Below are 71252 nucleotides of genomic sequence, written 5' to 3'. Positions count from 1 at the left end.
GTTAGCAGAGCTTTTCCAAGGACGCTGATGAAAGGCGTGAGAGTGAGTAAAAACAGTTAAATCTGAACAATGAGCTGAAGGACGTTAGGCTCCGTAGAGCCACGGGGAACTGCAGAGGCCAGGTTTAAGTAAGAGACACTAATGAAGATGTTGATAATGTTTTTTGCATCACTTTTTGCTGATGGGGCTTTTTTCAGAAGTCAGAAACACACTCAGTTTGCCGGTATCTGAGTTTTAGGCAGATCAGATTCTGAATACATGGGGCGTGATATAGTTATGCTCAATGAGACAAAATATTATGTGGTGTTGCTCTGTGCACAGATTCACTACAAGGAAGCAGCTCCGAACACGAGTTACATTAGAAGAAAATCACATTCCTCCAACCCTTGACTAAAGAAGTCTAATGTCAGCACTTTCCAAGAAGGAAACCGCGTCATTTATTTTCCTGTCAGTCAGACCCGACTAGAGAGCTGTCAGTCACCATAAGCAAAAGATCCACGAAAACACTGCTCTGCTACATACCATTAAGGTTGGAAACAGTCACATTTTCAAGAGTTACTGCACCCAGGTTGTCAGCAACACATTTTTCATGAGCATTTACATAATCCAGCCCTCAACATGCTGCTTCAGGACAAGAGGTCTGAGGATGTAACACCATGTGGGACCCTCATGATTTGTACAAGATATTGCAACAGCAATAAAGAGCTAGAAGCATTTTCAGTAATGAGTAAAGCAACCTCTTAAAGGAATGCAGTAATGTTGACATTGTTTTTATCATGTCAAAAAAGTACATTTCATGTCAGTAAAACTTTTCAAATACGGAAGGTGATTACCATATGTTATGCATGCAGTCATTAGGGGCACTGTAGAACGGAAGGAGATTGATGGATTTGTGCAGCCCTGTGCGGTCTGCGCTGCCTGGTCATACAAAGGCGAGATACTTACAGTGCTTTCCCCTGGGCCATCCAGACTATTGGTCGAAGTTCAGATATAACTTCATTTTCTATGTGGATGAAATGCACCTTAAGGGCAGAGGCAGTTGGGGGAGGGGAGGAATTGGTTGGGCAGAAACTGTGTTTCCAGCTCACACAGATGCTTGGTGAGAGTCAGAGGCTAGGGCATAAAAGAAATCCATTGTTGCTGTGGAGCCTGACTGCTGACAGAAATTAAATTGTGTCCACAGACTTTTCATATAGCAACCTAAGGTCTATGTCAATACTGACAGAGTTTCAGTACCATTTCTGAGAAGGCAAAAAAGCCTTGTTGTTTGTTCCCCAACTGTCAACCTTTCAGTTTCCTTTATCTCTCCCACATGAGCAATTTCTAACAAAGAAAAAACATCACAATTTCTACTATGAAGCATCACTTAAGGACCATCAACTTAACAGCCTTTGATTGAACATCGAGTAGTTCATAATAAAGCTGTCTGTGTATGTGTTCTGTATTTTTGTTTTTCTCTGTTTTAACTGCAAATGTTATTTGTGATCACATGAAGGGTCCACACAAGGACTGTTATCATGTTTATGCTCAAATTATTAGCGTAGGTCACCAGCATGTTAATTCTGTCGACAAAAAATGTGATAAGAAATGTGCCATGTCTTGAAATATGAAATAATGTATGTAAACAATTTACAAATCAAGACTGTCATCATAGCTAAAACACATGTAGTACAGCTACTACAGTTTGATTTTGTGCTGTTCCCATCTTCTTTTTTTTTTACTTGCCTGCCTTTATAGTAACTAGTCCAGCGTATGAAATTTTGTAGCTTTGACATACACCACACATTTAAATGGTTGGTTGTACAGTAATTCAAAGGTTCAATAGGCATTCAGTAAATTAGACACACATTTAAGTTTACACTTCACATGTGTGTGCACTTAAAGTTAGTTATGGACAGGTACAGTGAAAAGTTAAATGTTTTCTAAGCCAACTTAGTGCTGCATCTGAATGTTTCTGTATGTATAACAATGTAACATGTTAGCGTATCTAGTGGTAGCTATGTCTAGATATCTAAGCTAGCTCACTTTCTACTCACCCAAACTAACATCGAACATGCTAATCTTATTTTTGAAGGCAAAACTGATACAGACCTGCATTTCACATAATGAGGAAGATAACATTCAATCATGAGTTCAGTATAACTGTATTGGACAACATTGCTGGTTGTCATCTGTTGTCATCATTCAGACACTCCAGGCAGGTTTGCTAAGCCCAACAGTTATGTGTCTTTTTCAAGCTGAACTTGGAGTCCTGAAATATTAAAACTGCCAGCAGTAACCAGTAGTGTCACCATATCAAGCAGCAGTGAAATTATAGAGGTTTAGACTCTTAAATGAAGTTCTTGAAATAGAATGAAATACAAAGAAGACATACAATTGAGGACAGTAATGTAGACTAATGCTGTATGGTCTACTGAGGTAACAGTTAGTGTAGAAACTGGCATGAAATATTTCTCCCTGTAAAGGCAATTTTCTTTGTTCTGTGATTCTGACACCAAAGCTATGAATTTAAAGAAATTGTTTCAGAACTTTTTATTTTATCTTTTCTTGCTAAAAGTTTAATAAAAAGATCAATACCACTCTGATGTCTGTTAAGCATAAAGTTACAGCCAGCAGCTGGTTAGTTTAACTTTGCAGAGCTACCGCAAACAGCTAGCCTGGCAATATCTTAAGGTAACAACAAGTTATATCTCGTTTGTTAATTCATTAAAAATTTTATGATTAGTGAGTGTTAGATGGACTGGTAGGTGTAATTCATTAACTTCAGACAGAGCTAGGTTAGCTGTTTCTGCTTGTTTAGGGAATAAGCATATTTGCGAAAATGTTATTATTATGTTATGTATTCCTTTTAAATGTATGTGTTAGATTGCTGAAAATACTGTGCCATCAACTGGCACAATAGCAGTCTATCGAGTTGACGCAACATGCAGTATAGTTATGCACAATAACCAGTTAACTAATCAGATAAATAAACCACTGGAGGCTGTAAGAACACAATTAAAACAAACTAAATGAAAAGAAAACTTAATTTTCTTCAGTAGAAATGACTATGAATGAACAGTAAATCATCCGGTTTAAGTATGTAAAGATTACAGTATTGTGAAGTTTAGCTTCAGTTATTAGTCAGAAAATAATATTAATGCACAGCTGTTATGTACAATCTTATCCACATCACCGAAACCCCTGTGTACCATTGTATGTATATTGTTACAAAGTGTGCAGTAAAATCTTGATTCAACAAGACAAGATTGTCACAAAATCCCCAACTCTTTCTCAGTCTCTACTCGATCGAATCTTTGGAGACAGATACAGTGCTCAAACAAATATCAGATTGACAGATTGATACATGAGGATCCCGGATGTGTTGATAGCGGCAATCTGTATGAAACACAGGCCAGAGCAGCAAAGAAAAATTACTTATTTTTTTGATGCATGGATCCCGCTGTTGAGCCTAGTTCACGGAAAGTTCAGTTGAGCAGGAGGCTCTGTCATGGTCCTTTTGAATGGATTCACTCTCCACTATCTCTCTGGCAGGCCAAGGGTAATGGATGAGGTGCAAGGTTCCAACAAAAAGCACATCTGCATCCACACGATAAAGTGTTTCAAAAAGGAGAGGCAGGTTTCTTTGAACGAGGGCCCTCTTGGCGTTTCCCACATATGGTCCTCATAAACAGCTGAGGTCCAAAAGTAACCAAAATGTTACTCTTCTGAGGTAGGCTGTTGAAAATATATGCAACCACAATTTTAAAATTATGATGCTTTCTGGGTATTAAAGTGCTTATATAAAATCTTACTCTTCTGCCAACAATGTCTTGTAGAAATTACATTATAACCTATATATTACTCATATATTTACATGATAATATTGACGTTAATTAAACGTACTTCCTGCCTGGATTATGTCTACAGGGAAAGTTTTTTTGAGTAATAGCTATATCTTTGCACCGGAGGCGCAGGGATATGATTGAGGTGGTTGGTTTGACTCAAGAAAGTTTTAGGCAACAAACGCACCTAGATGTCAATAATCATGTTATGTCTAAATCACTGTGGACTTTTTCTGTGTCTGACCAAGACCACAATCTTTCCCTGACCTTAACCAAGTGCCGTTAGTGCCTAAACATAACCATCCATCCATCCATCCATCGTCAACCGCTTATCCTGCATCAACCGCTTATCCTGCATTTTGTCTGCAGACTAAATGTAATTTCTTGAAGACAGGGTTACTACTGCAAACAGCTGCTCACACAGAAACATTCATGCAATTTCACAACTGACCACAGCACTATATGACGTAATGACAATATCTGACCAAATATATTCTAAGAATGGTTTGGCCATTGGTATAAACTGTTCCGAGATCTGTTTCCGCTTTGCCTTTGGTCCATTATTGAGCACATGTCATTGCTAGTGGTAGACAGTATTGTGTAATTGACTGGCTGGCCCTGAGGCAACTGGAGATGTTAGGCATCTCGGTGGTCACACCTCAGTGCCTCACAGTTGGCAAGGCTGGGCTTGCAACAAATCACACTCCACTGACAACACACTCATGTTTTGCTGCTTGCATCCTGTGGAACTGCAACAACAGCAACAAACGGGCCTGGAAGCAAAGGACAGCACATTTAAATATTACTCAGCATTAAAAATCTAGTCCAGCTCTATCTGCAAATAAGGACCAACTAGTTCTGATCATAGAACTGTGAGCACATGGAGGAGGCATTTACCCTGCCTGTAACCTAAGCAATGGCTGGGAAACCTCTGCTCCAGCAAATGGGAAGGTCTGGCGGGGGAAATGTATTGTCTGGGCACTCCAGAGAGAGAACAGATGGGGACGTGCTCCTGCTGTTGGACCAACAGGACACTTGAACAGGCAGATTGCACATTTACATTTACGCCTCAGAACTGCAGACATTACGAGCGAGTGCTTTATACAGAGTAACATGCATCGTTGCATCCAACATACTGTATATAGTCTAGGATAGCCGCAGCAGATGCACATAGCTGTCAGTGCATGAATGTATAGGTTTACTAATTCAATGCAGACATTAAAGAAATCAAGATTTAAATGTTTGAATAAGAAATGTGATGATGTTAATCATTACTTGCAGAGGACACCAACATAAAATGATCTATATAAAATCAGTTCTTCTATCCGGGATAGGCAAGAGACAGGAAGACACAAGCACAAACAATTGCCAGCGTTGTTCCTGGAGACACAAATGTATTCAGATTATGCCTGGTGGGCAGAGTGCATCCCAAAATCCTCTGGTTTGATTTTATCCCATCTATCATTATTCTCTTTGGCAAACACAATGCCATTGGTTCCCAGAAGAATTATAGGGCAGCTCCGCAGAAGACAAACAATTTACTGGCACTTTGCCTCACTGAACAGCACTGTCAGCCTGCCAGGAACCATCCATTTTAAACAATACGTATTTTAGTCACCAAGCTGCACATTTCTTGGACACAATAACTCACAGTTTTCATAGAACCATTCAAGTTAAGCCAAGTACTTAAAATAATAGAAGCTATTCGAACACTGGAAACGTGTACTCTCATCACACAGGTTCCATATTATGCTTAATGAATTTATATAAACAAATATTACACAGATCAAAGGAGCAGACAGCCTGTGCTGGGAAAAACCGTCACCCTCCAGACCTCTATTTGATATATTGTGTTCTGAACTATCTCACCTTTAGAGAGGGAGCACAGATAAGATTCTTCTTGGCAGACTTTTCTGCATTAAGTCCCTCTCCTACCAGTGTGTAAATTAAGAGGGGAGCTAGTGCAGTGTGCCAAAGCAAGAATGTGGGCCTGAGGCAGAGCAGAGCAGCGCTGTGGGACGCTCCAGGGGAGCTGGAGGCCACATTATGCTGCAGCAGGGCCAGAGAGCTCAGTGTCTGACAGTGCTGCGCCCTCAGTGGACACACCAGGACCACTGCCACCGTATTCTCTGGACATTTACATTATTCAAAGATAAATGCATTGTCAATTTTTTGTCTCCCAACGCTAGATATGTGTGCCGCTTCACTCCTCCTGCAGCCAAAGGTGGGCTCACCTCCACCCGCTGCAAGACACACTACAAATGAAATCAAATGTCTCTTTCTCAATGGTGCAGAATTACTTAACCCTGCACGCTGCCGCTGTGCTCTTGGATTGTCGATTGCATTGCAGAGGTCTGTAGGTAAGGAGAACAATAGAGGTAGGAAATGTGTCTTTCCATTTAAAATGCAGGATTCACACTGTGACTTAGCACGCTGACATTTTGAGGATGAGGATTGTTAAGGGGTTAGCACCAAAAAGAAACTATTTCTGTATGCTATTTTTACATAATGGAACACTTCAATTTGTTGAAGCCAATAATTAGATTACCTAAATAGCTTAATAGTAATTTATTCAATTCTGATGAAGGTATACTTTAGGGAAATAACCTCTGGCTCCTCTATACCCTACTTAGCTGTCGTACACTTGAAATTTGAGGCTCGGAAGAGCTGTCCTAGGACAATGGTTTGAGAGAGTAAGGAAATATGGTTACTGACTTCACATTTATAACACATTTATCAAGCCAAAATCAAAAGTACCAAAAATACACACATACAAGTTTTCAAACTTGATCATAAACAAAGTTACAAGGTGCTTTACATGGTTGAACCAGGATAAAACATTCGGGGACTGAGGCAAACAAATCAGGAAATTAACCAACAAGGAACTGAACCCACTAACATTTACTAACTTTGTGCCTAATGTATCTTATTCCTTTGTGTCATAAACCTCTGTTGCCGCCCAGAAACTATAAAAAAACAGAAACTATAAAAAACACATCAGTGAGCCACACTCTTACACTGGGTCCTTCGTTACCATGAGAATCGACAGCGTACATGTACACCATCCTACTGCTGTAAAGGGCATCAAATGTGTATTAATCTTCAGCTGAAAATAGTCCCCAACAAATGCGCTGTTTACTTTTGTTTGAATAACATTTGCTGAAAACTGCAGTGTCCAGCTGTTTTAGGAAACTATATATTTGTCATGGGTATTTAAAGATTTTCATCTTCAGTAGTCACAAATGGGCTTGGGGCCACAGACAGGGCAGGAAAGTCAGAAGGTTTTGAGGTTTTGGTCTTTTTATGGCATTTGTAAAGAAGAAGGAACACCTTCTTATCCTTTAAATGTGTGTTTCTATTGATTTCAATGCCGCATTAAGTCAGTCTCAATATTTCAGATATCATTTCCCTGCAGAGAAATTTCCTTTAATAAGATATTATTTCTATTGTCCCAGTAAACCATCCTGTAAAGATCCTGTGTCAGACTGATAGTGATACCTTACATCCTCAGCAGAGGTAAGACCACCAACGAAGCAGGATCCGGTTTCTGTGCTGCTGTCAACTTTGAAAGAAAAGTTACATATTGAAACTTCCTTCCATGAGTGAATTGTTAACTTTAATTCTGAAACTTATGAAAATAGTTATTCATTGAACAATCCATCTCTCATATCTAAAAGTCACAGACTATTTTACTGAAATAATGTGTCTGGGGTTACAAATGAAAACCACACAGGATCATTCTTTATCCAGCAGACAGATTAAATTCCAAACCCTGTTACTGTAATAGGCACACTTGTAGCTTGCCATGAATTAGAGCTCTAATTATATTAGGTACTATTTTAAACAAAATAACACATTTCTTATGATCCATAGGTGTAATTTATAGCAAAGCCAGGTTCATTTTCCTGTGCAATCAATTTCGTGGTGTAGCAGAAGACTAATATAATTATGTAAAGCGCTGAGAGCTGAGTATCGCAGTCAGCACAGAAGGGCTTTTCGAAGATAAATGAAGATGCAATTTATTCACTCATAATTTCATACAGAAAAGGCCGTGAAAGAAATCCATATGAGCATCAGAAAAGGGTAGGGGCACTAATACTTTTTGATATAGACTACCAGAGCATTGTAGTCAAGGCTTGGGTAATGCATGAGTTACTTCAGGTTTCCTCACATCAGTGAGCTATCTTTCACACGTGGAAGGAGGAGAAGAGCCTTTTGGCCAAGCCCTCTAAATCACACCCAGAGGAGTGAGTCATTTATTATAGTTACAATTATATCAATATCACTAACACATAAGAGCTGCGATAAATCCACACACATCAGTTTCTGTGACAACATGCGTGATCAGTGTAGGGAGGCAGTTTGGTTGCAGGTTTCTCACAGTTAAAGATTTTTGAGAATCAGCAAGGCCACAAGCTTGACACAGAAACTCAACATACTAAAGGATTAGATCCATATTTTCAGTCTCTAATAAATTATCCTCTTTCTCAGTGGTTCCTCTCAATATTTTGCATGTTCTTACCGAAAACACACAAAACCCATAACCATGCTGTTACAGCACACAGGCGCTGCAAAACAAAGCACCACCTACACTTCACTGGAAATCCATTTCAGTCAGCTGCAGAGGCCAGTTACAGCAGAATAGGAGCTGACAGGGTAAATAATTATTTTGAAGCTTTTAGCTGCTTGAGATGTAGATTGTACAAAATGGGGAGCAACCCTATCAGTCAGTTGTCCCTCAGTGGGAGGCATCCAGTGCAGCAGTCCTATTTCACGCTCCTCACCTTTAAGAAATTATATATTTTGCCATTTATTAATGGTTTTACTTTGGTCAGTGTGTGTAGACAAACTTTTCCCATGCAATATGCCTTCTTTAATAATATAGCCTACCTAGAGAGGGACAACCTATAAACAAATATTAGTATTCACATGGATGTGATGTAACACTGCAGCAGTCTGTTTCCCTTCAGAAGGGAAAAATGCAGTGTAGACTTTATGATCTGACATACAACTCAGATGCCCCCATCATGAAGAGAGTGTCTGGCTTCCCTGCTCATTCACCTATACACTGTGTGGTGAATCCTTAATGACAGCAGAGGCCAGAGAACAGGAAGGACTTCTGACAATGGTGTCCTCTAACATTCACATCCTCTTTCAGTATTTACAGATGGTCAGAGTGTGTGATGCAGGTCATGTCTGATAAAAAGGAATTACTGAACATCAACACAGATGAAGTTCTTTATGAAAAGAGAATGAATTCCTGCAAAGTTAGGATTTTGTTTGAATAGTTAAGACAAAAAAAGGTGAGTGAATTGGCATCAGGTGAAAAAACACAATTTTAAGGCAAATTAAGTCCTTTATTTGACGGAAATATAGGTCTTTATGCATCAGTACATTCTCTTTTATCAATATACATTAAAGTCACTGGCAATCACTTAATTACATACTGACATATTAATAATAACATCCTGTTATTCTTAGAAACACGTATAAATACAGATTTAGTCACTTAGTTCTATTTAAATTGTTTGGTTTTTTTTGTTCAAACTGGAAGAGACATAAAAGTATTTAAATAAACAAGTAAATAAATAAATCTACACAGATCCACTACAGCAATGTAATCTAGTAGCTTTCCCTGTGTCCTGATTAAATAATCGTCCTGTTTTGCAGGGGATGAATATTTCTTCCCATTCCCATTCATTCCAATTATCATACAAATTATTTTATGGATATTGCAATAAAAGGTATTTAGACAATTTCGTATTGGCTATTCTGATTGGATTTAATCGTTCTAAGTGTCCTCAAATCTTCACAGTTAAGAGCTTTTCGTCATGTTTAAGAGATAGCAGTGTAAGTCACCGGCACAAACTATTTCTTCATTACTGGAAATAAACGGATTGAGGGATGCTGTGATAATAACAAAGCAGACCTCCAGGCCCCCTTTCTTTCACGTATTCTGCTCCACGCCACTCTTCAATTCTTAGATCAGTTCAATGTACGACCAGTCATAAAGTTTTCAGTCAGGTTCTGCTGAGATGAAAATCCTCTCTTCACTTCTGTTAACTGCTTTTTTGTGAAATTCAGTCTCGATCAGATTTATAATCCACAATGACTTCGTTCGGTGCCGATAAAGGAGGACTGGGCGCGTTTTGTAAAAGTCAAGGCAGGTTAAAACATAAGTAGAAGAAGAAGAAGAACAGAACGAGACATTGTCTTACTCATCTTATTTTCTTCTGCAACGTTTTCACAACTCTTGTTCCCTCTTGTCTCTCGATCCAGTGCGAGTTAACAAAAATAATAATAATAATAAAAGCCCTCTTGGGATGGAGATGAATGCTGCTCACTTGCACAGAGGAATCATCGCGATATGTTCTGCCAGCGCGCACACCAACTTTCTTCAAGGGCTGATTAAATAATCGTCCTGTGTTGCAGGGGATGAATATTTCTTCCTGCACGCTAACATAAAGAAATATAAGAAGCAGCTCTGGCTGTATTGTATTCTACTTCAAACGCTTTGAATGAAAGGCTCTCTCCCGGTGGTCCAGCATACAAACCTCCACTGCTCTGAGTTCTCTGTCCATCATCTTAAAACAACATAAATTACAGAAAAAATTACCTATCAAAATGTTTCAATTCATAAAACGATTGTTTCCAGTTAGGATGTCCTGATGAACCAATGGCTGTTAGCACCTCTTCTCATTAATAGTTAGCCTACAGTAGGGCTACTTCCCCATATTACCCTCCACTGAGCAGGCGTGGTCTGCTCTGCTTTTATCCAATCAGGGACACAAAATGAGCTCCCAGATGCACTGCCTGCCTCGACAAAGCGCCTCTTTGGTGAGTTGCTCATTCGTGGCTATGATTTACTCTGGAACTATAATGCAGTTTAATAGATAATCTAAAGTGGTAATGTAAGCATAACCTAAGACACATTGCCAGCCACTGCCCTGTCAAATCGTATTCTGTTTACATGCAAAAAGAGTCAGACTAATTAATAATAACAAAAGACTCAGTAAAGTAACATGTTTTCATAGTTTTCCAACCAGAGCAGAAAGTACAATATATTTTTTGCAGAGCAGTTATGATCAAATGAGCTATGCTGCTGTTATTTCCAACTGGGGTGAAACTTCATTTTTGCATGCCAGATTGTTGAGTTTGATCTCAGCTACACCCATGTCCAATTACAGAGTCAGAGCAAGGATAAAATCAGAAACGCCATTTGCTCCTTTTGGTGCTAAAGCAGTCAGACTTTGACGTTGGGCATGGCAGCCTGTATTAATCAGTTTTAAGACTTTCTAATTTAAAAAAAATGATCCAAATTCATTAATGATTTCAAATTTAATTTATTCTGGATGAAATAATTAAACTAATTTCCGGTGCATTTTCATTTGAATCAGTTACTTTTTATGCGAAATAATGCTGAAAACTTTTGATTACGTTAAATTATTTTAATGACATACACATTTTTCGTTCAATTTCCCAAACGCTAATTTATGAAAACTATTTACGGGCTCAGTAAATGCCTTGTGCGGTGCAGAAAGCTGCAGTGGGGGAGATGAAAGAAAGAGCTCACCCAGGGTTAAAATGGCCGCCATCCACTGAATACTGAGGTGATTTGTAGCCTATTGTAGTAGCTCATAGCCAAAATCCATGAATCAAATAAGATTAAATCATCTTAAAAGCCGTTTTATGGAAGGATTTAGAATAATAAGTCACATTCAGTTCACTGGCGGAAACTTTTGGGTTCACTATGAGGATCTGCGCTGATTTAAAGGCACTGATGATTTCTGTGACAAGTGTTTCATTTGGCTTGATGCGCTCTTAAATCCGAGGATGCATCATCTTAGAAAGTGTGAACACGTTTTTTTTAAACTCTCCCCCACCATTAAAGATTGGGCTTCTCGGTTTGAAATGTGTTACTTGGATTTGGAATGCAAATGCTTTGTTCAGGAGGAGGAGGGATCAGCGAGGAGTCTGAAAGCGACGAGTTTTTGATTAATGAGCTTTGAAATGGCTCTCCAGGAGCAATAAAGGCTGAACTGCTCTCTCTCTCTCTCTCTCTCTCTCTCACACACACACACACACACACATCCATCCTTGCATCATTTCCAATGTCAAAGCATGTTTTTTCTTCTTTTGTTTTTATTGTCACCAATTGCTCTGCCTTGCCCATCAGTGAATGGACATATTTATATAATTTCACTCCGCCAATTTATGAAAAATGATTTTGAAGATGGGACTCTGTGTGTGGCAATCAATTAGACGGCCAGTGATTAGGCTTTGGTCTGTGGGAAAATGGAGCTTATTCTCTTGTCCAAGCAGATAGGAAAGTAATCATGTGGCCGAGTCTAAAATATGATAAGTGACCTGAAGTGACACGTGAAAGATGCAATAAGCCCATAGACTCACTTCCTTCATACCAATAAAACATCAATAGTCTCCAGAGCTTTTTATTCCGCTGAAATGCACTTTGCATTGGAAGCATAGAGCAGTCTGATGAGTTTTAGATATCCTGGTGTCTAATTATCGATTGGCTCTCCCTGTTTGGACTGTACAGTGGAGCTGTGAAGTCAATAAGCCTCCTCGGTACTAGTACCTGACAGTTTCACTGGCAGCAGCAGCAACTGAATAAGGAATTAAAATAATCAGAAACAGTGTGATGGTCAGTGCTGCAGGGCTTTTACAAACTCAACAAAATGCAATAAAAAAATACAAGTTTGAGCACTTTATTTACAAAATGTTGAACACAATAAAATATAACATTTCAATATCATTAGGGTTTCATAAATTTATGGATATCCAACTGAACTGAATAACAATGGAAGAGAAATAAAAAATAGCAATGGACTACACGAAATGACATGCTGGTGTGTATAATATTTCTTCGATAGTCTACGTTTTGCTTAAGGTTTGACACAAGATTAACCATGGACACATAGTGGTGTTTATACACTATAAAATGCCCCATTTATCCCAGATTTACAATTAGAAATGCTCTTTTTCAACATTACATTGCGAGTCATAGCATTTTTCCAAACCCTGTTTTGCCAACACTTTCAAGTGCACTGATCTGTCCAATCTTACAAAAAACTCCACACTTATAAATACTCGCATATAAACGATAAATAATGTGCAATACAAAGGTTATTAAATAATAAATAGGGTATATGCTAGTACCAAAGATTATGCAAAATAATACAAAATAAATAAATAGGATGCCCGTGAGGAGAATGAGATCCTGACAAACAGACGAAAAATTCCCTAAAAGTCCTTCTCTCTAAAGATGAGCTTCTACTTTTGTGATCTACAAGACTTACCTTCAAGTAACAGCATGAAATATTCAGTCAAAAATTGCGCATTGCACTTGAGAAAAAAAAGTAACAACTGACAACCAGGCTAGTCTGCCTCTGCGCTTCCCCAAATATTCGAGAGAAATGGACAAAGCTGTATTATTTAGAAAATAATTACACAATAGCATTAATAGTAATATCAATAATACTGTAATACACACGACTCGCTTGGAGTGTAGTAATTAGACTAGTGAGGTAATAAAAAGAGCGCAACATAATTTTGGCACACATACATAAACGTGCGCGCGCGCACGCACACACACACACACACACACACACACACACACACACACACAGGTACCACATATTACAAATGCGTGAGTTTAGGCGCTTCCTGAATCCTTCCCTGAGACGCTTGGTGAGAGGTGAGGTCTGTGTATGTGGGATGGGGATCACAGGGTCCATGATGGTGGTTTCCTGGGATCTGAGCGGCACAGCTGTAGTCCACACTGGTGGATGAGGGGTGGGGAAGATGGCCGAGGTTGAACATGGGGCCCGAGGCTGGCATGGAATCAACAAAATTCCCACCCACATATACAGGGCTGCCTTGCAAATTGGCGTTGGCAAAGCTGCCGTTGCTCTGCATGCCGTGGTGTTCGTACTCGGAGCCCGGGTACCTCTTCTGTTGCGGGATGCAGCCACCCAAGGGTGCCGTGTAGGCGGCCAACCCGTACATGTTTTGCTGGGGCTTGGCGAAGGACGGGGGCGAGGGCGCGTCATAGCTGAGGCCGTTTTGGAGCTGGCCAGAGTATCCAATGTGATTTGGGCCACTCAGCGGCGGGCTTCTATCCGGGGAGTGTCCCAGGGGAGAGTGCGCGAGCCCTTTAGACTTCTGGTCCTTTTTGTATTTCATCCTCCTGTTTTGAAACCAGATCTTTATTTGGCGCTCGGTGAGATTCAACAGATTTGCCATTTCCACTCTCCGAGGGCGACACAGATAGCGGTTAAAGTGAAACTCCTTCTCCAGCTCCACAAGTTGAGCGCTGGTGTAAGCAGTTCTGACCCGTTTGGAGGCTGGTCCCGGTGGGCTCTTCTCATCACTCACCTCGCCACCTGTGAAAGCAACCACAGCATCATCTTAGCGTCTTTTGGGCCTCTTTATTATCAGTGTAATCATAAACTGTAAGCAAAACAAGGCCCAGTCAATACCCCGCCCCCCCTCCTCCTCACACGCACACACACACGCACACACACGTCTCCATCTTCGTCTCTACCTGCAATGGTGCAGCTGTTGCTCTTCTGCTTAGCGTTTTGCCGGGTCTCCTTCATCCAGGGGAAGATCTGCTTCGTGAGGGTTGGCGTGGCAGTATTGGAAGCGCTGCTGGATGGGGATTTCTTCTTCTGGGATGGAGAGCTGTTGGAGCTGGGAGAGGATGCGGACAGTGGAGGTGCCTGCTGCTCCCCAATACCCGTGACTTGGCTGCTGCTGCTGCTGCTGCTGCTGCTGCTGCTGCTGTTGCTTTGCCGCATACAGTCTCCGTTCAGGTCACTGTCTTTGAGGGTTGGTGGCCGGACAGCAGAGGTCTGGATGGGACACACTGAGCCCTGGTAGTCACTCTCAATGTTAGAAGCAGGGTAGGGCTGATGAGTGGGGCCGTAGTTGTAAGAGTCTGGTTTGGGGTAGGTGTAACCTCCAAAAAGTCCAGTGTTATCGTAGTATGTTGCTTTCTGCATTTTGTGGATTTAAAGCCAATAAGCCAGTGCAACTCTATCCAGTGGCATGGGTGTTGTTTATTCACGTGATTGGTGTTTCCCACAGTTGCTCCACTCTGTGACCTATAAAGAGACATATATCAGACTTATCTGACACATGAATAAGGCCTATAATCTACTCACTATACCTCCTTAACAGTAGCCCAATAACTGAGATTCTGAGTTTAAATAAACCTGGATAATCACTGTACTTGGCCCTAGACTCATACTGTTATAGACTGCAGCATCTATTTAATTAGAAATTACAAACTGTCCCTATATTGTCTATAACAGTGATACATCTCCCAGCCCCAGATTCAAGCCGTCTGACTCATTTCTGGCACAAAACAGTTAAAGTTTAACTTGCGCTAAAAGGGGACCCTCTGGGAGGCTTTAGGAGTCCCTCAGAAATAAGCTGAATCAGCATTTGACACGCACACACACACACAATACCCTTTTCACTAATCACAAGGCCTGACAAAGCCCGTCATGCATTGTTCCCTGCGGCAGAAATATAGCCCACCAAGGCCGCGCACATGCATTTGGATCACATGTTTACGCACACAAGAAGCTAAATACTGATTTCCTCCACTGTTTGTTGTTACTGAAAATGTAAAAAATGTAGGTGATCTCGGTATGTGCGAGAGAGAGACAGAGAGAGAGAGAGAGAGAGAGAGAGAGAGACAGAGAGAGAGCTGTTGGGTGGGGAGGGGAGCGGGGGGTTAAATATTATAGCTCATTAGCCTTTACACAAGCCTCAAACCATATATTGTCTGGTTGGTTGCTTTTCTGCCTCTGACCCATTCATGCCAAATGCAGCCTGTCTTTAATTGTTAACAAAACTTTTTGATTCTGTCAAATATTCTGGTGGATTTTTTTAATGCAGCTATTTTTGTTTTAAGAGAATCGCAGGCCCGCATTTAAAGCTGAAACTAAAATATCAAAGGGGCCCTACTGTATGTTGGTGGCTTGAGGAGGTGCAGTCTGCCCCGTGCATAACAATTGCACCTGTCAGTGTGGACCGCGGCAAAATTTATGACCGCAAATGTTATGGTTGTAAACGGGCTCAGGGAGGAATGAAAGTCAAAACACCTCTCAAGACTCTGCAGCCTTCAGAAGTGTAAAACTACGCGTAGGAGGAAGGCAAGGGAAAGAATTTCATACTCAGCGACTTCTCCCATGCAGAGGCTCGGTTTATAAATGATGCCTCCATTCTGGCTGAGCGCGAGTCTGCAGAAGAAAGACCCAAGTGAAAGACTGGATATGTTTTGCTGGTTAAAAAGGATGCAGGGAATATTGGCAATGGCGCGGTTAAAATTGGATATTGTGTGGTGAAGTGGTGAAAGTCCTCCAGATTTTATGTTATAATTTGCATGTTATTTTTCCAGTTATACCTGACAACAATGTAAATATGCTTCATGTATTTTTCTATTTTCTTTTCTTGTGGAAAAATAGTATCAAGTTTGCTCTTGATCATTAGGCTTTATTCGCGCGGCGTTGTTGCAAACGTAGACTTGGACATATTGGAATGGGACTTTGGCCTGCGCAAATAATTACACGTATAGGTGAAGTTAAAGTCATCCCTCATGTCTGTTTTCGTGATTTAAGCCTCCTGTGAAACATACTGAGCGTTAATATGCAGCCTAATAACAAATCATCCTTTCACCTTGTTAGAAGTTGGCTTTCTTGTCCACTCCCTTGATTAAAGAAATGTTACTCACCAAAATCTGCGCAAATCTGTTTTTATATCCCTCACGAATTCATCACTGCTCCCACCTGGACCTGGAAGAGAAATAAAATACATGTTTCTTCACATTCCCCCCTTTAAATCACAGACAAACATGGGCCTGAAATTCGATGCACACACACACACACGTTTACAAAACAATAAAGATGAATGCCATCGGGCCCCAAAATTCTCCACCATTTTTAAAAAGAAAATTACAATAAATTAAAAATAAATGTACTGAAAAAGGCTCGTGTAAAAAAACAAAACATTTTTAATTCAATTTTATTTGTATTAATATTTGTGGCCTGTTTAATTTTGCCAAATTAAAAGACAGATAGGCTAGTTACTACAATCACACACAAAAAAGTCTCTGCTTGAAGTGCTCCAGAGAGAAAAGTCTTACATGTGCACTTTTACACAAAGAGCAAGCCCAAATATTTAGCAGTCATAAGCTTTTTTGGGTGACCTTTGGGTCATTCAGCATTAAGTCAAAGTTTAATGAACAACGAGCAGTTCGGCTTCAAGTAGACTCAAGTCTCAACTAAAGTCAAAGCATCTTTTCAGCGGAGACTGAAGCACAACAGAAGATCGCCCGACAGAAAGAGTCGAAATTAAACCTTAGATTATTTCTAGTTTGTTGTTTTTACAGTGAGTGTGAAACCACCTCTGCTTCCGTGCTTGTATTTGAGGATAATTACTCAAAATATGAACATGGAGATTTAAGATTCCTTCGATGTGGACTATTTGTTAAAGCTGGTCGATAATCTGAGCCTGAAGTGCTTTTGAGCACACTGGGCTACTAGTAGCAGACATGATCCTCTTTTCAAACAGCAGTGTTTTTCGCCTACGCGTTGTTACGGTAAGTTTGGTTCACACAATGGGCCGGACTCAATGTGGAGTGTTATTATCCCAGTAAGTCTTTCTCCTGGTTAGCCCCTCAAATTCTCTCCATATTTCAAGTTAAACAGCCTTTAGACAGGCGTTTTGTTGTTGCTGGAAAATGTGTGTTACATCCAAGAAATGATTGCATGGATACTAATTTAATAATATTGTCTCTACCGCGATGTTGTAAAATACAACGTCTTATTTTCCTGGAGAAAATACAAGCTGCTCACAAAAATGCAATCGCAGCAATATGTTTTGTTGTAACACTGCTTTTTGTTGATTTGGGTATAAATTCAGCAGCCATTCTGCAAAGACACACACTGATGAGTGTGTCGCTTATAAAGACGTAGAGCTCATAAATTAAACCCCAAACCATTGTAAAACAGTTAAGAAGCTGTTAGCAGAATATAAGCAAAATGGAATAGTCAACATAAATATAAGGTTTTATTGTCTTTGCGACTCAGGCCAATTGTAGGCTATATTCCCAACACTTCAAAGAAGAATAAATTATATCCAGATGCGTCACAATTAACCAAATACAAGTAAGCCCAAACGTATGCAAATAGTGTGAAAATCTAATCTTATCCTTGTTCAATATCCAGTCTGACAATCCTTTAAAACCATCAAATATGAATTCATGTATAAAAAACGTTGCAGGTTAACAAAGCCATATAAGTTGAAACCACATAAATCACGGCAAACGCCACAGTGACGATAAGACAACAAATTAATGTGATTTACGATCCAAGAGTCAAAAAGAAAAGTTCCTTTCCTACTTCTTCCTCAGAGCCGGTTTTCATCGAAACGTGAAATCAGCTGAAAAGCGCAGAGGAGCTCAGGCTCAATCTGTCGATAATATTTGAACAGGCATTCTCGAAAAGAAATTTATGAATAGGTAGCTGTGGACTTAATATCCGCACGGTCGCCGACGAGAGCGACATTAACAAGCGTCACCTCCTTTGAGTGGAATAAATCATATATATTTCCTTGCATTATATTAACCCCTGGTTAAAGGTTGCTTTCTGCCATGTAGTTGCTTACCTGTGAATCAATTCATCATAAAGCAGTTTACCTCTCGGTTCCTTTCCACGCAGTCTCTAGAATAAATCCTTCACCCTTTGTCTGTAGACAATGCTGTCCTAAACCTGATCTTGCTGTTTTTCAGACATTTCCATATACCAGTGGAGACAGTATTCCCGAAAGAATGGAAGGACTCGCATTCAACTACCAATAAAAAGCGAACAAGGTATCCTTATTCCAGAAAAAAAATCCCTGGCAATCAATCACCATTGAAACATACAGGAATTCAGAACCGGATAGGCCTGTGCAGATTTGGAGCTAACATTAGGATTTTTTGGTTGTTTCGGGAGCTTTGTGATGACAAATAAAGGCGCTGCCTTAAGATACAAGCATATTTGTTCACGTGATTGTTCTCTTCTTCAACCGAGCCTTACCTCACCAATCCATTTTGATAGAGGGTGGCGTTTATTTCCTCATCTGAACTGTGTGAAAATGTTCCACTGCCTATTTCTTTTTCATCTCCTCTAGAATTGCGAGAAATGCAACTCGCCTGCACTTCAGTATTTAAACAACAGCATTACATTATATGCTGCTGTTAAACTACTAATGACACAGATTTACACATCCTCAGGCTCTATCAGTGCAGCAGTTGCAGCATCTATAGTGCTGTAACGGATTTCTGTGCATTTTCTTTATATGCCAGCGGAAATTTCCAGCATTTTGTAGATTTTCTCCTCACTTGTTCTTAAAAAAGAAACTGCCTGCAATTTCACAATAAAACGTGTAACTGGGGGCCTTAAACGCACCGCAGTTGTGTAGTTTTGGATTAAATTGTTAAACAATACTATTTCTATCGATGTCCTGTTTGCTAGATGTGCATTTTAAAAATGATTTATGAAATAAGCGACGTGTGGGTCCCCCTTCCAACTGGGATTTTGATTATATTCAAATAAACCAAGTTATCATCTTTTGTTTGTTGTGTCTGTCCTCACACACTACTGAAACACAAAGAGTGAGAGAGCCATTCTCCTGCATTGTTCTCAATATCAATCAGGGGTGGAAAAACATAACACAGCAGACTAAATGAATCTAAGTTATTGGAAAAGACCAGAATGGATTGTAAGATTTGGAGCGGGAGAGAGTCGGCTGCTTCAGCGGTGGGTTATCACTGCTGTGAAGAAGAAGAAGAAGAAGAAGAAGAAGAAGAAGTAGAAGGGATGCAGGACTGTTCGCGTCGCAGCGTATGTTCAGAGGGTAATAAAAGTGAAAGATTTACAGTTTCGCCCGGCCCCCCAACAGCCTCGCACCCTTTCAGGAATTACTGAGAATGATTTACAAGGAGGCAGAACTGTCAGCCTGCCCAAACTTCCAGGACTTCTTTGAAATCAGAATGAAATCACCCCGACTAATAATAAAAACAGCAGAAATGGACTGCAAGCCAGGGGGAAAGACAAATAACCTGTTATTTTATCTAATGTTAAAAACTTAAACTATAAATCAAGGTATAAAGTTCTACTTAGCAAACAAGACAGCCATTCATAATTTTAATGCTGTGTCTTTTTAAAATATTTAGTTCCTTTTTGTATTTTTGGACCAAAATCGTAAAAAAAAAAAATCTGAATTACACTCTTAATAAAGAATCAGTGGGCCCTATGGAGGGGTCACATTGAAATGAATGTGTTGGAAAGAGCATCTGTTCAGAGCGAGCATCCATAAAAGTCACTGCCCTTTAGTTTTTACCTTTAATGCTATCAATCCATTTCAAGATATTTGCGTAAACCGCAAGATCCAAACAAAATTTCTATCATTTCTAGTAGGCTATATTTGTTTTTGTTTTTAAAGAAGACATGCACACAGTGACTAACCACAGCCGATACAATCCTGCTCAGGGCGCACACATCAAAGGGAGCAATTTATCAAATATCAGGACATTTGATATCGTCATTTACCAGCTCGGGCTACATGAAAAATGCTGAAATATTTACCTACCCAAGCATCCATCGGTTCGGATGTGTCGCTAAAGTGCGGGGCTACGGTTGCGCCGGGTATCGGATATTATTTTCTTGGGGGATCTCTTCAGTTTTCAAGTCTGATAGAGTCCTTGCGATTAATGACGACGCCGTGTTTCTAGGGGGACGTGCTGCATTAATTATTTAGACAATCACGTGGTCGAGAATAGAGAGCGGAGTGGTATAGTCTCTGGATTATATCTCTGAATGCAGACAGCGCACTTTAATATATCTTAGGGGGGTTGTCTGGCTCGGAGAGGCTTCTGCGAAAACAGCTGGAAATCAAATATGGCCGGATGGAGAGCGACGACGTTGTATTCCTGCACTGGGTGCAGTGTCATTGAAAATGGCACTGCCTTTGGCTCCCATTTATTGCTGTTCAGACATGTAGGTCAGTGTGGCTACACTGTACGCGGTATAGTAGGCTGCTCTGACCTGGTAATTACTGGGGGAAACTGTGTTATGATATATTTCCTTTCTATTCATTTTTTAATACCAGGAGTTCAGACTACTCAGGTTGTATATTAAATGGTGCAAATTGATAAATATAAATTAGCAATCACTAGTTACCTTAAAATACTAGTAATGTATATTAGGTAGATTCGTTGTCCAATTATGCCAATGACACCCCCCATCCCATCCCCCACCCCTCCCATCTCCCTCTCCCCCCCTCTTTCTTCAGCATCTATGTACAGATCATTTATGGCAGGATGGTGGATTGGTGGCATCACTTTGTCTCAGCTTCTCTCTGAATCTATATCTTGTATTTTGCACCACATACACACAGACATATAAGCGCCTGTGCACGCCTATAGGCCTGCGTGTGCTCAGTGGGGATGAGACAGTTGTCACTTGGGGATGAAAACACTGCTGAGTGACTGAAGATCTTCTTTCCACATGTCTGTTTCTGACCGCTTTTGTCTGTATGAGGACTGATTCTGTAGTGTGAAGGGTTGGAGGTCAGTGTTGCCAGTGGGTCATATTCAGTGGGGGGGGGGGGGGTTAATATCAAATGTATGTAGTAATTCATTGTGTTGATGCCTATATTCTAAAACTGTTACAGATAAATGTGTGTATCTTGTAATCTGGTTTTGGAGCAGGACCACCACCTCTGTTTGCATTAGCCTGAATATCCCAGGCCAGTAAACTTTATTTGTGTTTATATACTGTAATAAAAGACTCGTGTAACGATTGTTTTCCAATAAAGACTCAATTCAGCATCATATAAGAATCCAAACGCAGTTTTTATTCAATAAAATCACCTTGAAAAGCTCAACTGAGAGCTTAAGAGGATGTTTTTTGCGCAGTCATGCGCTCCTTACGATAGGAGCTGATGAGCGAAAATTAAGACAAGCCAGGGTAAAAACTCTTTTCTTCTTCATTTTTTAAAGATATGCTTGTCATAGACAAATAATATATGTATGGTCATAAATTTCATGCTTGACAGGAGAAGAGGCTGTCTGTCCATGGAGCGCACATTTGGTGCGTTTGTGTGTTTTGTAAAAGGGGGCTTAGCTCCATATGGCTCCACGTGCTTGTTACCACTGAAGAAAATATCCTTTCCCACCAAAAGAGACCTTTTTGTTATTTGCGCAGAACGAAAGGCACTAAAAAAAAAATTGAAAACAAAATGTAGTTTTGAGCAATCAGAGAAATTATAAAATGCCTCAGTGTGCCCGGGAAAATAAACTCAAAATTAAATATTTCTGGAGTGGGGGAAATAAAAGTCTGGCGACAAAGTGCCCTTTGCAGTCATTTAAAGGCATATTCAGTAAAAATCTTTATTTTTTCCAATATACGTCTCGCATCTCAATGCACAATACAAGGTAAAAAGCATGTACAAAAATAAAAAAAATAAAAAAAAAAAAAAAAGATTGCATATTGACATGAGGAGACAAACGCACAAATCAGAATCTTTTAGGGCTGCGCCTGATATAAATAGTGTTAAAACACGTGTACAACTCTGGATTTCACGCACTGACTCTTGCTTCGAAGGATTTAGCTTTGTAAGTGTGGAAAAAAACCCTCCAAAGCAAAGCCAACAGCGCCTGGGAGAGAAAATGCTGCTTGTCCGGCGGGTCAGGGGTGTTGGGGTCAGTCCTTGCGGCTGAAATGTGTCCCCTGGATGAACCTGCCACTGCTGCTTTTGTCGACCTTCGGTTGAAATACCTTTTCAAGCCTCTCATGGTGAAGACTTCACAGTGAAGACCTCTTCGTTCTGGGAGAGCTTCTGGGCTTTTTTTGTTCGAAGACAATGACGGTATAAAACAAAAAAAATATCTGTCTTGAAACGTGACGTGAAAGCCCCCCTCGGAGTAAATGGAAAACTCTACGATTCCCACATTAACTAAGACTAAAACGTTGCATAAAGCCATGCAATTAATGCAAAGAAGTTCAAACACATTTTAGATTAATCAAAATCAAACGAATTCTTTTAATTAAAATTGTATGTGTGCTATACGAAAATTTACAGGGTTTTTTGAACAAATAAATAATGACGTAAAAATCAGATTAAAGAAGAATAAACAATTATACTCCTGAATATTCTGGATTTGATTATTTCCGATGAGAAACATCCAATATCAATTTGATGCCACATGCAAGAACAAATGAGCTTTCATATAAGAGTTTCAAATGGCAGGAGAGCGCCTCTGAAAATATACACTGTTTACAAAGATGTCAGGAGAGATTTATAAGGGCACTCAGAATAGTATGCACACAGGAATGTCTTGCTTTTTGGAATAATATTTAGGCTAAAAAAATTCAAAGCTTTTTTGTACAAAATAAGTTAAAACATAGGAGTCACAAAGAAACTGAGAGTCAACGGGATTTTTTGCAACTTACGAAAGTAGGTTGTATTAGGCGTGCTCTATGCAAATACTGTTTGCTTCAAGTATATATATATATATATATATTGTGCGTTTTATCTGGAGTTTCAATAGGAGAAAAAACTGAAATAACCTTTGTTTGCGTGGAATTTGAACGAAGGGCTTCCCTGTTCTGAATAGAGCAATTCAAAAATCAGCGTGAATCCATGTGAGAAGAGCATAAATACTTTGTTTAAATCCATGAAATCAGCCGAGGCTGCTCATTAAATGTCCTCAGGTGGGCAACGTCCAAAAAATAAAAAAATAAAAGGAAATTGAAAAGTTTGTTTCGATGTTTTTGAGTCTCTTTGAGGAAATTAAAACAAGAAACAGGGTCAACTTTCAAAACTCAAGGCTGACCTGATTTTCTCACTCAGTCTTGAGTCAATGCTGCTGGGGTCATTTTTGTTAAATAAAAAAATGGCTAAAAATGACATCAGTCCATGCAAAAGTCGAATGCAATCTGTCTTTTTTATGTACAGTTAATTTCTACAAAGGTGTGACACCTTTCTCTCTTATAATGTTGTGATATCAGTCTGGTTATCCTTCTGAGTGCTTTGCAGATGACTGGGGACTGGTGCAGATCTGCCCTTGGTGTTGGGTAGTTTGTGATCTTTCTTCCATTTCATCCGTCTGTTTTGAAACCAGATTTTGATCTGCCTTTCGGAGAGACAAAGAGTGTGGGCAATCTCAATCCGTCGCCGCCTGGTCAGATACCTGTTAAAATGAAACTCCTTTTCAAGCTCCAAAACCTGCTGCCGGGTGTAAGCTGTTCTGGACCGTTTGGGCTCTGGCCCTGTGTAATCCGGGTTCACTAGGAGAAAGAAAACAAAGCAGAAAAAGTCACCAAATGTGGCCAATGCATCATGCAGAATGCACACACAAACAATATAACAAGAGGAGACTCTGTAACCCGGGGGGAGCTCAAACTTAAAGAAAATTCACAAGGAAACGACAGCAGTAAATAATGGATGATTTTATCTGGATTTAAGCAGATTTGCTGCAGATTTAAGCACCATTACAACCGGTCAATATGTGTTTTCAGGAGCTTTCAGGCGCTCACCTAGCGGCCTATTTCCTGAGCTATAAAAATTTATGACTTGTGTAATTGGCGAGGCCTTTCAAAGACTCCCATAAATATTACACTGAATGATTTTAAAGTGCAGGTCTCAGCTGGTTCATAAGGGAAGAGGAAGAAGACGTGGAAATCTTACCAGTAGTTACGTGGACTTTCTTCATCCACGGGTAAACTACTGCAGGCTGCTTGGCTTGTATCCCATTTTGGCTCTTTGTGTTTTGCTGCTGTCCACAAGTCCTGGGTCCGGGCACTTGGACCGGGGTCCTCTGCTCAGTCTGTATGCTAAAAGAGCTCGGGTGGCTGGATCTCTCGCGCACATGACCCCGTGGCTGCACAGTGGAGTCCTGCACAGTGTTGCAGCCGAAGGGCTCCGTGTAGTTTGACCGTGGGTAGATCCCTGGATGCTGAAAGTCTGTGTCCTGCGATGGACTGTAGAAGTCCGATCCCTGGTCAGGTATATAGTTATTTTGTGAATATTCCTCGCAGGGAGGAAATTTTGGATCCACATACTTAGAGTTCACCATATACGAACTCATGGCCATTAATTTCTGAAGGTAGAAAATACTAATTTTTCTCGAGTTGTCTTTTTTTCCTCCCTCCATAAAGCCCTCCTACTTGGTGTCAACTGAATAAAGTTAGCGAACCATGTGACCAGATCGGCCAATAGAGGTGATGCTGGTCCATAAACGGGTAAACATACAACTAAAAGCAATGTCATCTAACTAAAGATAAACCAAAATTAGACCCTGGTGGAAAGAAAAAAACAAATATTGGCCTGAAACATCCGCGTGCACATTTGGATGATACAATGATACAATGGAAAAATCAAATACCTTACTTAAACATTTAATTACTTTAAAATTATACAAACAAATAAACATAAAAACGCTGATGGTGCATAGAGTGTTTTATCTGAGAAGATATAAAATATATCAGTTTCTAAGGTGTAACTTGAAGGCACGGTGTTCAACAGAGAAAGCAACAAAAGGTACAAAAAGCCCCATGGCATAAAAGGAGGGAATAATGACAGAGGACAATTGATGGAGACTGTCTTTGTCAAGAAGGGGTCATCCAAAAGTTACACGAATCTCATCACTTCATCTGCTCCTATCCCTTTGAAAAAAAACTGTCTCAGGAGCCTACTGGCCAGCAGCAGCAGACTCTGGGAATCAATAATGTAGAGACACAAACGCTACAGCTGTACAGATGGAGAGTGCTGTGAGTTTCTTTTGGTACATCCACTTGGTGTTTCATTCAAAAAGAAATGCAGGCTGATTCTTAATTATGTTTATTTTCATGTGAAACATTTTGCTTCAGATGCTCCTTAAGTCTATATAGTTTAAAAATGCCCCAAGCTCTTCTTATGAAGAATGTGGTGATGTCAGATTTATTCTCATTCATAAAACCAACACTGTCACTGCAGCGTCTGACAGCACATCAGACACCACACGGCCTGATAATGAGACAATAAGTCAATACATCGAAGTTATTTCATCGACCATATACTCCCCTAGAATCGAATCTGTGACTGGTTTTATCACACAAATTCGGTTCTACAGGGTATATATAGACGACGGCAAGCGACACTGCCCACGTTTAGCCACAGCACTTTATTTGTAGAGCACTTCAGCCAAACACAATTTACAAAGTGCTTTCCACAGTCAGGATAAACAAAAAACATCACAGGAACAAAGTTACAGAAGAGTCATGCATCAAAACCAGATCTGAAGAAGTTCTATTAGAGGATATAATTAAATATTCTATTTAACTTGTTACTATTTTTCACTCACTGAAGGAGCCTTTTTCTTTCATTTCGATGTTTTATTTTTAATGTATGTCCCTGGAAGAAACATCTCCTTGAGTTTAGGGTTTTGTGTGACCATTGCGTTGTTAGTTTAAACCAAAACTGGCAATGCAGTAGCTTAAAAACTCATGTCAGCCGCTGCTCCTTCCTCTGTACAGAGAATGACACAACATACTGAACGAAAATATCAGCCAGCATCTCAGGTCAGCACAGGTTTCTGCTCAGTAGGTCCTCTTCCCTCCATCATAGTCCAAGTTCACAATAAGAAAAAAGAGCCTCTGCTTTAAATAACGTAAATAGCTTTTCACTTTGCAAGCTGTCACGTCATAATCAAAGATAAGCATAACGACATAACCGTTAGATACTCGCTCGCTAATATAGGAGAGTTCATCATCACAACCCGAGAGATGAGGATAGAGGCCACAGGGGTCAAACTACATCATTTACAAAGTTATCAAAAAATTCAATTATTTTGGGCCCTGGTGACAGCTCAAAGGGTGCAAAAGTTTACCAATTCCTCCTCAAGCATTAACTAAACCACATGGCTACTGAATGTCATTCTGGTGAAAAAACCTTACAGATGAATTTAAGCTGAGAATGGGAATGGGTCATTAATTTACTAAATTAACAAGACCAGCAAAATGTTTTTTCAAGCACACAAAAATAACCTATATAAAATATTATAATATTATAATTTAACCCAAACAACCTAGGTCTAGTCCTATATCAATGTGAGCGAGTTTATAACAAAAAACAAGTTTATTTATTACGAATTATTACTAATCCTGTAGCCTACACCTTGAGTCAGTATTATTTGTCAGATCAGTATTGTCAGATTTAAACAATAAATTATATTCTCAGGTCTAAATTTAGGTGACACTTGTTTTGAAGCACATTTGGCCAAATGTGGCACTGGACCAGTCACACGGGCCATGTTGTCTTCTTCAATAAGAAGAAAAGACATGTAAGAATATTTTACTAACTGGTTATTCACTGGATGGTGCATTAAGTCGTTTAGTTTAATGTAACGTTTCAGCTACAGTTACATTTTCAGCCAGATGCATGTTGTAAAGTTTAAAGTTATCATACAGGCCTTCAAAAGGTGAGAATAAAACGCATTACTGCACCTTCTAGTATAAAGTAAATCCTTTCCTCATAGGCTATGTCATAACGCAGATGGAGGGTTTTATCTCCTCTCTACAGATTTCCATTCAAGCTTCAACAAAAAAAATAATAATATTCGTTTCAAGTAGGCCTGTTCCAAAAAGATAAATAATACGTTGTAAAAATGCGTTCTTGCACTTCACATTTCAGTCTTAGTTAGACAGCCTGACCTGCCTTTCACCTTGCCCTGCTAGTCCTTCAGACGGGTCAAAGCCGAGATTCACAAAAGAATGATAAAGTCAGCGTTTCCTGGCAGCTTGTGTTAAACGAAAGGCCAACTAGTTCAGCTTGACTCTTTTTTTCATTAGAATTCCAAGCTTTTACTATCAAAAAGCTCCAATTGAGCGTTTGAGAGCAACAGAAAAAACCAAGGGCTATTTAATCTAATTATCGGGCGAGTTATGGGAGGGCTCTTTGACTGATAATAAAAATTAAAAGTTTAATTCCTTGTCAACTTTGTACCAAATATTATTTAATCATTTGTACTGCATTTTTAACAATGACTGATGAAATTAATCATTTGAAGGCCTCCAAAAGAAATGCATTAGGCCTACTGTGAATAAAACAGCAGCCACATGATATGAAAAAGAGAAAACTGATTTTTATTGTTGTAACCTCAGTGCTGTTTTGAGTTGTTTATAAATTTCACTGTGGTTAAAACTGAAGCTCAGATTGTTGCACAAACGAATTGTGAATTATGGCAATTTTAACAGATGCTGATTCGCACATACACTTGTATTGTTTTAACATTCTCAAGAAATTTCACCAAATTCTTCATGAAAGCACGAGTCTAGTGACAACAGGTTGATCACTCTGCCTCCAAGCAAACACGAACCAAAGCTATCAAGTCACTGCATCATTTAGCAGTGAATCAGAATGCCAACTTGAATAACAATAATAATCATCCGACAAAAGCATTGATTGAGTCTTAAAAGGTTTAAACCCCAAACAAGCTCCAGCACAGTAGTACGATTAAAATTTCCTCACAGCAGAGCATCATCTAACGGTTTGTCCTGCAGCAAGCACTGTTGCCGCTTTTAGAGGCAGGAAACAGTGTAGCCTGAGCATTATGCGTGTGACATCACACGCTCATACCACGAGCATTATGATAAAACACAGCTTACCACAGAGACCGCAACACATGGCACACCGTGCAACAAAAACATCCATGCTGAAGGAAAAGTCAGCCTGCTGCAGCTCCCTGCCAAATGAAGCTCTATTCCAACCCATCTGGACCGTCTAACTAATACACAATGAGAATTATATTTTGGCTTGTCAAGTCCCGGGCCATAAAACAAACTTTAATGGCATCACGTGTTTCCTCACAGCCACTCACAACCGCGCGCATGTCCATAAATAATCCTCAAAGTTGCACTTACTCAATAACGCCGATTACACTAATGTGCACTGAGGAAAAGTCCTAGAAAAGAGGAAGCTGGGAGGTTGCAGCCCAACTGTAGTAATAGAAATAGGAACAGAGGTGCACTGGGACAAAATAGATTGTTTTTGGCATCGTAGTTTTTTTATGTTTTGCATCAAGCTTATACGTTACCAGTGTTTGAACAAACAAAGTCAGCTGGGTCGCTGATTAATTAATATTTGCAATCTAATGATCAGCCTGTGACCTGTTCTCCAGTTAGGCTATTTAATTCAAGAATTTTAATTTATTTCACTTATTACACTTAGCCTCGGCTGATTTCGCTTACTTATTGGAAAGATCTGATTATATCATCTCACTGAATCCTTTTGACCTGACGTGTGAACAAAAAACATCAAACATGCCTCACCGATTTAAGCTCAAATACATTTTTCCCCAGTGAACGTGACACAATAAGACTGATGTCATTCATTCTTCCGGGCCAGACCCAGAGTGCAGAGCGTGCGCGCTCCTCCTCTCCTTTCCTGTGAGAGCTGGAGAGGAATGGTGATGTTGAGGTTGGGTTGGCTGCCACTGTGGGGCATGTATGATAAATGGATGAGCATCAAATCAGACGGCTTGTCACTTTTTTACATGCATGTCCTCATAAAAATGATTTCCCTGGAGATAATGTGAGGGTTAAACCCAAGGCCTCCTGGGAGGTTTAGGAGTGGCTGCACTCACATAGTTCCTGCATAGTTGGTAAGTATGTTTTCTGTGGTTTAATGGCATTTTTGTACTATAAATGTAGTCATTTTACTTTCAGTTCCATCATTTTTCTGAAAGACAATTTCTTATAACATCATCAACATCATGGGGAAGATGTCATGCAGTTTCACCTCTCAAGAATCTGCGTGCAAATGTTGATAGAGTTGCTGTCAATGAAGATACAGTAACAAAGGATCAACTGTGCTGTCGGTATAAGATGAATCAATGACAATAAATGCCTTTTGGGGGAATAAACTCGTAGAACACAAAACTCACGCACATAATCAGAGCAGCTGACACAAGCAGCAGGCTGAAAATTATTGCTTTTGCATTTTCATACACACAATTCTCCACAGACCACTTTCAAAAACGAACCAGTTCACATGACCACGTATCTCAGCCAATCACTGAGCTCAGGAACCTGCTAGTCAAATACTCCTGAATGGGAGCAGAGAGGCTGAGTGTTGGGCAACAGCGCCTTCTGCTGGCGGTTTAACGACTTCCCCCCATTTTCCACTGCAAAAAATGTCCATCCATACTCAAATGTGATTTCACCTAATCATGTGTTTCATTAAACTGTTGAGACAGATGTGCAAGAACGAAGAGCAAATTATTTCCATATTCGTTTAATTAAATAGACTTAATTAAGTGATGAGGCTCGGTTCAAGTTCTTGAAACAAATAAAACTTCAATTGACACAAGAAGAATGATCTGAGTCTTTCTGCTAAATTCCATAATTTTGTAAATTTGGACTGAATATAAAACTGGTTGCCATGAGAATATGAGCATGTTTTGCAGTGTAGACGTTATTACTTAACATTAAGCAGATAAAGTGAAACAGACGTGTTGCTCGTGATTATTGGGATAGTGATACAGATAAATGATCGATGAATAAATAAGTTTGTCTAACTGGAAAACATTTAAACATAAATAATAACTAGTGGACTTTTTAGGTTTCCTATAACTAAATAGGAAGGAAGATTTGTTTACAGAAGCTCTCATTATGTCACACAACAATCCAAAAGAGTCTAATATTGGACCTAAACCACATCTCTGGGGGGATTTGAATAAGGGTGAAAAGGGGAAACCACGTCCATTCATGGAAACTGCTATCTGTTCAAATGTGTGCAGGGCCTGCGGTTAGACATTGTTTTACATAATTACACATAACAAACGCATGCAGGAATTATGTAAGATATGTGCATTGTCAAATTAGAGAACACAGATTGAATCTTAGTGAATATAATGTTCTTAGGCTTCTGCTTGTGCTTGTCTTCCAGGGTCCATTTTGCCGCATTGCAGTGAGGCTGTAAATACTTTCGCAGCTGCCTGTCAGGCAACAGTGAAATACTGTCTTTGTTCAGTTGGCCCCCATCTCCAGGCAGCTGAAGACAGCTAGGAAAACTGAACTTCTTCTGCCAGGCTTGCATACATGGAATATAGCAAAGCAGATTTGATCTGTGTCGATTATAGTAAACAGATATTAACAAGCAGCATGTATGTGGGAATATAGAGGGCTCATCAGATCAATAAGACTCTCTGGTAGCTGTAGAAATGCTAAATGATATAACTTTTGGTTCACTGGCGATATCTAGTAAGCTGAGGAATATTTTTGAAAAAGGCTTGTCGACATGAAAAAGCTGCTTCAAACTGAAAACGAAATGGGCAATGTTTGTTTCAATACACGGGATTCTCTTCTAATTCGTGTGGAAATAAGTGCACTCAGTTCATCTGCATCAAAAAAAATAAAAAATAAAAATAAATAATGCACACAACCATCACTGACTTCAAACATAAGCTACATTTCTGCAGAATGTTTAAAGAAACTTTAAACGATTTGATAATTCAGTTGATTACTTCTTAAAATATCTCTCTTTGATTCTTGCAGCATACTAGCAGCGAAGCACTAAATTTACCCACCTTTTCTGCTTGTATAGTATAACAACAATTTATGTGAATACATCCAGCAACATGTGAAACAACCAAATTTCCTGAGAGCCATTATCCTGCTGCTAATTTACATGCCTAATGAAACAGGAAGCTGTCAAATTACACATGCAGACACACAAGCGAAATAAAGTCATTTTTTTACACAGAAAGCTTACCCTTAGCCGGGAGGTAATCCATGTTTATTCTTTGAGCTTTACCTATGCGGTGCATTTTGATAAAGCTGTGAAGAGCCAGTGCCGCTGTGTTTATGAGGAGGTCAGATATGTGGAAAGCTGAAACGCTCCGCTTGGCATCCAGGAGAAATGAGCAGCGCAGTGCTGCAAATATGTGCCGACCAGACTTTTATGAAACGAATGCAATTTTTAAGAAAGCCGACCGTGGAGTATCGGTTTGAACGCCATAGACGCAGAATGCAGTGGGAAAAATTCGCCTGGGAAATTAGGGAAAGAGCCATGAAGACGTTTGCCTCTCACACATGACCAGTGGCATCCAATGACAGGCGACGGAGGCACATAAAAAGGTCTATTACCAAGTTGTAAATTGTCCTCTCACAAAAAGGAATTTCGACTGCAGTAGTTGTCCCCATCTTTGCGCATAATAGCAGAAGCCCCACCAGACCTCTGGAGAAAAACAAGAGGGATTTTCCCCCCCTGTTTTTTGTTTCTATTACTCAACCATAAAATGTTGCATCTTAAAGCGCAAAAGAGCAGTTAGACTGTGGCCCTGAAAATGTTTTTTAGCTTAATCACAATGCGCATTCTTTAGCAGAACAAAAAATAGAACATTTTAGTATAGGAAATGGGAAATAGGAAATTCTTTTCTCGAACATGTGGCAAAATAATGATGAGGCGGTGTTTTGCTTAGATCAGACTGCAGAATAAGAGGCGACATAGACCTATTTCTGTTTTACGTTTAATCAACAAAAGCATTTAACGTTTAGCTGTTAGAAATTATGTCTGGGAGTTGTTTTTTCTGCGTCGAACGGAAGCCTTTAACACCAAAGAAAGGACGAATTAATAATGTTTTTCTTTTCTTTTGATTTTTGTTATTCATTGAGCGGCCTATGTGCGCCAATTGTCACAAGAAACACGTCACTGGTGAAATTAGATCGCTTATTAGGCTTCATTATATCAAATACCGCTGTGTAAATAAAAAATACACTTTATTAAAGTTGTGACTTTGGCTTTCTCAGCGTTGATGCTCAATAATTGTTCCAGACAACAGAATAGCCTACGTTTTAAATCGAGCTGTGTGTAAACGTGTATCGTCTGCGCGCTCCTGCAGGCCTGATGTTATTCTACAAATGCGTTGACAAAATTAGGGAGAAATAAATTATGGCATATGAAAAATGCTTTCACGCTTTAGGCCTTCGAGATTTAAAGGCATGCAGCATTGCAGCATTACAGCAATGCGTGAACATCTCTGCTGCGAATGGGAATTTCTTTCATTTCGTTCTCGTTCATCATGGTGGCATGCCAGAGTCAGCACTGTGCGATTTATAGTATATGGCTCGGTCTTTGGTTTCCTGCCTTATAGCTCTCGCTCTCTTTCTGTGTGTGTGTGTGTGTGTGTGTGTGTGTGTGTGAGAGAGAGAGAGAGAGAGAGAGAGAGAGAGAGAGATTCAGGCGATCAGGATTTGTTGCATTACACAACTATGACATTATTGTAACTCTATAGTCCAGTGTAGTCCATCGGAGGAGAAAAACAAATCTGGATCAACATGGCTTTAGTCTCGGTGCAAAGCATACAGGACTATTTGTCTGCTTCATTCTTCTTACATTATGTTACCGTTTTTTATTTGAGGTCACTGATGGCAAGAGAGAGTCCAGTTTTACTGGACCGATGGTGTTAGTTCCGGTATGTGATATGTTGGCGGAACCAGTGCCCAGTGAATGAAAGATGGGGAGCCAAAGACAAATCTATTCACTTTGGACATTGGTCCAAGAAAAAACACATTGCGTCTGCTATAGATAAAAAAAACATACAAATCAAATAGTTAATCTAACAGTCAAATGACCTTGGTGTCATAAGGAAACCACAACGTTCCACTGCTTTAGTTTAAAATTAAGGCCCTATATTAAATGAGCTACTGTTAAAGTGTTTTGAGTTTCCTGCTGACTTCTTAAAATTATTTGAAATAAAAACAATATAGCTAAACTAAGACATTTGACATGTGCTTAAAAAGAGGGGTACCTAACAGCAACCTGTAAGTCATGGTAATGTGACATAATCAACTTAGGCTCAAATAATAGGTGCTTTACTTTCATCACAGAGCTCTTTCTGCACGGCCTGATTCCTCGGCAATGAACCCAAATATTTTTTTTTAGTTTTTTAACATCATATTGGTTTCTTCTGTTTATACTTCGCTTGTTTCCCACCCCGGATCCAGAACTTGGAATTATAGCAGGCCATCAAAAGTCTGTCGCCGAGAAAGTATAGCTGATGAGTGATTGAATAGGCCTATATTGTTTACATTACAACACTTTACACTTGTGTCATTACTGCCAAGCAGACTACCGATTATTGTGTCAGATAATGGACTATAAATCCGTTATTACACCGCCCCTGATCCACTGCAGGCTCTACGCCCACCCCTTGATTCAACATGCATTCCATACTTCAGCAACATTGTTGCATCCTGTGTTCCCCCACAGCCGTTTTCTCACATACGAAAACACTGCAGAACCATCGGAAACTTTAGAACGTGAGACGTCACAGTTCACTCTAGAATATAGCTACCTGTTTGTCAAATTGCGTCACTGACCTCAACTGTTTTACAGTTTTTGTGGTTTTCGTTGTGGACATAAACGAAAAGCAGACTAATGGAAGTGTCAAACGCGTTTAAAGGAAACGCAGTAAGACTTACAAGACAGCCAATCAGCTCAGTACACTGACGTGCTAGTGGGCTGGACTAGAGACAGTGTAATATGGATTTAATGTCTCAGCAGTCTACAGACTTAAAAACGTGATGTTTCCAGATAGGCTCAATTCAAACCTCCTTACTCTCTCACTCTCTGCCTGTCTCTCTCTCTCTCTCTCTCTCTCTCTCTCGCGCGCGCGCACACACACACAAACACAGTGATGAGGGAATGCCTATAACCTCACTTCTTACACTTTCAGAAATACGCACAAGAAACTGCATACATAGTGGACATACCACTGAATCCATCTGAATGTACTTTTTCTGGTACTTTGAGGGTAGCATGCTATTTAACGCTGTTCTGGAAAAGCCCCAACATTGGTCCAAGTACGTTCCAAATCGGTTTCGAATTTCCACAGCTATTATCTCGGCATGCATACAAACTCAACACTGGACAGAGTGTAGTTTGGTTATGGAGCAGCACAGCATGACTGCAGCTAATGACGAGAGTGGAATAGCTGACCCCACTCATGGCCTGTGCGGAAAAGAGGCACATGACTATCTGTAACAGTACAGTGGGATGACTGCGTGGAGAAGGGCATAGGCTATTGACAGAAATTCCCATATTCGCATCTTAAACAATGTGAAACCATATGTCTGAAATAAAGAAGCTGAACGTTATCATATTCGGGTCAAGTTTTCATCCGTGACAGTCCCCTTACAGTCACATAGATCACTTAATTATAGGCCACTGATTGTATCACAGATGTAAGAACGGAGACGTCAGATCAAGACGCAAATAACCAATTCAACATTTTCTCTAAATGCTTCAATATTTTGTATTGTGCTCTATAATCGCTGCCATTGGGTGTCAGGGTTTGGATACTTGACACAACTGGAAGCCTCATGACAATCATCACTTTTAATGGGGACTAAAGTCATTTTAACCCCTCCGGACACAGAGCCGTATATAGACTGAAGGGAGGCGCCTCTTGTTCTTCCTCTGCAGACTGAATTAAGAAAAGCAGGCTGCACACTTCTGCGTTTCCATCTTATATGTTGACTTGGAGTCCTGTGGCGTTTACAGCTCTTGTAATCTGTAAAACAATAAATAATAAAATATATATTAAATGCCCCAAGCTTGACGGTCAGTTTAGCTTCAGATAATGGAAATTAGCACCCTCACGGGCCTAAAACGTGTTTGGTTTTTTTGGGTCACAGAAACCTTAATTTTTTCTTATTCAGTTTATTGTACTTAGATTATTTTAATAATGGACTTAGGCTATACCATTTGGAAAGAGGAAAAACATTGTTACATATGCTATTTTCCTCTACAGGCCGCAGCACCACCTCTGTGCTCACTGTAACTCCACATTGTTGATGTCAACGATTTAAACAAAAACATCCACGTTTCGACACTGCTTGAATAAGAAAGTTGAATCTTTATATATCTTTATATTTTTGTATATTTTCATTACCTCACTATACAAGGAAACTGTGACATCAATGCACACAATCAAAGTCGTTTAAAATACTAAATCACATTGATAAAGGAGGAAATAAGGGGACATTTACAGGAATACATTTCTAAATGTTGACTATAATTATATCTGTGGTTTTCGTCTATAAATGATGGACTAAGGCTGCTCCTGACTTCCATAACCCCTTTCTGTATCGATTAAAAGTGGCTCTTTTGCGCAAACTACTTATTGCTGAGATGTGAGGTCTGAAAACTATTAGGCTACGAGATTTGTTTTGTTTTTTAATCACCATATTAAAAACTGCAATATGCATTAAACAAACATGAATTTGGACTTCCAGCATTGCCACTGTTCAAGCAGCGTGTTATTCTAGTTTTTCCCCAATAACAGCGTTACATTCAGCAAGAAAATTTTAGGCCTAATATTATTATTATTGCTTAAAAATGGACCCCCATACTGAATCTGGACTTTTGAGTAGTTCACAACCCGAAAACATCCAGTTTTATAAAGGACACTCAAAGGCATACAGTATAGTTTCTTCTTTAAAAATACGTTATCAATGAATCCATGAGTAGGCTACATGTTGTATGGTATGGCGCATGTGTTGCCTATATGTTTCGGCTGTCAATGACTAGATGTAATTGAGACTAAAAGAACAATATCGCCCTCTAGCGCTCTCACTACTTTTCAAATGAAACTCCATCAGAGGTAAACAGATAGCATTTAGTTCTGCATAATTCAGAATTTTTCCATTTGATTTGAGTTGTGCAGTAAAAAATGTTATTTATTTGCACAAGCTTAAGAATAATTATTATTAGCCTTCTATTTGACTAAAAGTCTATTTAGTTTTCTCCGGTTGAGCCTGCAGGGGGTAAACAATTGGACTCATGCCTGGTTCCATCTCAGTATAAAATAAATTCATCAGCAGGTAAAAACGTATCAGACAGCAGTCAAATTGAAGTTTTTGTTCCCATCGTTGGGAAGTGCAGTGGAATAAACGTGACCATTAAGGTGGGGGGTGATTTCCTCTAAAACAATTCATCGACCAGACACCCTGTGGAAAAGTGTCTACATTAGGTTTGTCAGCAACACAACCAAACGCCCAAGAAAAAAGGGGGTTCAAAGGAGAATGCAATTACTGGCCAGGACCATAAACTCATTTAGGCCAGACGTCTAGCCATTTCTATAGCTTTATTGGACCGCGTTTCTTCCTGCTTTAAAGTAATTATTCGTACAAGTTGGACAATAAATTGGAAATCCGCTGCAACACCTCTCCCAATCGTAAACACTTTATTACTGGTTCTTCTAAGTTTCAAATCCACCGTTTTAAAAACGTGAATTGTAACACTGCTTCTCCTTAGGGTTATTTTCCTCCTAAGGATTCCTTTAATCTCTGCGGATTCATTTATTGGCTGGAAAATTCAACTGTCAAACATTGACTCTATTGGGTTTAATTTGTGTGGCATTTTTTTGTTTTGGTTGCAAGACAGTGTGCTGCAGTAGCAGCCTCACTGTAAACAAGCCCTCAGGGAATATTTTCCCATCTAAAAAAAAAAAATCTAATTACTTAAATGAAATAACCGGCCAATATGCCAGAAACATGCAGAGAAAGTTGCTAAATATATTTAATAAAGAAAAAATATTAATATATATCGATGTTTGAGCTAATTTAATGATTTGCTTTCCACATGCAGGACCAACTCACTCTGCTCTGTGAGAAAGCACGCCTGTTTATCACTCATACACCTAGAAAGTAGCCTAAACGTCTTTGTGAAAATCTATCAGTGCACGTGCCTGTGTGTGTGTGTGTGTGTGTGTGTGTGTGTGTGTGTGTGTTTGCTGACACAGATAGCAGTCAAAGAAGTTTAAGCTGTGAAAATGTTTTATATACAACTCCAATTTCTTAACAGCTCTAAAAGCAATAGGCTAAACATAGGCACGTTTCCAACTGACGGGGGATGCTTAACAAAAAAAAATGCTTTAACATCCCAGTGTGTGTATTTGGTTAAATAGTAAAACAGAACATGTCAGATCGAACTCTCTAAAAGAAGAGAGGGATCCAGTCTTTATCTCATGAAGACAAATTCCCGCAAATGTGATTTGGATACTGACGCATTGCGTTACCTAGTGGGGCTAAAAATAAAAATAAAATGTCTACCTAGGCTCCTACCAAAATAAATGTAATTGTTCAGATGGCTTCCTTGGTGCAAACATTAAAACGTGTGAAATGGCCAGCAGTGGTTTCATAGGTGATCCTTGCTACTCCTCTCTCTGTTCATCTTCTTCATTTTCATCCTCCTGTTCTGGAACCAGATCTTAACTTGTCTCTCGGTTAAACTGAGTATGCGGGCGACTTCATAACGTCGGTCTCTTGTCAAATACATGTTGTAGAGGAACTCCTTCTCCAGCTCCAAAGTCTGATATTTTGTGTATGGGCATCGCTTCTTTCTAGTTGAGCGTGCGTGAATCCAGTTTGCTGCAGGGTTGTCTGGACAGAGAATAAAAACAGAGAAAGACACATAAGAAGACATAGATGTGCAAAAAAAATATTTTAAAATTGAATATTTTCCAGAGAATTAAGCCCAAATGGAGGTTCGTGGAACTGTAAAGGACACTGCAGTAGTGTGGTTGCAGTGGATCAAAAGCAAACTGGGAAACAGTTTAATTTGATAGACAATGAGAAAATGCAATTTAGATTACATGTTTCCTGTTTTTACTGATAAGCCCCCTACCAGGAAGAAAACAAATTAGTCCTATATCTATCTCATCAGATAAAATCTCATCAACATGGGGCAATGTGTATCTATTTTGGGTGTCCTGCGACATGAAAAACTTTAGAATCCCCTGTAATAACCATTTGCAGGGCGGGTTTTTACCCCTTCCCGAGCCGCGGTGCGAGACACTTTTATAGGTTAGTAAAACTGGAGGTTTTACACACCCAGCTCCTACAGTTCTTAGGGTTGTAAATCAGGACTGGCTATTTCGTTTACTTACTTGGGTCAAGTTGTTGTTGTTTCTCCTCTTTTGGCTCGCTGTGGCTCGAAAGCTCACTTCCACTGTGCCCTTTGGTCGCCTTTTCTGCACTCTCCGAGACTCCACACGCGAATTCACCGGCGAACGGCCGAGCCTCCGCTTCCAAAGCGTCGCACTCCGCAGCTTTCGGTGGGAAGACCTCTGGCTTTGTCCCGTACGGCCGAGTGCTGGAGTGAAATCCGGCGAACGAAACGTGGTTGGAGATGGGGTCCATCCAGGAGCGGACGCCTACATATCTGCCGTCCGAGGCTGGGAGATGGGACTGGTGGTGGTGGTGCACGTACGGATGATAAATCCCTTGCGGGTGAACCGAGGACCAAGACGAGGAGAAAACGGCGGACTTTGGTGCAAAATTGCAAGAGGAGAAGTCTGCGTTGTCCCCAGCACCTGACGGCCTCGGGGTCACCATGTGTGGAGCCTGAATAAAGCGAGCACCGTACACATCCTCCGGCTCCTGCCCCATTATAGCGTCCACATAGCAGTTGCTGAGAGTGCCACTGGAAGACATTTTTGATCTCTTCCTACTCATATAATAAGGGTTGCACTGTTAGGGGAAGCTTCCCTCTGTGAACAATCGTAGTATTTTTGCTGGCCTGCATCTACAGGGATTGGTTACATGGATCACGTGGTCATATTTACCAATACAGCGAGTAAATCAATCCAGCCCTTGCCCTGCTTTTTTGTGTGTGTTGTTGTCAGGTTTAATTTAGCTTTTCATTTCACAAATAATAAAAAGCCACATCAGATGTGACTGGAGGGGGAAAACAATCGCTCAAATGAATGCAAATGTTTGTTTTTTCTGTTTCTCATGTGCGAGTGGCTGCGGGATATTGCAACATACCAGCAGTTCAAAAAAGGAATAAGACACTTTCACCCCCCCACAGTCCACCAACACGGATTCGCCGTATCTTAATGTTTGAGAAAAGTCTTGTAATATCGTCCTGATACCCTCAATGCTAGTAAAATGGTTTATAGACTTAGGAGCCCTCGTAAAATATATGTAATAACATGTTGTAAAATAACAGAAGCCATTTCCGTTCACAACGCGGTGTATCCATTGTTAATATTCGGCGAGGAAACATATTTTCTGAGGTCAGTTTAATTTTTAAAGCTAAGCCGGAAAAGGCAGTTGTGAAATTATTGTATTCATTCAAAGGAGGGCAATAATGTCTTTATGTATCAATAAATGTTTTATGAGGTGCGTGTGATTATACATGCTGTCAATAAAAAAAAGGAAGCCTTGGAGAAGCAAAGTCCATCTGTGCATTGTGTCTGAAAGGTGTAATTTAAATGTAATATGCATCTTTCCCCCTTTTTTAAACAGAAATGAACTCTTTTCTGTTTGATTTGAGAAATATGTTGACCTTCAGTCAAGATAAAAAAAAAACAGAAGCACATTTCATAGGCAGTAGCCTAGTTTATGTTTAGGTCAAATCTGCAGACTGGATCAGACTGACAGTTGAACCATGTAACATGTAATTTAATCACGGATGATAATATGAAGTGATGTGCAATGAACACGAAATGCAACGTGGCTACTGAAGCCTGCGTCTCTCGGGAAGGAAGGAAGAGCTGATTCTTGCCTGTGAATTTGTGCTTGAACGTGTCCACGCCTGATAGTCCCGATAGACTATTAGTTTAGTCACAAACAGGCCTGAAAATAAAAGTAACACTATGTTTACTGGATGACACGACGACTGCCTCTTTGCTTCTCTCTGCTGCACTGTGGCCTATGGGCCAGAACACAAACAGACGATTGACAGTAAACGGCAAAAGAGGCAGGACCTGTTTTGTATTTAAGCTCTTTTGGTAAAAAAAAAAAAATCAAATTGTTTTCAGGACACTGTGATATATTTAAAGTATTGTATTACATAGTACAAACAGCATGTGTTATAACTGCTGGTAGCCCTTTAGCTACTCAATATTTTTAAGTCTTTAAGCTTTAAGGTCCCTCGTCAGATGAAGATGGAGCATTATTGGAATTAAAAACACGTTAGGAACATTGTTGAAATCCCATTTCTTGTCTTGCAGTAACATGCAATAGACATGTTTAGAAAATGTATTTTTTGTGTGTTTTTTTCCTCCTCCTCATAACCGTTTTCAGCAAAATAGTGCCTGCCCCAGTGCAAATACTGCCACAGACTTCCACACTGATATAGTAACTGCTGATAACGGAGATAACTGTAGAGACTTTCGTAGCACGAACAAATACAAAACAAGATTATTTGACAATTTATTGCAAGATACATGCCACAAACATGCAATAAATTCACAGATTAACATTGTTCTCCGCCACTTTGAAAGGCCCATTGAAACATTTCACTATTGAACAAATGACTTGCACTTACTGTAAAACAAGTGTTGCACTACAGGACAATGAAATGTGCTTTCATGACTGAAATAGAGTAGGCTAACACTTTCCAAACAGCTCGCCATCGCGACACAACAGAATATCCATGTCTACTGGCGGGGGGGAAACCTACTCCTCCAATAACTTAAGACCAAAAAGTGTTACCCTGTGATAAAATAAAACAAGTACATGACACCACACAAAGTACTGAAATTGGCATTTATAGTCACAGTTTCGTTGAAATTGAAGATAAACGTCCAATGCCACTAAAGCACCAAACTGAATATGAGAGGGAAACGTAACAGACAGCTATAACCACAGATAACATGCAAGCTCACGAAAAGGTGAGATTTGAGGTCAGTTCACGGATGCGATTTTCCCTGCTCATTTTCTTCAGTTTCATCCTGCGGTTCTGAAACCAGATCTTGACCTGCCTGTCGGTCAGGTTGACGCTCCTGCTGATCTCTAGGCGGCGCTCTCGGGTCAGATACATATTGAACAGAAATTCTTTCTCCAACTCCAAGGTCTGGTGCTTTGTGTAGGGACACCTTTTCTTTCTCCCACTCTTTGCAGTCAACCAGTTGCTCGTCGGCGTGTCGTTCTTGCAAACTGCAAAGATTTAGATCAGAGACATTATCAGTGCGATTCAGCCTGAGCAAGGTCTCACCTGCTACTTTTGGATTTTGCCTCTGGGAAATAACAAAATATAAATGTTTTCCCGGAATAATTAAATGCAGGGGGTGTTATTAGTCACATACTTGCCACCGCTAATAAAATAGAAATGAAATGAACCCCCAGCTGATCAAACCGCACACCAGGAACACATCTTATAGAGCTTGAAACATTATCAGAAAATCTATTAATTTTACAAAAGCTTAAAATGCAATAACATGTAACCTTTGATTAAATTGTTTTAAAAAAAATATCTAATTTAAATAGAATTTCAAATACAGTGATATTGTCATGTTGCAGGGTTCTAGTTAAATACTCAATTATTCTGCATTACACCGCTGCAAATGCACATATATTTAAAGATCCTGGAGTGATCATAATATCACAGTTACAATAGCTGCTTGGGTTAAATTGTTAGTTTCTTTAAAAGGGCGCAATATTCCAAATATATAGCAGCAGATTGTGAAAATATTGTTTTTTTTTTAATTGCATGGGCCCTATTTGAATTTAAATATCTGAGGAAAGGGTTACAAGCATGTCTGCATGCTGCATGGTGAAACCATTTTGTTGCCTATTACTGCAACCTGAGAAAGACTCTCATTAAACATTACGACTTTAGGGTTGTTTGTGTTTTATACTTGGTTTTATGGTGCTGGAGCCTTCTCAGCACTGCAGCGCCACAAGATAAAAAGCTTTCATTGTAGCCAACCCACCTTTCCCTTCCTTCTGCAGCTGCTCAGGACTGGATACACTGTCTTCCGTGGAGCAGATCTTCTCCCCCGAGCTGTATTTGGGATCCGGGCTTTCTGCGGGGGCCGGTGTCCTTGACGTCTCGGGGTTTTGCGGGACGTCCTCGCTTTTCTTTCCCACCTCTGCGAAATTAGAAGAGGCCGATGAGGACTGCGGTTTCGGGGTGACCCGGCTGAGTTGCAGCAGTGTTGGGTTTGGACTCGGCGGCTCATGGCAGTAGTGTTCCTGATGTTTCCCGTTCGCATAAGTTTGGCTCAGTCTGAAATAGCCCGGAACCGGGATCTCGGGACCATCGACTGGACAAGACTCGGGAATAACGTTTGAATATGCAGGGACCTCTGACGAGCTGACTTTCTGTACTCTCTTATCGGAGTACATGCAGCAGTTACTCTCTTCCTTTATGCTCTGTGAAAATGTACAGTTTGACATCTGACTGGACGACTCTATTCTGCAGGGTCTATTCGGATCAGTCCAGTTATCTATTTGAGGTATGTACGAGTGGACATTCATGCCCATATTTTGGTGGTTGACCTCCCCTCTTTTGCCGAAAGACGGCAGGAGTCCACAGGTTTGCATTCCGTAAGTTCCCATTTCTGAGCCAGACGGCATGTACATGTTGCTGCTGGAGTAAAAGCTGTCCGTCCTGCAAGCACCAATTAAAGAGTCCACTAAAAATGTGTTTGCCGCAGGAGAGCTACTGGGAAAGGACATTTTGGGGGATTAAGTTCTTTAGAGGAGAGAGATGTCCTTTGTAAGCTGACATATCTAGGAAAAACAATCTCAGTGTAAGTCAGGATGCCTCCCGACCACATGACAAGCCCACCAATGAGATTTGAAAATGGCCTTGAGACGCAGCCTCCTCTCCCCTGCGCGCACACACACACACACGCGTACTGCGGATGCAGACGTGGTCAACAGCGACACCTACAACACGGACTTGAAATTGGTTTACAGACCTGCGCAGGCAAACGGGGCTTCGCGAGAGGCTGTTCATCACAAATGAAACAATCACATTTAATAACGATTTGAATGACATCAGAAAATAGTCCCCCTTCATTTGGAGTTTATCTGTTCAAAAACTGAAGCTTTATTAAGTGTAAGTGTTTTCAATGTGCAAGATGCTTATGTTTCTTTGTGTGAGAGACAGACTGAAGGCAGATGGGGAGAGAGAGAGAGAGAGAGAGAGAGAGAGAGAGAGAGTGTGTGTATGTGTGTGTGTGTGTGTAATGCTGTCTACATGGCGCATAGGCGACGAGTGCAGACTATTTTAAATAATGTAACCTTTACTAATTTTGTGTTTTTTATTATCAACTGTTCACGACGACTGTCTCCAATACCTATGAATTTAAATAAAGACAGAAAGCTAAATAAATATGACACATTGCAAAACACTGTTCCTCTCAATTTTTTATTAATTCAGGTTTTGAAGTTTAATGGGGGTTTTTGTTGGTGTTTTTTGTTTTGCATATGAATTATTTTCCTGTTGCACCCAAACCCTTCAATATATTGGCAACGGTCATTTAAAACTAAAATGTGAGTACATTCTGTTAGAAGCTCTGTATGCATGAAGGTCAACACTATAACACTGAAAGGATTTACTTTTCAAATAAAGTCAACTTAAGACGGATAGAAAATTGTTCTTTATTATTTGCACAGATTATCAAGCACAATGTCTTTATTTGCATGTTGTCACGTGTATTTCCGATGTTCAAATGCAAAGTTACAAAACAAAAACCTCGGGGCTTCATTGTTTTTGTCTGCAAGGAAGGCAAATGTGTGCAAGATAAACAGAGTGTCTGTTAAGTGTGTCTGGCAGATAAAAACACATTGTATTTGAATATGTCCATCGACCACAAACCTGAAGTCAGGCCACGGTATTAATAATGATCCTACAAGTCTTAATAAACAACCACATGAAGAAAACACTGTACATGCGGCTTGAAATAATTAGGCCTATAGCTTTGGTATTTATGCCACAAGGTTTAAATAATCAAACTTCTGTGAGAGGATCATCTGCCAGGCCTTCAAGGCTCTTCGGTACAGTTGGTTGTAAATACACATTTGTAGTATGCAAATCATTTCAACATCCCATGATTCACAAACAGCAAAACAGAGGCTTGTTAACGCAAATTTCAAATAGGTGCAAAAAATACACATCTTGATATTCGGCCATTTTAAAGCAAGAAGGCTAAGGGAGACATTTGACAGCACGGACATCATTTATGTTTTAATAATCAGATTTATAATAGGCCTAATTGCTCAAAAATGGCATCGGGCGATTTTGTATACCATGTGAGGCACTGAGCCAAAAAAACTGTAGTCTTATAGAGTAGGCGTATGGAGTATATTCTTCAGGTATAATCAACAGTTCACACACGCACAAAATATAAACTAGTACCTTAAAAGTGTAAAGAGAAATTGGACCTCAGGTTATTGGCTATAGTTTATTATTATTGTTAGCCTAATAATAATAATTTAAAGGGAATATCAGGAGATCCACTGTTGGGTCTATTTAAAACATCAGGGTTTAGCATATACAATTAAAACATAAGAGTAGAGTTATTCGAAAAGAGTACACAGACATTGTTGTAGTTTCTGGCAAAACCTAAAGCTTGAAACTACAGAAGTAGCCTACTCCATTTCTCCTTCTTGGAGCAGGCCTACGTGTTATACGGATAGGCCTACGGATATTTTAATAACAGCTATAAGGCTACAAAACTAAATCCAATGAAAGTAAAATTTTCGGCAGAGTATTTGGAGTCTGTAGAGACTGGCCCAGAATATTATGTGGCCTTCAGATAAAGACCGTTTAAAGGTTCAGATGGCAAAGACACGGAGTACATTTTATTTTCTTTGACTCTCAAAACACTTGAACATGACTTGTAAATGTAGGCTAATTGCAGTCTGCGGGACACGGGATTTGCACCAGTTAAACTAAAAAAACTAGACTAAATACTTGACTAAAAAAACAGTGAGATTAAGGATTAAGATTATCTGTGCTCTTGTTTTTCTACAGAGACACTGTAGACAATGTAGCCCACAGGCTACTGTTGAATGTTTGATGTAAAAAATGGAGTTAGAAAAAAAATAGCATTCTGTCGAAGACATGACAAGGTTATGCAACTGAATGCACTTTTAATTGAAATGAATTTAAATAAAAATCCAAACAAAACCCATGTAGAACGGATTACCCCTCCACTGGATGATTTTCATGCAGGACAAGATGTTAAATTTGGCAGAACCCTGCATTTCCACGGGAAGCTAAAGCTGCAAGTCTGCCCTCATGTGGATACACCGAGAAGCAAAGTGAAATGCCCCACACAGTTGGTAATGCAATTTCACTGCAGGACATGATGACAACCCAATCAAACGCTTAATGAAATCCCGGTTTTCTTATAGCCTTTTTGGGAAATAACTGAATATGTGACACATCACAAATGAAATAAACAACCTTTTTTTCTTCCCCATAAAAGACGCTGAAACAAGGGGTGTAATTGTTGCTGCAAAGACCTGAAGTGAAAATAATCCCCTACTGGCATCACATGAATGATCAATAAAGCGACTGTTTGTGTGGAATCAATGCATTTACTTACTCTGTCCTTTGGTTATAAAAATAGAACATATACATTACTGAGGTAAAACATGGCCCCAGATGATTTCACTTCTTATAGAGCCAGCCTGGGGTGAATGTACAGTGGAGCTGCACGAACACCTGCATTAATTAAAGATGGAAACACGCTTTTTATGCTAATTAGAAATTGTTCTCCTTTGCAGCAAATTTAGAGGCGTCAAAGCCACATTTCGTCTGTTCAGAATACAAAAGCAGATACACTTGAACAATTGCCTATCCTATATGGCTGTCCGTGTTAGAACATCCTATTGTCTCCCATTTAACACTGGTAACATTTGTGACAGTATCGGATGTGAGAAGGAGATGTGGACGGGATGCGCAGAAATCTCTAGAATTCTCCAAACATCTGTAGCCTGGAGCGAAACTAGCTACTTTGGGACAGGAAAGTGAATCAGTCCTCTCGTGGAATGGGGGGTTGGGACACCAAAGTCCAATAGCCCCCTATTTAGATATTTACAGCTACGTTTATTATACTGTCTGGACGGTTCAAGGTTTAGTAAACAACCCGTGTTTGAAAGCAAAAGGAACTAACGGGATCATTGAAGCCCGCAAGCGCCAAATTTCTCCATTGATGAATCTTAAGAAAAATCCCCCCTTTTCATGTTATTTCTGTAGGACTTGGTTAGGTTCATGTGACAAGTTTCGTGACTATGATACATTTGATGTGTCTACTTTATTTCACACCACAACGTGCATTAGGCTACATGCGTCCTATAAATGGACATTACACACGGTAGAACGCCTACACATTTTTATATAAATAATTTCAAAGCACAGCTCGCTCTTTGCTGAAATATTTTTTGCCAATAACTCGAAAAAATATGTGAACACAAATAAATAAATGCATACATTGTTTGCAATAAGATTTTTGCTAAATAAACAGTTTAAACAGGATGATACGGGCTCACATATGTCAGCTGAATATGCAGAGGGGGCAGTCTTTAAAAGATATGGGTGTATAGCTTCTATTTTACTACCGTGTGTGTGTGTGTGTGTGAGTGTGTGTGTGTGTGTGTGTGCACTAGGCCTATGTCAGGTATCAGAATAAAGGATTCCCAGTGAAATACTGTAGGCGGTCGCGGTTCAGCTTTTTCTCTTTCATTCTTCTATTCTGAAACCAAATCTTCACCTGCCGATCGGACAGGTTTAACATCCTGGACAGCTGAAGCCGCTTCTCTTTGTTAATGTACACGTTGAAGAAAAACTCTCGTTCAAGTTCTCGGATCTGGTATTTGGAGTAAGGACACCTCTTCTTCCTGGACTTGGTTGATGAACCTGCACAAGAACAGAAAACGTGGGGAAAAAATAAAGATCACGTCATAACATTTTGACTATAGTTCAGTCTACAGGTTGACAAATACATTTATTACTGCACAAAGGCTCTCTGTCTCTCTCTCTCTCACACACACACACACACACACACACACACAGAGAGACAACAACAGAGGCATTTGCATTAAAATTAACTTTATAGATTTTTATGCATAAGTAGTTGTATTGTATGGAGGCAGAGCATCACATTATGTCTTAGATTCCCTGTAAGTGTTGCTATACCTGCACAACAATGCCTAAGACGATAAAATAAACTTTTCTGATTTTCCCCCATAAATACAAATCAATTCCAGCAACGCAGTATTGTTATTAGACGCAAGACGACCTTTAAAGTATGGTTACTTAACCGTTCCCCATTGTAAAAACCTTTACAACCGTAAAGTAAATCTTATTGGGATATAAAAGCTTTTGCATGCTTATAAAGAGGCGCGTAGCCCTGGACGGGCCACGGCGGTGGACACAGCGCAGCCTAGACGCTCTATTGTCCAAACTGCACACCTTATATCCAAAGACAAAGAGGACGACACTGACTTACTCTGTTGGCTGTTTCTGTCGCCGCAGTTGGAGGACGAGTCCTCGTCGCCGCTCCCGCTCGGCTCAGCTTTGTGCTGTTCCAGTTTGGTTAAAGCCTGAATGTTGTTCGCAGCATCTCCGGGAGCAGCAGAGTCTGTCTTTTGTTTGGGGAGTTCCGCGTTGGGCTTGTCCGAGTTACCAGCGTCCAAAAACTGGTCGAAGCCCTGGGGAAGAACCCCATTTCGGCCGACGTTGGTGAAGAAATTGCAGGGCGAGCTTGTGCCCCCGTGGTGGCCATACAAGGACTCATTTTTGAATCTTACATCCGCCCTGCTGCTGGAGGACTGGATCAAGTCCCGATGCATCATCTCGTCCGTTGAGTAGTAGGACGCGTAATTGCCCCTGTAGTGCCATTTGCTGGGATGGTCCAGTCCATAATCCCTGAAAGCGACTTCTCGAACAGGTTGGACTTGGGCTATGTTGGGAGAATAGGGGAAATTAATCTGACACGAAGTAGTCTGCGGTAAAAAGGAGGAGACTGATGTAAAATCGGGCGTCGAAACATAATAAGTACAGCTCGGTAAATACATATTTGACGCACAGCTGCGATCATCGTATTCAGTCATATCTCTCCTTCCCTTTTCCTCTTTGCAACAGAGGAAAGGATTTGGCAGCTTTGGCTGTGTTAAACTTTGTCCATCTATAGCACCAAAAGCGCGTGGAAAGACCCCGCCAGGGAGAAAAAATCGGAAACGTAGGCAGACCTGCAATACATCTTGATCGATTCTTGAGGTAATTGTGTCATGTGATCCAGCCAAGAAATTACCATACATCAATATCAGTCATTAAAAACTGTCCGGAGAAACTCATGTGAGCGAATGCAAGAGACTTCATTGGCTCCCTGGCTGCAGAGGAAACTCCTCTCCAGCCTTCTTGCCCTGTAGCTCATAGAAAAGGAACATTTGAACCGCAGCTCTAATATTTAATTGAATGCTTTTACAGCAACATAATCTTCATCCTGTAATGACATCCGCACGCATATTCGTCAATAAATTCGCCGCACTTTGAAGCAGGCGTTTGCAGCAACAGTTAGGTTTGGAAACATTGAAGTTGACCTCCGCGTTGCAGGCAGAGCTCGGGGAGAATGGCACCCAAGGCCACCGCGCATGCACATTCGCTGCACAGTTAAACAGGAAGACTGCAGAATTATTTAGGATTAACAAGCGGTTCATTAAGTCATTTTTATGCAAGTAAATGTTGGGGTGCGTTGCGCGTAATCGCTGTGCAGCGTGGCGGTTGGAGGACATTTAAATACACACAAACAAACGCAGCAGGAAAACATTTGAATTCATTATCAGATACAAGCATCTTGGCCTGCGGCATAGTGCAAAACAAGCTCAGGTGCCAGAAAAGAAATAAATAGGCTAAACTACTGCTATTTCTTATTCTTTTATGAATTCTATTGCAGGGCATGGAGCTAGCCCGTGTCAGCCACGTGGGCTTGTACTTAATGTTAAAACATTGTTTGCTGCTTGTTTTTTCATTTGTTAGCCTACACCTTAATAATGAATGCAGATGAGCGCGCGCGAAAAAAAGTATAAAATCAACCCACACTCTGCTATTGCAGATGCAGAAAGGTTGATTAGGGAAGTAAAATGCACAAATGCAGCCATGAATCACTAAGCACACTGAGCGTGGCTAAGTCCAAAACAGCTGGCTTTGACCGTATGTGGTCTATGTGATGTCCACCAAGCATTCAACAACAAACCTCTGCACCCAAATCATTTTATTGCACGACGGCAGCGCCATGCCTGCAGGGTTCAGGCCCTGTTCTCGGTGGGGGAAAAGGAGATATAACACTGGTGAACGGATACCACAAGTCTTCGAGCCTCGATCAATATTTTGTTTCCCTCTGTGAGTATGATTTTTATGTTTATTACTGGTAAGAAAGTAGAGAAGGACAGCAAAATGTAAATGAAAATCAAGCACTTCCTAGTTGTTGCAGGCCTGAAAACAACATTATCATGCAAGTTGTGCTCCTCCAGTAGATAGGCAGCTCGAATTTGAAGGCCGGGTATTGTAGCGAGAGGACAAGCAAGCTTGAAGGTCACACATAAAATGTGGAAGTAGCTTTAAGGCGTCTGGGGTTCACGTTGAAACCCCCCTCAGGCAGTTAGCATGCAAAACAACATTTGTGTTTATTTACAAAAAAATGAGGGTGAAATTTGGACACAGCCTAAAGAGTTCAAAACCTCATCACAGTGAAAAGTGAAATATTAGAATGATCGCATAAGACTGAACTTCTCAAACAGACAAATAAGACAGCGTTAAAGCGACCTGTTGCCCCTCTCACTTGTGTAACTGTTTATTTTTTTCAGTTGTGCCTTTTAATTTATCTGTTTGTTGTTTGGAAATTTGGATGGAAAATGTGTATTAATTTCATCAATCTTATTATTATTATTAGCCTAAATCCGTTTTGCGGTTTTGCGGTTTTGCACTAAAATAACGTGGGACGTTTAATTTTCTGAGTGTAATTGATATTCACAAATGCGCTAGATTTTTTACATTGTCACTTCAACATATAGGATTAAACTGCAGGCTAGAAGTTTAGAGGAAGCAAACTTGAATTAAACTTTTATTTTAGTGACTGAACATGTTTTGTTGTGTGTAATATGTGCGCATTGCGCATAATACGGATACGGACTTTATTACAACAATTGTACTAAAAATAGGAGAATCTACTTCAAAATGGTTTATATCTGTTGTAGAAATAGACATTTAGAGAAACAAATTCATATATCCTCACAAAGAAAGTAGCTTTGGTGCTAATATTGGGGAAGTAGCAATGCACAGCCTACTAACTTGACCTTAACTTTGTTTTGGCGCCCCCACAATCTTAAGGAGCCTGAGCTATATGCGTTGGGCAATAAAGCAATAAAATAACAAATAATGAAGGAAAACGTTGCCTATCTGACGCATAGAAAACTCAAGTGTGGCCGTTCAAACTGGTCTGAGCAATAAAAAAACTAATTAAACGTGTTGTGTGGGAAGGATTTTAAGTAGAGAGAAATCAGACAGGCCTCGAAGTGAAACTCAACAGGGCCGCAGCATATTGAGTGTAGAGTGCAAAATAATGTTAAAAATATTGCCAAATTGCGCAAATAGACATTGAAACCCAACAGCTCAACACAATAAAAGCCCAAATGTGGAAAAAACGATCTGTAACAGCCACTAATTGGAGGAACCATCTCTTCACGTTTCATCACAAACTAGTGGGTTTGAAATGTTTCTCTGACTTTCAGGAAGCGTTTATGTCCCTGCAGTGTCATGTTCTGCAGACAAACTATAGTTGCAGTGCTGATGACGTGGTGATGATGTAATGGGATGGGTCCATTAATAGATTCACTCTCATGGATCATCCATTCATGTGTACGGTACTCTGTTGGCAACTCTATAGTAGTATAGTATAATAGTTGCAGTTTGAGCCTCTGCCCTCAGAACCAAAGTGAACTTAAACTTTGTCAGCTCTCAAACCTAATGTGAAAAACAACAGCAGGGTGTTTTGGCAAACATAAACAATGATATAGGCTAGCACATGCATCAAAATAATCGCTTCTAATACCCACAGAGGAACCACTTTTTGACGTTTAAAGTGCTTAAAATATCAGTGAGAAATAAAAGGATGCACTTTTACAACACATCCATTTGGTCAAAGCCACAATAACCTCCTTCTGACATGTGGAGGTTGTGCCTGTGGTTGTAAGCTGCTGCTGTGTTGTATGTTTACTGTGAGCAGGAATCACGTGTCTGCGCTGAGCAGGAATTCTAAATAGATACAAACGAACATGTGACCAACACTGAAGAAAATACACATGTCAATTTTGTTGAGAAAAATCCAATTTTTAAGTATTTGCTACTGAATTTACAACAAAGGAAAGATGGATGATTATGACACAACAATGATAAAGTGGTCGGTGATTTTGTTATGTTTTAAGATAAAGTGACATTTACTAGAGATAGGTGAATGCAGACTAGGACGTTTCATTTTATAGTGAGAGCTGGATTATTTCCCATGATGTTACCAAAGTGTCTGTGCATAAAGGCAACAAATACTTTCCATAATCAACCGATAAAGTGAGGAGTGTTCCGTTTATCTCCAGCAAAAGATAACAACTCTCGCATACTCTGGTCTTTCCAACACCACATGCTGCCAAAAACAACCACTATGGTTTCTTAAGTAAATTCATTTTTTATTAAATTAGAATTAAATTTAACTATTTTATAAGGAGTGTTGACAATTAACAATTAACGTATTCAAACAGAGAAATATAATGATCAACTAGTGAGCGACTGACTGAATAATCGCGAATACAGCTACAGTATATAGTCTACATTTGAAACCTCATTCAGTATCTCGTCATTCAATGTACTGCCTTAAAATATAAAACTCACATGATGCACAATAATTCGTCAACAGGTCATTTAAGAATTCCCTTTATTTACAAATGTATCTGCAAGTTGCGTCCATTTTACAAAATCTCTTGTCCGTGTGTAAAAGGATGGCTGGTCTAATGCTATTGAGTTTTGCAATAACATGCTTTCTGGAAAGATTCTTTAATTAGTTCAACCCAAAGTGACATATAATTTCATTAATTATGTATCTATAAAGCTCTACAGAGCAAGAGGGACTCTGGTCTGTGGTAGTGCAGAATAGCAACACAAAACCAGGTCTGACAAGAAAAATCCATCTTATTTAATACAGTTATTATGTAGTTTGAACTATCATCCTCAGAACGTATTGTCCAAAAACACTTGTTTTGCAGGCATTTGAAGAAAACACCTTCTAGCACTAAATGCGGCGCTAATCATCCACAGACCGACTTTAAATGTGGCCATAGAGAACAAAAGAAATGTAACTTTTGTTATTTAATCAGATTTACAATAAATGTTAGGGAAAATCAGGCAGTTACTTTAATATCAGCAATTAGGAAGCAGACATGCGATTATACTATACTATTTTGCAGTAGGCTACTGAATTGGTTTAATCCGTCCGTAAACATGAACTTGACTGTTTGCGTCCGCATTAGGCCCACAATACATGCGCAGGCCATTTTACAAAATACACAAAAACAAATAGAACCATATTCCTGTTAAATAGGTCTGACATTTGAGCTGAATGAGAAAAAAAATAGGCTTAAAGGTTTATCATTATCGACCGCCATAGGCCAACCAGGAGCCAGGGCCTACTGCGCATTTGGAGAATCTCAAAATCAGAATATATATATATATCTGCAATGCGTTTTTTTTTACCACTAATATCATTGAAGTTGTAGGGATAAAACTGTAGCCTATTATGATAGGAAGATAAACATTGTATACATATTTATAAATACAAGTTCACAAACCGCTTTGACGCTGTTAACATTCATACAACACAGCATATTCTGCTCGCTGCTGGTCATGATCAAGTCCAAAGGTCATCAGTATGCGGAGAAAACATGCTCGCGCATCATCAGTCGTTTCTTCTTCATCCTCCGGTTCTGAAACCATATCTTTACTTGTTGGTCGCTCAGGTCCAGTCTGCCCGACAGTTCCTTTCGTTTCTGTCTGTTGATGAATTCGTTCATCATAAATTCATTCTCAAGTTCGGCCAGCTGAGGTTTCGAGTAAGGCTTTCTCTTCTTTCTAGTTTTCACTTGTGATGAGCACCATGGGGCACCTGGAGGGAGCAGAGGTAGAAACAAGTTTTATACTTTAAATTAACACCAACTTCAGCCACAGTGATTTGAACTGAAGGAAAATAACTGCTCCCACTTGTAGGGTACTGCTTAGTGAAACATTATAGTAAATACTGTCATGACTACTGTATATAGAAAAACGAATTTCAGGCTACTAAGAATACCATGCACAGTTGACTATAAGGATATTATAGGGAATATTAAAATAATAATGTTGCCAAAGGATATATAAGCTGAATATAGCTATATGAATTCATTATATGATGTCAAACTATAAGGTATTCAAATAACTCCTGTAACAATAATCGCTAATAGAAATGGTTTAGCCTTCTATAATGACATAACAGCAGATCACAAAAGAGAATAGGCTAAATAAGCAGATATCTACTTATAGTCCTTATCTATTGTGTTACAATGTTGTTGTTTTTTAACTAGGCCTATATAAAGTTGAAGCAACAAAATAGTTGCTTCAATAATGCTTTTATAATATTAACCATAACCTTCTGTAAAAGTCGTCCTGGAGCATGTGTGACCTGACGATGGGTGAACGGGATTCAGCTCCTGTTTGGTGCTGTTCACATTTAGTGGACCTGCTGAATTCGGATCAAGCTGGGCCGCAGAACTGAGAGACCGGCTTTCCAGATCTGAGTAGCCGCGGTCACTGGCGGCCCCGTGCTCCCCAGCGTAAACTTCATCTTGTCTGGTAGACTCCGGTGTCTTGTGGTTTGTGTTCTGGAAGCACCGAGCCGACTCCTCCAAATGCGCCTTGACGTGGCCACCAGAGGAGTTAGAATTTATAGACACCGAGTTGGACAGAAACGGCGGACAGTAGCCGCCAAAGGCGCGGCTCTGAGGTGGTGCTGGAGGTCCAGACGTGCACGAACTTGAGGAAGTCCACGGGAGCGTGCACACCTCTCTCCTATTGTAAGGGATCTGATGCAGCCCGGGTATGTGGGCTCCATTACCCCGCAAGTTGGAGAAATACAGCGACTCGGGGGACGCAAAATTCAACAGAGAACCAACATAACCGGGATTTAAAGGATTCCGCTCACACATTTCCATTGAGCTTTCCTCAAACGCTTGTTGCAAGCCTTTTAGCAACTCCTGAAGAATAAAGGGTAGGTAATTGTTGATTTGTTAATACGGCGTCACGTGATATGCAAAATATGTTGTTCCGCCCCACCCTTGCTCCCAATACCGCAAAGTAAAATGCTCCATGAGGAAATAATTTTGGTATTGGGGGGGTGAGGGGTGACGTTAAATTCTTACCATCACAGTAGTCAGGAATATTTTAAGAATATTTGTCTTATGTCGCTTTTAGTGCCAGGAGCTCTCATTTGAATGCACGTGGATGTTTTTTTTCTTTTTAACAAGGTGACTCTGCGGTCTGACCCATATAGCTAGTATCAAGGGTAAATGGGCCTTAAGTGGATGATGCACGTCCGCATTCATAGGCTTCATGAAATACCTCCAGTGCACATTATAATCATTATTGAGAATCATTTTGGGTTAACGTTCAAAATGCTTTCTTTCATTGCCAGAAAATACAGGCCATCAAGGCACAATAAAAGAGTTAAACATGCAGGCTACCAACCACTTTACAATGAATTAGGCCTAAAACACATACATGGAGATGGAGATAGATGGACAGAGATATAGAAATAGACAGATAGATAGATTGATGTTCATGAGAAACAATAGTCATAAAAATCCCCCTTTCCCATGCAATCTCAGCTACAATGCAACGTTTTAAGCCTTGCACAGATAGCATCCATTGGAGGAGTTTACATTTTATTAGAACATTGTGGCCCGGGAGGTGTTGATTTTCTTGTGGTCACTCCCTTGTAAACAATGTGGATCTTATTCGTGTCAACGTCGAAGCTATGGATTGAAAACAACATATGAGAAACATAAAATGACATGGCATTTTGTCAATTCACATCGACTTGTACAAAAACATCCTCTCTTCTGTTTTCCTGAAATGAACTTCAACATAATTCGCTTACATCTATTGGCAGCCTTGAATTAGTTTGAAAACCTTACTGATTTCTGTAAGACCATATTTTCTTATATTTGTAAGGTCAGATCTAGGTAAATGTTACTAAACAGTGCAATGTAATGTAATGTAGTGCAGTTTAGGTTGATAGTGTCTATAAAAAAAGGAACTTTACTATTTTCTGGAGTGAAGAAAAGGACCAATCCAACAGTCATCTCTGTATAAAAGCCTCTGCATGGCACCGCTCCTGTACAGTTACGATGGGGATCTGTAGACGAATGTTAGCACATTAAAATAAACCGCAAAAAAATCATCTGAATCAGCTTTACTGGCTACACATGCAAGGACTTTAGAGACAAGTCTAGCTACACAAGTAGCCCAAGTGAAATATATATATATATATAAAGCAACAATGACCAACTATAATATAAATGTCTGTGTACAAGTCAAGTGTTTTTGTGCGTTGTAAACAATAGGCCTATATAAAAATAGTACAAATAAATTGCCATATTTAAAGGATATAGGCTACATGGAGATGGTCATCCACATATAAACATATATACATATAAAACCCAGTCGCATTTAAATTATAAATATCAAATACTGCGTTAATCCAAGTCCAAGTGCATTTTACTAGCAGTAGCCTATTTAGTGTACTACCAAAGAAATACATCCATACACTCGTTATATGGTTATATGGGGTCCCATTATACAATGGTGCAATACAATGGCCGCCGAAAGAAGTAGGCCTAAAGTGTGTGTGTGTGTGTGTGTGTGTGTGTGTGTGTGTGTGTGTGTGTGTGTGTGTGTGTGTGTGTTGGGGAGTACATTGATATTGAAGGAGCAGTTGATCTGATTTCAGAACAACTGATCTGATAATGGGGGGGTATTTGACAAAGTAATTTTGTTGTCACACAGATCTGCTGCCGATGGGATTCCTTATTACTACATTTTGTCCACAGTCAAACAGGCATATTTTATTTAATTGAATAAAACCCATTAGCCTAAAGATAACACAGATTTAAAATAGATACGTTTAGGGTTTAAAGTTAAACCATTCAAGTTTATCAAAATCACTTTAACAGGTCATCTTGTAATTTGAGTAGTTGCGGCTGTAATCCAATAGGTGGCCCTGCAAGTTCAAATATGGCCTTCATGCTGTCTTGGCTCTTCTCATTGTTTGTCAGTTGCTTAATTCGTCAATAACACATCAGCGGCTTCCATCATCACTGGGGCAATCTGGATTTACTGCTTATGTTACACAAAAGCCATCAAGGGTATGTCTTTCTGGGTATATTTGTTGCAAATGACTGTTCAGATGTTTAAATGAAGGAAACAAACAAAACAGCTGGCATAGCATGTGTAATAGCGACACTTTATTTTAGAGATAAAGAAAAAGGAATTTATGATGTAGAAAATTAAAGAATACCGAAAAAACAAGTGTTTAAATCTGAAATATTTGAACATAAAAGATTTAAATCTTAGTACATATACAATATAAAAACAAAGACAGCAATATTATATAACTAATTGCATGAAAGCAAATGAAAGCTGATTTTCTTTGCGCTGGGTTTAGAAATGCTTTTACATCTTTAGGGTATACAGAACTGTATATAGGCCTAATTAGTTTTTTATATTAGGGCCTATAATAAAAACATGTCTAAATCGCATGTGGCCATTATAAAGTAGCCCATATAAAGCAAAAGAAAGAAAAAAAAGTCAGCAGTATGCATTAGATTTAAAATTAAAACAATGATTTCTTAGTGATGAAAACTCACTGTTATCAACGAGTCTTGGCTGGCAAATGACCAGAGTGCGTCACTTTAATCTGTTTACAATTTTTTTTAGAAACTTGTGTTGAATCACAAACTGTGCAGAGCTCCTACAGACAAAGTGCGCTCTCTAAAGACAATGTCTCTTTAAAAAGATCAAAATACAGACGTTTGTATTTGTGACATTAACGTTTTGCTGCTAGAGCCAACAAAAGTAGCCTACATGGGTTCCCACAATTACGAAATGAGGAGACGTTTTAGTGTTCAGTTTTAGTGTCGTTTACTGCTCTTCGTCCTTCATGTTTAGGGTGTCAGGAGCCAAACCGAGGAGCTTCAGTCTGGTTCTTTTCCAGGCCCTTTGAAGGAAGCTATCTGCCGTCTATTGTCCTTGGTAATAAACTTGCTGCTTTCCTCGTTCAAGTTCTTTGGGCTAAGAACTATTGCCTTGAATCTTCCATGTGTTGAAATCTCAACAGTGTTTGGAGTCAGTGGAAGTGGGTTTAATTTCACTTACAATTAACAGAATTTAGGATCACATCAACTGCTCTCTATGGTCACTGTGGAGGCTTAGGTTACAACAAGCAAACGGGTTTCTGTATTGGAAGGAACATTAAATGACTTTCTGTGTCCTGGTTGTGCCCATTTTGGGACTGGGGGAGAATATGAAACTCCTGTACGCCTTTTAAGTACAGACTACACATTTTGGGACAACGTTATTGTACTTTAGAACATCCTCAGCGTCTGTTATTCATCCACTGGATGGAAAATGTCGATAAATGTAGGCTTTAAATTATAAACAAATCAAAAACAACTTAACCATGACTTTGCATTGGCTAATCCTTTTAATCAAATTAAGTTTGCATCAACATATGCCGAAAGACATCATCACCAAGGTCATGTTTAAAAATGATCACAGCATTAAGATTAAACAACGTGGTAAAAAATAAAAATAAAAGGACTAAATAGTTACTTTAAGCCCCTTTTCCATTGCCCGGTACCAGCTCGACTCGATCCGCCTCGAATTCCTGCTGCTGAATGGTAATATCTAGCTACACACTAATGTCTAATTATTTACACATTAGGCTACTTATTATGATTGAAAGATAAATAATGTTCATATTTGCATTTTTGCGCCTCCTTAAGTGTCCTGCTACAATATCCTGAGAAGTAAGCAAGGACTTGTTGCTACAGAGATTTTCTGGTGAATTTAAAAACTCTTAAGTAACAAAGGACTGCTGATGTAGCCTATCACAAACAAAGAGTAAGAAATTATGAAGTAGGCCTAATTAGTTCAAATCATGCAAATCATGACGGAAGTGGTCAGAATTAACCGATATTTATCAGTACCCGATGATGATGCATGAATATACTGGCTCCCAGTCAGTTCTCTGGTAAATTATTATATAGCCTACTATAACCTATAGCCTAGTCCTCTATTCGGAGTTATTCACTAGGCCAACTTATTTACGAATCATCAATTATCAGATCATTAGGCTACTGATTCGTTCCTCACTCGTTTCCTACTAACTCACAATTATGTTTACAATATTGTAAAGTGATACCCGTTACGTAAGACAAATAAAATATTTAAATCATACTATAAAGTAGTTTAAATGAGCTCATCATTAAACAACTACAGTCGTAAAAATGCTACATTCATCAATGTACCAGTAGTAGACCTAATCGAGAAACATCAGTAGCCTATTTTACAGTGTGGTAGGCTATTAGCACTTTTATTTAAGAAAAGGAATACGTCTTCCACCGCTGATTAGTTAACCTACTTCGTGGTCACTGTAAGTGTGTAAGTGCCCCATAAGCACATTTCAACCAAAGTGACAAGTAGCCTAGCTGTTGAGTTTTTACTGGGTAGGCTACAGGCTATGCAATAAGTTTCTTAATGATGACAAAAACCGAGGAGGCAGAAAAACGACTCTTAAAGTTAAAGATAAAGAAACATGAGTGACTGTTAAGATTTAAAAATACTTGAAAACATTGTTTACTAATTTTATATAGGGCAATATAGCCCACAGTCGCCTTTTATTATTTAATGATACGTTGAGATTTAATGAACAGCATACTGCTATTCCAAGCATAATGATATTCAAGTTATGAGTCACGTCTCTGATTTGAGTGGAAAAAGATTTATTTCACCATTCACGATGCTAGAAATGAGGGCGTGTTGTAGGCCTTCCAGTGATGAAATGTAAAATAAGTTAGACTTACAACCACCCAGCAAGTCATTTTAACTGTTTATTTGAGCTGGTTGTGAATCTTAGTCAGTATTGCAATAATCAGATGTAATTCTGCCTCGTGAATGCTATTTTCAGATTTTGCAGGTTAAGGGCAATAATTAGTTTGCTCCCAGTCCTGTTATTTGTTTATTTGCATTGACAAGAAGTCGACACTAGATGGCCCTCTCACTTAAGAAAAGAAGTCTGGACACGAGTTCAGGCTTTGTCTTAAGATGGAGCAGTGAGGTTGGCATAAAGAAACAGCTGCATTTAGCATCCAACATTGACACATTTGTTAATGGGTTTGTTCAGATCACTTTGGGGGTTGATTTTTGAGTCAGGTTGTGCTGAAGTGCTCCAATGATGTTGTCATTTAGCATCATCTTATGTGTTTCCATTGTTTTATTGGCAAATCTTTTTTTATCTGAATCTGATCTGATAAGATTCTCAAAAATAGTTTTTCCTAGATGGAAATTAATGAATTTAAACTCAAATATTTAACATCTTAGTAAAGATGTTCTCTCACACTCCAACAATCTTCCCACAAGCAAGACATATAACTCCATATTTCTCATTGGCTGAGACCAAAGGACAGATATGCATCCTGTAATAAGTATGATTGGGAAGCAGGCATGAGCTGAAAAAAGAAAAGGAAATGGAATGTACAATTATTCGGCAACCACATACATAGTTTTACATACAGATTTGAACCACGGTCTATTAGATACACATGTAAATTTAGCAAAATATGGATCAGTAGTTATTTGACATTATTTGTTCATGGTGTTGTTTAAGTGACAGATTTCCATATCTACCCAATACATACAATTTAATTTCCTATTGACATGTACACTAGTTTCTTGATGACTGGTGAAATTAGACAGTGTCCACTGTTTAAAGAGTACTTGCAAAGGGACTTCGTGGCCTACAGACTCCAGTGATACACAACTCTATAGCACATGGAAGTTATCAAATGGAGGAAGCAAACACCTAATAGTTACTTTAAAGTAATAAAAGACCACTCAGGAAACATAAATATTGTTTGGCTTTATCAAAGTAAGAAGATGTAAAGGAATGGCAGTGGCCTGTCTCCTGTCCACATCCTCTTCCTAAGTGAAGGTATTAAAGCTAAAAGGGTCAAATCAGAAAAGCCTCCTGCTCAGGCTACTTCATTAAGAGTCAAATACTTTGTGTGTAATGGCAATTAATGGCAAGTCTCTATAGGTCTGCAATCTATTAACAGACTTTAAATATCTCTGCATTTATTTTTTATGTTAATCTGTTTAAAATTATGATTAATCAGTGACATTGTTTGGCTCGATGTGCTTTGGTAGGAAAAAGGACAAGACTCACTGCCAATTCAGTATCTGTGCAATGGTTGCATGTATGCAATCTGAGCACACGGTGAATGCAACCTCTTGCAACACTTCAAGTGATTAATGCGTGATTATTCATCTTACGTCCAGTAATATTATTGTTATCTACTGATTTGCTGGTCTATTACAAAAGCCTAACCCAATAATGAGCATACATCATATTTTGTCAATGTTGTTACACTTACTAAACATTAACATTCAAGATAACATGCACTTTTTTCATTCTCACTACAGGTGATGCACAATCTGCGTATGTTGTGTGATTATCCTTTCGTAGTGCAATGTCTGCTGCAGTTCTTAAATGGTAAAGAACTGCTCACATCTCATTTTGCCCAAATGATTGCACTCTGTTAGGGTTTTAAGGAGCTTGTGCGTTGCGAGTTATATCTACTTAGCTGCTATGATAAAGTCAAATGATTAATTACCAGTTACAACTGTTTTAACACAAAGCAATACTGCAAAACCAAAAGCAGATGGTCATGGTTACTGTGATGGATTTCTGCACCTCTAGCAAGTTTTAAATCTGATTTATAAATGGAGACCAGCTTCAACCACATTCAAAAATCAAAAACAGAACAACTGCTCTTGTAGTTTTTCTTGAGTCCCATCGTTCATCCATATAAAATTATAAGGACTGATCATTTTACAGCTATGAGGATCAATGAAAATGAAAGAATTTACAATATGGGTTACATTTATGTTTAACTGGTTGATACTTATATTGACTAATATGTGCAGAATTTGAGCATTCCTATTTGTGCCTTCTTGAAAAATTACATTTTCAACAAATAATGTCTAAGAGTATCGGCCCTTAATAAGGTTGTTTTGATGACGTCACTAAATTTCAGGGGGCTGGTAGTCCCAGACTGAAGGGAACCCTTCAGAAATGTAAGGTCCTATTGTCAGGGGCCATTCACCCCTGTACAGAAAAGGGAGCCACTAAGTTTAAGCTATTGAAATATGTTGCAGTATCTCTAATTACCTCTAGATGCTGTGCCTAAATGCACTGACTGTGTTGAGGTGGCTGTGGTCACTGCCATGTCGTGTTGGGACACTTGAATAAAACAGAGACATGATTAATGTTATTAGCAACACCTGTGCTTTTCCTGACATGCCAAAATGTGAAAAGGTCTATTGATGACTTATTGAAAGCTATACCAAATGAATATTAAAATACCCTGATTTTAATAATTTTGCTGATTAGACCTCTTCTCAGGACTGTGTGGGTGTGTTCAGACTGAGATTCATCAGACATCTCCATGACTCTCCTGTTAGGGCGGGACAACTTCCACCATCATCATTCTTACAGGTAGATTGAATTCCATGACATCACGTAATTCCCATCATAGCTCGCCCACCTTCAACCTGATCAGAGGTCTAATCGGATAAGAACTGATAAACACTTTTGTTGTTTTCAGGGATCTTTGCTTGACTGACAGCCATTTCAGCCCATCAAAGTTGACGCACCGGATTTTCTACAGTGTTGTCACAATGTTAAAAAGAAAACACTTAATGTTCATTTAAGAAGATGTAATGTGTATTATAGGTTTTATTTCTAATATGTGAAAATAGCTTCTTTAAGCTCAGTTGTGAGCCTAGTAGCATTTACCTATGCTGATTCCCCATGGTGTAACAGTAGCCATCTAATAGTCAAGTCTCTCCCTAAGACTTCAGTGTAACTGTTTTGACATTTGGTAAATCTGATCATATTCTTCATCTAGCTGACTGTTGCTATGCATGGCTGCTGTGCGAAAAATGTGTTAATTAACAGTAGCTTATTTTAATTTGTACTTTGTTGCTTCATGTTGCCTTGCATGGACAAATTCACTGAATAGTGGATTTTATCGCTATGTTTATTACATTTTCTGCTCCTTGTTTTGAGAATGCTGATTATTTTGTGGTTGCCACTTTTGCATCTGATTGTGCTTTGTTTGCATTTCTGAACCCATCACTTTATTGGATTTAGAATGTCTTACCAAAGGACTGCAGCTGAAAACCAGTTAGCTGGCTAACAAAGCACATTTATAGAAATGTTGATTAATATGCATTGTGTGTAAATCAATAAATGAAATGTATGGCCATCCTTTTTGATTTGCACCTCCTTGTGAAATCTAGCCAGCTTTACATATGTATACCTATCTGGTGTGTATTTGTAAAAATGTAAATAAAGAATAATTGTATTTTTGGAACAGTATTCATTTTCCATTAGAGCTGATATGCCCAGAATGTATCCTTTGACTGTTTATCACATGACTTTCAGTACAGTTAATATCAGTTTACCTAATGCTTATTTCATTACCCAGATCAACACATTACAAATGGATTACCACAGACTAAATATCCAAATGAAATAGGTAAGATGTAACACTACCGCTCTTTCCTCTCTGCTCCAACTTTGGATCCCATATCTGTGGCCCTGATCATATACAATATGAGTGACGAGAGAAGTCATTTGAAAATATATCCAGAATATATTTGCCCATCCTGAATCTACTTCTACTTCCTACCAGTCCATCTTCTCTATTTGTTGTTAAAGTTTAAAATGAAACTTTGCACACCGGCAGAAAGCTAACTGAAGTAAAAAACTGAAAATTGCTAACTTGATGCTGAGAAACCCTGTGACCACTAGTCAATATTTCGAACCACTCTGTGATTCTGCATGAATTCTTAAACTTCAGATTCATATCTACAGACCGTAAATATTCTTAACATACAGTACAAGCAAAGGCCCACTTAAAGTGTGCTATTGTTCATCAGAGCAACTGCACACTTCAGACTGAAGATCACAAGTACCATGAATCAGCCTCTTCAAAAAAAAAGCTTAAGAGCCACTTCAAGTCATCCACATGACAGACTTCATGTCCAAGCATAAATGTGGCAGAAGGAGGGGGGAGAAAGATTATCCTACTACTACATAGATGACAGTAATATTTCACTTAATTGCTTTAATCAAACAATGTGACCAAACAAAGGCAACATTTGATCTTTTTGTAGCTGGCCAAGAGAAAACATTGAGCAGAATAGTGAGACTTAGGTTTGTTATGCTCAACATGGTAAGTAAAGTAATGTTTACAGTAAAATTCACTGATATATTTCAAAATGTTAAGATCCTGTATCTGCAGTGTAAAAATACCTCAAGGTAAAACTCTCTTTGCAGAAAGATTCATCAGCTGCACAATTAATCTAGTACATGCAAATCACCTAATTATATTAAATTTAAATTCCCAAAGCTCTTAGAGGAGACTGCATACCAGCATCTTACTTGAGTACAATGTTATTTTTTTCATTTAAAAAACTAAAACAAAGTGATGAGTGCATTTAACTAAAATGTATTAATTGGTCTTATACTGAAAGCTGTAAAATATGATTCTCCTAAATAAGATTGGAGCATTAGTTTACATAAGTTTTTTTGAGCAAATGACTAAGTGAGCTGAAATACATTTGCATGGAGAAAGTTGATATAGAAACTGAAGTGTCAGTAGGTTCTTATCCTGGTTCTAAAGCCTTATATTTGTCAATGTTGTTTTGAATCACATTATATTGCTCATAATATTACCATAATACGACAGAACATTTCAGGTCAGGAAAATGGTTCTTTGGCACTACAGCTCCTCTAAAATGGATTTGCAGAGGCCTAATTAAAATATCTATTATCTATTTATTTTCTTGCCACATGCACTAATATTGGCAGGAAAGAGAGTGCTCAAAATAGACACAAGTCAGGACATAAGGTAAACTATTGTTCTGCCCACAACTCCTATTCAACGCCTAATATCACTGACAGCAATTAATATTAAATCCTGCAGGAGGCGCCAGAGGACGCATAGAGGATAATCTGATGGTGCCTTCATGGTCATTTCATATCCAGAAACCGGTCCATGCATGGGTATTATGTCTTTACATATGGAGTTAGAGTTAATATGATTTATACATTTGCCAGTTATTTTACTATAAATACCCGGACTGCTTCCAACAAAGATTTTGACACAGACAGACAGAAAGTGTGAGGAGATGGCTTTAAAAAGATAGGAGATTCAGTTAAAACCCAAAAATATTCAGGTATAAGCTTTCAAAACTGAGTATATTCGTTTAAATTTAACAGCATAGCCAATCAAAATGGGCAAAATGAATATAAAGAATAAGATGTAACGAAACTTAATTTAAAACACAGACTATTGATCGTTAAATTAAAAAAGAATTACTGGCACTCTTTTTAAAAAGTAGCCTCCCGTAACATCCAAATAGGCTAATTCTATATGTATTAATAAATATATGTGTGCTGTTGTCGGTAAATGCGAAATAATGCAACCCATATCACCCCATCAAAATGTGTCTTTGGAAAATAAAGAACTGTGTGGAGCAAAATCCTAAAAAAAAGAAAAATATAAAATGCACAGAATAAATCAACATGGCCTTAAAAACAAGAACAAATAACACTCTTAATGTCTTATAACAAACTTACACCTTAATCGCAATGTACTTCATACTCTGATTAAGTCGCAGAAATGGTAGAAAATAAAACGAAATAAGGAGAATAAATGAAAAAAAAACAACGATTAGAGAGAGGGAGGGCGAGGAGAGGGGAGGGAAACAATGGAGAATCAAAGCATAATAATATTCCTAAATGAAGAGGGAAATGTTGCACCGCTCATTTTATTAATCAGACTGTCAATTTCACCCAAGAGGCCAAACCCAAGAGCAATCTAAAACAGACTCAGAGATCAACCCAGGGACAAGCAGCACCTCGCTCCTCACTCCTCTCTTCCTCTCCACTTGGATATTATTCGTCTGACCGAAGGCCGCCTCCATCATCAAGTGACAGCCCTCTCCTATTTATTTGCTTATAAACCTGTTACAATAAATGATCATTGGAGCAACGTCAGCCGAGCATTTTAACAACGAGCAGCAACCACTTTTGATGAATGACATTTCGCTGCTGTGGGCAGGATGCACGGCTCATTTTGAGCAGTCGCTCGTCGATTGCATTCAGATTCTTCACTTTTTTGCGTCTTGCTTATAAAAAGGTTTAGAGACAGTTATTTTGAGACAGTTGCTGAGTTGCATGCGGATTTAGCTGCGACACAACTCATTGGTGCTCCAGCCCCCCTGGACAAGTGCTGTGGGTGTTTTTTTTTCTTGTTCGTCTTGCGCGGCTTAATGATGGAGAGGATAAGAAAAGAGATGATATTGATGGAGAGAGGTCTGCACAGTCCCGTCGCAGGGAAGAGGCTCGCAGACACGCCTGGAAATTCAGTGCTGGAGGCCCTGGAAAACTCTCAGCACAGCGGACGGCTAAGCCCGAGAATAACTTCGGCTTCTCTCCATGGAAATCTGGGGGACATCCCGACGAAAGGCAAATTTGAAATTGACAGTCTTTTCGGTACACACCACAACAGTGAAAATACCTCTTCGGCGGAAATTTCATCGTCAGAAAGCAGAAAGAAAATGAGCCTTTACTCCGAAGTTTCACCAGATTCAGATATTAACAGTGATGTGGAGGTGGGATGCCCTGCGCATCGCTCCCCGAGCCAGCACAAAGAAAATAACAAAGGTAAGATTTAATTTAATTTCATCCGGATCTATCTTGCTTTTATTTCTGACGTTTTATTTTGATGTTAAAATAGCGGGTATTATTATTATTCTCTCTCTATCCAAAACAGAAATAAAGAAAAATTCATAGCTTGTAATTATTACCGATATAATGCATTTTATTCTTAATACTGTTACTTGTAATATTATTACTATTATTGCGAATACTATTATTATTATTACTGTAGGCCTACAACAATGGACAAATGTAATACTAGTAAAATAATGACATTTCTTCAGAATTTGCCTCGACATTTTTCTACATCGACCTTCTTCTTATTATTATTATTAAGATGGCAAATATACTATAGCTCCACAAACAAGAACACTCTATTATTTCAATATTATCAATATTAATAAGAGTTTCTTTTCATTTTCTCTTTTTTTAATTTAGGTTTTTCAGACAGCAATTCTGGATCTTCCAACACAAGCTCAAACTCCCTCGCGAATATGAACGGTAATTCAACGGGAGGATCAAATTCCGACCAAGTGAGGAGGTATCGGACAGCTTTCACCAGAGAACAAATCGGAAGACTGGAAAAAGAGTTTTACAGGGAAAATTACGTTTCGAGACCAAGAAGATGTGAATTAGCCGCAGCGCTGAATCTGCCCGAGACTACGATTAAGGTAGATTAATGTTATTCTTGTAATATGTACGTGTTTTTACAGAGAAAGTAATGACGTAGGTGCAAATACATTTATAGCCTACCTACAATGCAGTAGAAAATATAGCCATTATATATAATAATCCGTATTTCTGCTTATGGAATGTTACAATGTGAAGCCTGTAGGCCAATACAAAATAAGGCTTTTATTTGTTATCAATGCAACCGTGTTCAATGTATAGGCTACCTTCCTTCTTTGAAAATAATTACCTACAAAAAACAAAGTATTTAACCCACATGTGTAAGGTAATTGGTACATTTTAATGTGATAACAGATCATATTCATGTTCAATGACAGGAGCATACAGGAGCTTTTAATATCAGTGCAGGGATGAGTGTCTGTCCTGAGCACACGCTGAACCACACACTCTTTACAGGTCTAAATTTAGAGGTTGGAAACAACATGGCAGCTTCAATATGGGCCTTGTTTTGACTGTGTGTGCAGGTGTGGTTCCAGAACAGGCGGATGAAGGATAAAAGGCAGCGTTTGGCGATGTCCTGGCCCCATCCAGCAGACCCCAGCTTCTACACTTACATGATGACGCACGCGGCAGCTACAGGAAGTCTACCTTACCCTTTCCACTCGCACATGCCTCTACATTACTACCCGCACGTCGGTGTCACGGCGGCTGCTGCTGCTGCCGCCGCCACCGGTGCCGCCTCGTCACCTTTCGCCACTTCCATCCGCCCCCTCGATACTTTCCGAGCACTCTCCCACCCCTACTCACGGCCAGAGCTCCTGTGCAGCTTCAGGCACCCAGGACTCTACCAGTCACCCGCGGGCCTGAATAGTTCAGCAGCGGCATCGGCGGCGGCTGCTGCGGCGGCAGCGGCGGCGGCGGTCAGCGCCCCGTCAGCCACCGGGCCTTGTTCGTGTCTCAGCTGCCACAGCAGCCAGGCGGCGAGCGCGCTGGGTTCAAGGAGCGGGAGTGCTGACTTTACCTGCACAGCTTCCGGGCAAAGATCCGAGAGTGGATTTCTGCCGTATTCTGCTGCTGTTCTCAGCAAGACCTCAGTCCCGTCACCAGACCAACGAGAAGAAACTTCACTTAACAGATAACTCATCATGCAGCCTACATGACCGTTTCCTTTTTTTTTTTTTTTTTTGCTCCAGTCCTACTTTAGGGGGATAGGCTATAGGCCTACTTTAAAAAAATCACACCTGGGTAAAGCAGTCGTTTATTAGGCTGCATTGTAAACACACATACCTACACACACACACACACACACACACACACACACACACACACACACACACGCACAACACTTTCTAAAATTCTCATTCAAGTCCAAAAGACTCTTTATAACGAAAAAGACATGAATAGCTAATCATCGAAAATTTTGCAACTCACAAAAAAACTTTTCTAAAAGCTTGTGCCCTCGTGCTGTGCCAGTAGAGCAATTTTCTATGGGCTGTGCAAGATTAATTTACACATATTTGGAAAAATAAGACCATGCAGTGTATCCATTCTGTCCCCATGCCTCAGCCATTGTACCACTTCAAATGATTGTATTTGTTCCTACAAATCCCACACATTAAACCAAGAACTGCAACTGAATCACACTCCATATTTCTGCGGCTCAAATGTCCAATATTCAGCGTGACAAACCAAGCCCGGCTACCTTGACTCCTTTGGTTTTAAGATACAAACGTGAGGTAATTATACAATCTGAATTTAGACAGCAGAAGGTCCTGCTTTTTTGCTGCCCAGCAGCATATCTTTCTTCACTAGGCCTAATAGACTGAGATTTTGGCAGCAATGGCTTCTCTAACACCCAGCCTCTGCTCTGTGGGGACACTCCTAATCAGCTAGAAGGTGCATATAATTTTGCCCCGCGTCTTTCGTGTCAATTTTTATGTTAATAATGAGAGGATCATGACAAAAATTGCCAATCATGTACCTAGATGGAGCTCCTTTGAATACATGACTGTAAGAAAGTTCCTCGTTTTGAGACCCGCTGTCAAGTGTTAACAACCCGCGGAGGGAAGTCATTAGACATACAAAAGACCTGGAACAAAGCGACAGTCCTGGTACACAGAATGTACTGTATAAGGATAATATTTGACAGATGGAGGGTTTCAAAATATTACAGACTAAAAAGCAGCCCACAAAGAGCCCCTCAAATTGTGTTTGCTGATAATTGGAAATGCCTCGACATACAGGAACATCTCTTTTATTTACATTGCTGAACCTCATTATATCAAATCCAGTATTTTCACGAGTGTGTAATCCCTTTAGGACCTCTTCACTCAGCACACACAATGACGGGACTAAGCAAGACGAAGGTTCAGACAAAATAGCCTGGCTTTACAATCTGTCTGCGCCTGTAAAAAAAAAAGAGGCTATTTTATTTGTTCCTGTTGGGACATCACCAATATGTTAATTATAAAACATGTGAACTGTAAATCGTGAAATATTTTGCAAATATTATTAATAGTCCTACTGATAGGTGAAAACTGAATTATTGATCGCCCTGGAAAAAATGCTTCATGAAATGTGGATGGTAGGCTATTTTTGAAAACACGTTTTTTATTTTTTTATTTTGTGTGACTTGCTGAATGTTTTTTTAATGTTAAAACACTGGATGTATACAACCAACAGGACTGTCACGTAGCCTATAAAATTGGCTTGTAGGTACAACTCACCAATAGTCCAAAATTCATGATTTGTGTTTCGTCAAAATTAAGACCGGATTATAGAGATGGAGAACATTTCTTTACGGTCCACTTAGAAAGCAGAAAGAGGCTTTGTTAAAGGGCTGAACGAGCACTGAAATTAAATTATGAAAATAGTATTGGCCTTTGTCCCCGGGGTCTCTGTTATAAGTCTATATCTCTGTATTTAAAATATCAATGACTGTATGAATTTAAATATTTTAACTTGAAAAAAAAGTGCAATATGAAATGTAAATCATGTTATTTATTGATCGTGTTTGTTCTTGGAAAATAAATAAAAAATCTTTACACATTTCTGCTTTTTTGTTTTTACATTAATGACAGACATTGCTGCAAAATAAACAAACATTGGATTTCTTAATAGTAGTTTAACAAACGTAATCTCTAATTGAATTGCTTTAAACAATGTAGGTGATGATATGATATATGCACATGTATAGCCTACATATATGTCCACAATATATTGTATTTTTATCATTAGGCTAAACTATATGATATATTAGGGTATATATTTAAGAACATTCAACTCAGACAATGAAGACATCTTAGGCTTATTTAGGTGCTGTGACATTTCTAAAGAAAACACTGTCTAATAATTAAAATAGGTGGAAAGCTACAGGGAATATGGGGCCTGCCATCACGGGTCATTCCGGCCCTATAATTTACCATTATTTTTACATTACCTCTAAATGATACAAGCTGATACTGTCGTTAATTGCACTTGGTTAAAATATAGCCTACACCAGAACGCCCCCAAGGGACTTTAAGATAAGTTGCTTTTTTGAACGTCCCCATTAAAGAAATAGGATTAGGGCAGCAAATATGGGCGTGATATATCACCATGTTTCCTTGCTCTTTACTAAAGCGAGGGTTGCAACCCATACAACAAAAGCATTGAGATAGATGGAGGTGTAAAAGGGAAAAGACAAGAGGCCAGAAAAACACTGCCCACAATAACACGATTAGTTTTGTATCCAATGTGCAAGACTGAAAAAAGAATTCATCATAATGCAGAAGACTGTCTGTCACCTTCTCTGAATGGTTTTTGACAAGAAAATAAATCTTTTGGTTGTTTAATATATTTTATAT

General features: G+C 39.3%; 7 protein-coding genes across 7 annotated transcripts; 1 reads left to right on the top strand and 6 right to left on the bottom strand.

Moving 5' to 3' along the window:
- Window positions 1–13358: 13358 nt before the first annotated feature.
- hoxd3a (homeobox D3a) lies at window positions 13359–19141 on the bottom strand. Its single transcript, XM_038720995.1, has 4 exons — window positions 18522–19141; window positions 16588–16648; window positions 14389–14950; window positions 13359–14227 (listed from the first exon to the last, which is right to left on the bottom strand). Exons 3-4 carry the CDS (start codon window positions 14846–14848, stop codon window positions 13482–13484), a joined length of 1206 nt encoding a protein of 401 aa, XP_038576923.1. The 5' UTR covers window positions 14849–14950; window positions 16588–16648; window positions 18522–19141; the 3' UTR covers window positions 13359–13481.
- Window positions 19142–22276: 3135 nt separating this feature from the next.
- Window positions 22277–25922, bottom strand: hoxd4a (homeobox D4a). Its single transcript, XM_038720996.1, has 2 exons — window positions 24591–25922; window positions 22277–24190 (listed from the first exon to the last, which is right to left on the bottom strand). The coding sequence occupies exons 1-2, from the start codon at window positions 25054–25056 to the stop codon at window positions 23892–23894; spliced, it is 765 nt and encodes a 254-aa protein (XP_038576924.1). The 5' UTR covers window positions 25057–25922; the 3' UTR covers window positions 22277–23891.
- An 11780-nt stretch (window positions 25923–37702) lies between these two features.
- Window positions 37703–40057, bottom strand: hoxd9a (homeobox D9a). The gene is made up of 2 exons (XM_038719700.1): window positions 38833–40057; window positions 37703–38326 (listed from the first exon to the last, which is right to left on the bottom strand). Exons 1-2 carry the CDS (start codon window positions 39398–39400, stop codon window positions 38082–38084), a joined length of 813 nt encoding a protein of 270 aa, XP_038575628.1. The 5' UTR covers window positions 39401–40057; the 3' UTR covers window positions 37703–38081.
- Window positions 40058–41091: 1034 nt separating this feature from the next.
- hoxd10a (homeobox D10a) lies at window positions 41092–43430 on the bottom strand. Its single transcript, XM_038719827.1, has 2 exons — window positions 42607–43430; window positions 41092–41830 (listed from the first exon to the last, which is right to left on the bottom strand). Exons 1-2 carry the CDS (start codon window positions 43352–43354, stop codon window positions 41556–41558), a joined length of 1023 nt encoding a protein of 340 aa, XP_038575755.1. The 5' UTR covers window positions 43355–43430; the 3' UTR covers window positions 41092–41555.
- An 889-nt stretch (window positions 43431–44319) lies between these two features.
- On the bottom strand, window positions 44320–48952 carry hoxd11a (homeobox D11a). The gene is made up of 2 exons (XM_038719829.1): window positions 48142–48952; window positions 44320–47549 (listed from the first exon to the last, which is right to left on the bottom strand). The coding sequence occupies exons 1-2, from the start codon at window positions 48950–48952 to the stop codon at window positions 47314–47316; spliced, it is 1047 nt and encodes a 348-aa protein (XP_038575757.1). The 3' UTR covers window positions 44320–47313.
- A 3978-nt stretch (window positions 48953–52930) lies between these two features.
- On the bottom strand, window positions 52931–54919 carry hoxd12a (homeobox D12a). The gene is made up of 2 exons (XM_038720074.1): window positions 54358–54919; window positions 52931–53838 (listed from the first exon to the last, which is right to left on the bottom strand). The coding sequence occupies exons 1-2, from the start codon at window positions 54917–54919 to the stop codon at window positions 53600–53602; spliced, it is 801 nt and encodes a 266-aa protein (XP_038576002.1). The 3' UTR covers window positions 52931–53599.
- Window positions 54920–66389: 11470 nt separating this feature from the next.
- On the top strand, window positions 66390–68546 carry evx2 (even-skipped homeobox 2). The gene is made up of 3 exons (XM_038721028.1): window positions 66390–66783; window positions 67216–67448; window positions 67932–68546. The coding sequence occupies exons 1-3, from the start codon at window positions 66390–66392 to the stop codon at window positions 68544–68546; spliced, it is 1242 nt and encodes a 413-aa protein (XP_038576956.1).
- The last annotated feature ends 2706 nt before the right edge of the window (window positions 68547–71252 follow it).

Source organism: Micropterus salmoides, unplaced genomic scaffold (assembly GCF_014851395.1).
Source record: "Micropterus salmoides isolate LMB-PRFRI ecotype aquatic unplaced genomic scaffold, ASM1485139v1 Ms_hic_scaffold_15, whole genome shotgun sequence".
Classification (NCBI taxonomy): domain Eukaryota; kingdom Metazoa; phylum Chordata; class Actinopteri; order Centrarchiformes; family Centrarchidae; genus Micropterus; species Micropterus salmoides.
Note: the sequence above shows the minus strand (reverse complement) of the source record. Positions and strands in the feature narration are given on the sequence as shown.

What these genes read in the sequence shown, in the direction of transcription:
- hoxd3a (XM_038720995.1), bottom strand. Translation starts at nt 14,848, where the DNA reads ATGCAGAAAGCAACATACTACGATAACACTGGACTTTTTGGAGGTTAC. An exon ending in CAACAGCTGCACCATTGCAG is followed by an intron (nt 14,228 to 14,388) that starts GTAGAGACGAAG and finishes TTGCTTTCACAG; the next exon opens with GTGGCGAGGTGAGTGATGAG.
- hoxd4a (XM_038720996.1), bottom strand. Translation starts at nt 25,056, where the DNA reads ATGGAGGGAGGAAAAAAAGACAACTCGAGAAAAATTAGTATTTTCTAC. An exon ending in GAAAGTCCACGTAACTACTG is followed by an intron (nt 24,191 to 24,590) that starts GTAAGATTTCCA and finishes TCTTTCTCCTAG; the next exon opens with TGAACCCGGATTACACAGGG.
- hoxd9a (XM_038719700.1), bottom strand. Translation starts at nt 39,400, where the DNA reads ATGAGTAGGAAGAGATCAAAAATGTCTTCCAGTGGCACTCTCAGCAAC. An exon ending in ACAACAACAACTTGACCCAA is followed by an intron (nt 38,327 to 38,832) that starts GTAAGTAAACGA and finishes TTCTCTGTCCAG; the next exon opens with ACAACCCTGCAGCAAACTGG.
- hoxd10a (XM_038719827.1), bottom strand. Translation starts at nt 43,354, where the DNA reads ATGTCCTTTCCCAGTAGCTCTCCTGCGGCAAACACATTTTTAGTGGAC. An exon ending in GCTGCAGAAGGAAGGGAAAG is followed by an intron (nt 41,831 to 42,606) that starts GTGGGTTGGCTA and finishes AAATCTTTGCAG; the next exon opens with TTTGCAAGAACGACACGCCG.
- hoxd11a (XM_038719829.1), bottom strand. Translation starts at nt 48,952, where the DNA reads ATGTATGGTAATTTCTTGGCTGGATCACATGACACAATTACCTCAAGA. An exon ending in CGACAGAAACAGCCAACAGA is followed by an intron (nt 47,550 to 48,141) that starts GTAAGTCAGTGT and finishes GTTCTTGTGCAG; the next exon opens with GTTCATCAACCAAGTCCAGG.
- hoxd12a (XM_038720074.1), bottom strand. Translation starts at nt 54,919, where the DNA reads ATGGAAATGTGTGAGCGGAATCCTTTAAATCCCGGTTATGTTGGTTCT. An exon ending in CAGGACGACTTTTACAGAAG is followed by an intron (nt 53,839 to 54,357) that starts GTTATGGTTAAT and finishes TGCTCCCTCCAG; the next exon opens with GTGCCCCATGGTGCTCATCA.
- evx2 (XM_038721028.1), top strand. Translation starts at nt 66,390, where the DNA reads ATGATGGAGAGGATAAGAAAAGAGATGATATTGATGGAGAGAGGTCTG. An exon ending in GCACAAAGAAAATAACAAAG is followed by an intron (nt 66,784 to 67,215) that starts GTAAGATTTAAT and finishes TTTTTAATTTAG; the next exon opens with GTTTTTCAGACAGCAATTCT. An exon ending in TGCCCGAGACTACGATTAAG is followed by an intron (nt 67,449 to 67,931) that starts GTAGATTAATGT and finishes CTGTGTGTGCAG; the next exon opens with GTGTGGTTCCAGAACAGGCG.